The 60,397-nt window shown below is 46.8% G+C and overlaps 15 protein-coding genes across 15 annotated transcripts; 9 read left to right on the forward strand and 6 right to left on the reverse strand.

Annotated features, from left to right (window-relative positions):
- Positions 1 to 217: 217 nt before the first annotated feature.
- MYCFIDRAFT_47523 (glycoside hydrolase family 3 protein) lies at positions 218 to 2,167 on the reverse strand (the record flags this gene model as incomplete). The annotated part of the gene is made up of 2 exons (XM_007921804.1): positions 218 to 1,304; positions 1,353 to 2,167. The coding sequence occupies 2 exons, from the start codon at positions 2,165 to 2,167 to the stop codon at positions 218 to 220; spliced, it is 1,902 nt and encodes a 633-aa protein (XP_007919995.1).
- A 224-nt stretch (positions 2,168 to 2,391) lies between these two features.
- MYCFIDRAFT_169006 (uncharacterized protein) lies at positions 2,392 to 3,707 on the forward strand (the record flags this gene model as incomplete). The annotated part of the gene is made up of 10 exons (XM_007922498.1): positions 2,392 to 2,404; positions 2,446 to 2,569; positions 2,597 to 2,605; positions 2,635 to 2,708; positions 2,734 to 3,003; positions 3,032 to 3,076; positions 3,134 to 3,462; positions 3,496 to 3,549; positions 3,579 to 3,637; positions 3,671 to 3,707. 10 exons carry the CDS (start codon positions 2,392 to 2,394, stop codon positions 3,705 to 3,707), a joined length of 1,014 nt encoding a protein of 337 aa, XP_007920689.1.
- A 19,224-nt stretch (positions 3,708 to 22,931) lies between these two features.
- Positions 22,932 to 24,281, forward strand: MYCFIDRAFT_84264 (uncharacterized protein; the record flags this gene model as incomplete). The annotated part of the gene is made up of 3 exons (XM_007922391.1): positions 22,932 to 23,423; positions 23,622 to 23,897; positions 24,117 to 24,281. 3 exons carry the CDS (start codon positions 22,932 to 22,934, stop codon positions 24,279 to 24,281), a joined length of 933 nt encoding a protein of 310 aa, XP_007920582.1.
- A 1,189-nt stretch (positions 24,282 to 25,470) lies between these two features.
- Positions 25,471 to 26,463, forward strand: MYCFIDRAFT_84263 (uncharacterized protein; the record flags this gene model as incomplete). The annotated part of the gene is made up of 1 exon (XM_007922390.1): positions 25,471 to 26,463. The coding sequence occupies one exon, from the start codon at positions 25,471 to 25,473 to the stop codon at positions 26,461 to 26,463; it is 993 nt and encodes a 330-aa protein (XP_007920581.1).
- Positions 26,464 to 26,733: 270 nt separating this feature from the next.
- Positions 26,734 to 28,373, reverse strand: MYCFIDRAFT_53899 (uncharacterized protein). Its single transcript, XM_007921892.1, has one exon. The coding sequence runs from the start codon at positions 28,278 to 28,280 to the stop codon at positions 26,811 to 26,813; it is 1,470 nt and encodes a 489-aa protein (XP_007920083.1). The 5' UTR covers positions 28,281 to 28,373; the 3' UTR covers positions 26,734 to 26,810.
- Positions 28,374 to 28,574: 201 nt separating this feature from the next.
- MYCFIDRAFT_89037 (uncharacterized protein) lies at positions 28,575 to 30,023 on the forward strand. Its single transcript, XM_007922499.1, has 3 exons — positions 28,575 to 28,950; positions 29,010 to 29,695; positions 29,753 to 30,023. Exons 1-3 carry the CDS (start codon positions 28,653 to 28,655, stop codon positions 29,951 to 29,953), a joined length of 1,185 nt encoding a protein of 394 aa, XP_007920690.1. The 5' UTR covers positions 28,575 to 28,652; the 3' UTR covers positions 29,954 to 30,023.
- A 3,916-nt stretch (positions 30,024 to 33,939) lies between these two features.
- MYCFIDRAFT_205585 (uncharacterized protein) lies at positions 33,940 to 34,852 on the reverse strand (the record flags this gene model as incomplete). Its single annotated transcript, XM_007922500.1, has 3 exons — positions 34,194 to 34,852; positions 34,118 to 34,170; positions 33,940 to 34,076 (listed from the first exon to the last, which is right to left on the reverse strand). The coding sequence occupies exons 1-3, from the start codon at positions 34,280 to 34,282 to the stop codon at positions 33,940 to 33,942; spliced, it is 279 nt and encodes a 92-aa protein (XP_007920691.1). The 5' UTR covers positions 34,283 to 34,852.
- On the forward strand, positions 34,154 to 36,548 carry MYCFIDRAFT_212777 (uncharacterized protein; the record flags this gene model as incomplete). The annotated part of the gene is made up of 1 exon (XM_007922501.1): positions 34,154 to 36,548. The coding sequence occupies exon 1, from the start codon at positions 34,269 to 34,271 to the stop codon at positions 36,546 to 36,548; it is 2,280 nt and encodes a 759-aa protein (XP_007920692.1). The 5' UTR covers positions 34,154 to 34,268.
- A 138-nt stretch (positions 36,549 to 36,686) lies between these two features.
- On the reverse strand, positions 36,687 to 38,952 carry MYCFIDRAFT_169012 (uncharacterized protein; the record flags this gene model as incomplete). The annotated part of the gene is made up of 10 exons (XM_007922502.1): positions 36,687 to 37,248; positions 37,299 to 37,359; positions 37,386 to 38,303; positions 38,345 to 38,451; positions 38,481 to 38,537; positions 38,575 to 38,631; positions 38,662 to 38,756; positions 38,785 to 38,851; positions 38,875 to 38,892; positions 38,933 to 38,952. The coding sequence occupies 10 exons, from the start codon at positions 38,950 to 38,952 to the stop codon at positions 36,687 to 36,689; spliced, it is 1,962 nt and encodes a 653-aa protein (XP_007920693.1).
- Positions 38,953 to 39,986: 1,034 nt separating this feature from the next.
- On the forward strand, positions 39,987 to 42,509 carry MYCFIDRAFT_125656 (uncharacterized protein; the record flags this gene model as incomplete). The annotated part of the gene is made up of 1 exon (XM_007922503.1): positions 39,987 to 42,509. The coding sequence occupies one exon, from the start codon at positions 39,987 to 39,989 to the stop codon at positions 42,507 to 42,509; it is 2,523 nt and encodes an 840-aa protein (XP_007920694.1).
- Positions 42,510 to 44,335: 1,826 nt separating this feature from the next.
- Positions 44,336 to 46,188, reverse strand: MYCFIDRAFT_158410 (uncharacterized protein). Its single transcript, XM_007922504.1, has 2 exons — positions 44,625 to 46,188; positions 44,336 to 44,574 (listed from the first exon to the last, which is right to left on the reverse strand). Exons 1-2 carry the CDS (start codon positions 46,067 to 46,069, stop codon positions 44,481 to 44,483), a joined length of 1,539 nt encoding a protein of 512 aa, XP_007920695.1. The 5' UTR covers positions 46,070 to 46,188; the 3' UTR covers positions 44,336 to 44,480.
- A 260-nt stretch (positions 46,189 to 46,448) lies between these two features.
- MYCFIDRAFT_127441 (uncharacterized protein) lies at positions 46,449 to 48,101 on the forward strand (the record flags this gene model as incomplete). The annotated part of the gene is made up of 1 exon (XM_007922505.1): positions 46,449 to 48,101. One exon carries the CDS (start codon positions 46,449 to 46,451, stop codon positions 48,099 to 48,101), a length of 1,653 nt encoding a protein of 550 aa, XP_007920696.1.
- A 37-nt stretch (positions 48,102 to 48,138) lies between these two features.
- MYCFIDRAFT_169016 (uncharacterized protein) lies at positions 48,139 to 48,613 on the reverse strand (the record flags this gene model as incomplete). The annotated part of the gene is made up of 4 exons (XM_007922506.1): positions 48,139 to 48,151; positions 48,181 to 48,215; positions 48,266 to 48,424; positions 48,458 to 48,613. The coding sequence occupies 4 exons, from the start codon at positions 48,611 to 48,613 to the stop codon at positions 48,139 to 48,141; spliced, it is 363 nt and encodes a 120-aa protein (XP_007920697.1).
- Positions 48,614 to 48,927: 314 nt separating this feature from the next.
- Positions 48,928 to 49,836, forward strand: MYCFIDRAFT_120259 (uncharacterized protein; the record flags this gene model as incomplete). The annotated part of the gene is made up of 2 exons (XM_007922507.1): positions 48,928 to 49,034; positions 49,095 to 49,836. Coding segments are annotated over 2 exons (849 nt in total), but the record flags the coding sequence as incomplete, so codon positions are not given.
- A 678-nt stretch (positions 49,837 to 50,514) lies between these two features.
- Positions 50,515 to 53,795, forward strand: MYCFIDRAFT_201016 (uncharacterized protein; the record flags this gene model as incomplete). The annotated part of the gene is made up of 4 exons (XM_007922508.1): positions 50,515 to 50,633; positions 50,750 to 52,234; positions 52,291 to 52,562; positions 53,754 to 53,795. The coding sequence occupies exons 1-4, from the start codon at positions 50,576 to 50,578 to the stop codon at positions 53,793 to 53,795; spliced, it is 1,857 nt and encodes a 618-aa protein (XP_007920699.1). The 5' UTR covers positions 50,515 to 50,575.
- Positions 53,796 to 60,397: the final 6,602 nt, after the last annotated feature.

Here is a 60,397-nt window from a genome sequence, read left to right on the forward strand (position 1 = left end):
CTATAGCGTAGATAGTATATTAGTTAAGATATAATAGATATAAGTATTTATACGCTACTTATTAGTATAAGGGTACTAATATTAAAGTCCGAGTCCTAAGCCCGATAGTAGAAAGGTACTACTTATTAAGGAACGCCGTACTAGACTCTCGGAGAGCAAGCCCGAGTATATAGGATATTTTCTTAAAATCTATATAAAGGTATATATACGTTTATCCTTAGCAACTGCTTTTATAACTCAATCCATTCCCAAACCGGAATACCGGGTTAGCAGTATCAAAGGGCACATCCTCCTTGCTATTAGCGACCGCCTGCGTGCTTCTAGGAAGGTCAAATGGCAGCTTTCCTAGAGGCTCAGCTCCATCGACTCCTAGCACCACGTCCAAGAATGCCTCAGGACTACTTCCGAAACTCGCCAGCAGCGCAACAGCAGATTCTGCAATCTCAGGAATAGCTGCTGGACGATCCAAATACATGTCCACGATGGTGGGGACAGCGTCGTAGATGGCCTGTTGACGAGCCTTCTCGGTGGCATTGTCCTCCAGTGAGCCGGCATGGTAGTTGGATTCAAACCCGCCAGGTCGTGGTTCGTATGGCGCTCTGAGTCGCAGCAGTGCAAGATCGGCTTCCTCTGGTGTCTCGACAACCTCCAAGCCACGGCCTTCAAAGTAGGTGGCGTTGATACCTTCGATGTACACCTTGGCGCCATCATGGTTTTGCAGAGGAAGTATGTTGTCCTGGTTCTTAAGCAGCGTGTAAGCGGAACGCTGCGCTTCTTCTCCCCATTTCACAAACGCTGCATTGCCAACGACTTTGACAGCTTCCTCGGGATCTACGAATGGGTTGTCGAAGAGACCAAGCATGAACTTTTCTTTCAGCAGACGCCGCACCGAAACATCAATCCTCCCTTCAGAGATCCTGCCTTCTTGCACAAGCTGTACGATGAGCTCTGGTCTAGTTTCGCCACCAAACTGATCGACACCTGCATCGAGGACCCTTGCGGCCCTTTCGAGCTCACTAAGGTACTCCACACCCCAAGCTCGTGCTGGCATGTCTTGTCCACGGATTGTAGTATCTGTGATAAGACCCCAATCCGAGCAGACAATGCCGTCGAATCCCAATTCTTCGCGAAGTAGATCGGTGATGATGCCTTTGTTGAAGCTGAACCCGACCTCTTCAATCTGGGTGCCATCATGAACAGCGCCAATCGGACGAGAGTAGTAAGGCATCATCTGCCTTGCACCCACGGCGATAGCAGCCTTGAACGGAATGAGATGGTAATCGAAATTGGCGCCGGGATACGTTCTACTCAATGTCAGCTTTACTAAATCAAGGGTGCTGAGTGTATCTCACTGATTCTTGCCATATGTGAAATGACTATCTTCTCCGTTCTCCATCGGACCGCCGCCTGGAAAGTGCTTCGTAATGGTGCTTACAGAGTGTGAACCAAAGTGCTCGCCCTGAAAGCCTTTGATGTATGCGACAACCAGACTGGACGTGAGCTCGGCGTCTTCTCCCATGGTACCGGCAATTCTCGCCCATCTATACTCAGTAGACAGATCAATCTGAGGATGCAAAGCTGTGCGAATGCCAATTGCCAGGTATTCTTGCCTTGCTACCTCTGCGAACTTGTAGACGAGGTCCGGATCTCCAATGGCTGCAAGACCCAGTGACTCTGGCCATTGTGAAAAGGAATTTGCGGATATGCTGCTGCCGATCGCCTCAGTGAAAGCGTGACGAGGATCAGTAGAGAGAGTCACAGGAATGCCGAGCCGAGTGTTCAGAGCTGTCTCCTGAACCAGGTTGTACCACTCTGCAGTCTCCTTGACATCTGTGACCGTGCCACCGAGATTGAAATGTGTCAGATGCCACTCGCTAATGACCTTTTCTGTTCCGTTTCGCGTCTCCGTCTCTGCAGCCAAGGTGCCATTTTCGCCCTGGGATATCTGAGTATGGAAGAGCTGGCCTGCCTTCTCCTCAATTGTCATGCGCGAAAGGAGATCGTCAACTCGAGCGTCGATACATAGCGAAGCATTCTGGTATGGAAAGGTAGCGCTGTTATGGCGCCGGACGATGTTGCTGCGTATCGTTTGAGGGTGGCACGATGCCAAGGTTACAAGAAGCAAAGGAAAAGCACGAGGCCCACCGCAAATGCTGCTGAACCTCATGGCTGAATCTGAAGTCTCGTGGACTATTCTAGCTCAATGGCGGCCGCATTATATACCATACTGCCCACCGGTAGCAAGACCGCGCTTCTGTACTGTTTGCCATACCGTCACACTGTCCTCATGCGCTACTGCAGCGCGAATTGTCTCCCACTGGTCTACTCTTGCCATTTTCCCTGATTGTCATCAAACAAGACGCCGTAAAGGTCCGCAATATACAGTCGGCTATGACTCTTTGCAGTCATTGTGCCGCATCGCCCGCTGGAATGCTTCTTCTGGAGGAAATCTTGCCCGAGAACATGGCCTAACAGAAGTGCCGTATTGCGGCCGTTCAGCTTGGCAGTCTTGGCTGCTGGTCATGAGTACGATCGCTTCGCGTGGTAGCATCGTGACGGTGGGTATGTAGTGCATACAGTGGCTTCGATGATCAAGCGGAGGTCGGTGGCGATTGAAGGTGTTTGCAAGGGGAGAGAGAACTTTCGGGTTCATTCACTCCGAGAGCCGGTGTTGAGCCGGCCTGGGGATCTGGAGAACTTGATGCGGAGTGCATGTCAGTCAACACCCAGCAGACGAGACAACCGACTCAGAGGGCGACTTCACCGTCCTGGGAACATGCATATACCATTCTCCGTGCTCCAAAGTGAAACTACCGTCATCGTCTTCATGGATCCCATACGCATCATACACCTACCTGCCACGTTCCGATTGGGAAAGAATGAAAGCGCAAGTGCAGTTCGCGCGAGCCAGAGATGGGATCATATCTGCGAGAAGAGGTGTCGGAGAATACGTAGAGGCTGTCATCGTCAAACATGGACTCATTCGTGCTACTCGCGCATACCGTTGCATACAACGCGTATGCTTGGTCAGTATGGCGCTGCATGATTTCTTATAATGTCAGTGACCGGTCCTCCAGTACGCTCGACGGGAGGATGGCCGAGCTTAGATATGGCGCGTATTGCACAGCCTGAGCAGCCGGATATGAGAAGCACGTTAACGTTTCCTGTACCTTAACTCTGGCTGAAGGATGGAATCCAAGGAAAGGCGCGCACGTCGATAAGGATTTGATTTGCGAGCGAGATGACGAACAGAATTCACCAATCTCGAGCGAACTGAGCAACCTTCGATGCCTCGCGACATGCCCTCATGACTTTGGAGGTCGAACTTTTCATTCTCCCTGCCGAGGATTCCTTTGGGATGAGGGCGACCACACGCGCCACGACACGATCACCTGGTCCCAAACGGCGCGCCTCAATATTGATACAAATTCCTCTGAGAAAAGGGCTGCAGCATCTCTGGCGGTGTTAGAAGGAATCACGCACGACTGAGACGAGAAATGCGTCGCATGGCCGCTTGATGAGCAAGTGGCTTTGATCCAGCGACATCGGGTCCGCTGGACTGAAATTCGCATGCCGAGCTGCGCACTCTGCAATCCTGCACTGGAGGCTGGCTCGTAAAGAGTGATGCTCGCGCCATGTGAAAGTGTTCGTCCGGATTGTTGTGGTTCAGTCAGGTGATATGCTGGTTAGCTGATACTATTAGCTGACCTGTGCTAAGAGGAAGGACATACAATGGCTATATTAACTGCAGTTTCTGTAGCAGGCTCCTGATCCTTCTTTGTACAGTTATATAGTTGTTAATCCGATAATTAGTTGCATCTCTAGCACGATTTATAACAGGTTATAAGCCCGGCGCATACGCTTACCTGTCTAGTTCAACTATAAAAGAACTGTTTCTAGAGTCTACTAAATAGAGCTAGCTATCTAGACCTATTAGGTACCTAGTTAAGAGCTCTAGTTCGGACTAAAACCTAGTAAGTGTCCCTTATAAGCCCTGCCTAGCACTATACTAAAAGGCAGCTAGGAACGATAGACACTAATTAGACAAAGACAGTAAAGGAGAATTAGGTTCTTAGGAAGGGGATCAACTTTTAAGACTAGAAGCTTATATTCTAGGCGGCCCTTCTAGAAAAGGACCTAGTTAGTATAGTATTCTATAGACTTAACTAGGCTAATAAAATAAAACTACCTCTAAAAAGCATATTTATAGGGGACTTAGCCGATTAGTAGTATAGAGATATATTTAGGGACTAGAAAAAGAAAGATATCTAAGCCCTAGGTATACTTATTACTAGACTCGACCCTACTCTTAGACTAGACTTCGGTAATATACCTAAGTTAGCTAAGGACATATACGACTATATTAAGGCTCTATATAAGCCTATTGTAACCGTAGATATATTTAATACTATCAAACTTATTAGGCATATTAGGATGCCCCTTACTAATCCGAACACCTAGTAGTACTACGAATCTTTTTAGTAGTAGTTTAATAGATTCTAAACATCGATAGAACAATTTGCTAGCTTAGTTATAATAACAGAAGCGCCTGTAAAGTTATTAGACATTAAGATGCCTAATATGCTTGTTAGGATGCTGTTCATTTAGGGCCTTTCTAGTTACGAATAGCTTAGATCCTAGAAGTATAACAATAAGCCTAAAGCTAAGGACTTCTCCCTTAAAGCAATAATAACGTCCCTAAGGAGAGAAAAGCCTCCTAAACAGTTATCTAGCAGCTTAAAGCTTGTTAGAGGGGCTATTAGCAATAATAACGACTAGTGCACTTAGTGCAAGTATAAACATACTAACGCTAAGTGCTACAAGCAACACCCTAATATAGTACTACCTAGTTAGGGAAAGAAAGACAAGAGCAAAGACAAAGACAAAGATAAAGGCAAGAAGGGTAAAGGTAAGGGAAAGGGCAAATCTAGTAGTGCTATTAACAATAATAAAGATGAATCTAACTCCTCCTCTAACTCGGAAGATAAGGGAGACTATTAGCTAGACGGCCTTAGTAGGGGCCTAATTAGGGGAGCTATTGCAAAGCCGGGACTAGCTATAGCAAGCTCTAAGAACCTAATAGCTAACACAAAAGTTTAGGATACAGGTACATTACTACACATTATAGGGAACAAGAGCTAGTTCAGCGATCTTAAGCACCTAACTAAGCCTATTTAGTTCTCCTAAGTAGTAGGAAAATCAAGTATATTACGATTAGGAACTGTTAATATCTTCCTAACCTATAAAGGAAAGAAAACCCCAATTACTCTAATAGACGTCCTCTACTCCCCGAACTTAGATTGCAACCTAATCTTAGTAGAGCGTCTTTAGAAGAAATGTAGCATTTACTTAGATAGACCTTTAGGCACTTTAATACTTAAAGGCAAGCTAATTAGAAAGGTTAAGGAAGTATAAGGAGTACTTACCCTTAAAGATGCTAGAGTCAAAATGCTAGGCTTAGCTTTAAAACCAAACTTAGAATCGAGTTAGAAAGGGCAGCTATTAGCCCTAGCTATCGCTAGACTACGAGCGGACACATTAAGATAGCATTAGAGACTTAGCTACGTCGGCAACAAGATCCTAACAGCTACTAAGGAAGCTATTCTAGGCCTAGAAGAAGTTGATATATCTAAACTCGAGCACTATAAGACCTGCAAGCTCTCGAGAGCTTAAAGAGTTATATTAAGAGAATACAGAACTAGACTAGAAAAAGCCCTTAACGAAGTCTATATTAACCTTATTAGCGTACAACTATTTAATCTGTTTAGAAACAGGTACATTATAATCCTAACTAATGCTAAAACTAGGCTTAGGTAGGGTCTATTACTTCGAAACAAAGACAAGGTAACAAGTAGTAACAAGCTAACTAACTAGATAACTAGAATTAAGAGGCAATATAACAAAATCCCTAAGATTATCTTTAGTAATAGCGGGGGAGAGTTTACTAACAACGATCTAGTACATTTTGTAGAGGAAGTTAGTATTAGATAGGATATATCTACACTATATACACCGGAGCAGAATAGCATTATAGAGTCGTTAAACAAGACGATTCTGCTTAAAGCAAGAGCAATAATAATTAACTCTAGCCTACTAATATACTGCTAGTACTTTGCAGTAATGCATTCGATTTACCTAACTAATAGACTAGTAAACTTAAGAACTAAGGAAGTTCTACTTAAGGCTTTCGAATTAGACTTGAATATCGGCAGTACAGACATTAACCTGTCTAAGACGAGACGATTTGGCTATAAGGCATTCAAATACCTCGAATCCGGAGTTGAACGACTTAACTCCTAGAAATTTGCACTAAGAGCTTTCGTTTACTAGTTTATTAGATTCTAAGAAAATTCGTTAACAAACTATCTGCTTTAGAACCCGCACTAGAAGGATAGCGTATAGCAGCATAACATTAGATTCTCTCTATACGTTACCTTTAACGAGGACTTTGTCTATAAAGACAATTTTACTAAGCTTCTAAGTACCCTTTAAGCTTAGGGGGAGTATTTGAGACTAGCTGTCCCTTAGGAGACTATTTAGGTACTTAAAACCTAGTCTAACCTTTTATTTAAGTTAGGAATCCTAGCACCATTCCCTAGTAATAACCAAACACCTTAGCACTCTTTAGAACCTTAGGGGGAGCTATTTAGAGGTAGCATCCCTTAGCCTTAGTAGGCTTATAATTAGGAAGATTAGGAAGACTCCCTTATAGCTTAGGGGGAGCAAGGTACACTTAAGCAAGGAACACTACCTTAGCTAATACCTACAGCTAATAAGCTAATACTCTAAAATCACTAACTAGAACTACTAGCTGCCTAGCAGGAAGCTGCTCCTAAGAAAAATTAGTACACTTAAGAAACAGATACTGCTAAACTAGAAGACACCCTAATCACTCCCTTCTAAGTCCCTAAGACTACTAGCAAGAGAAAGAGGGCTCCTAACCTACCTTAGCTAAACCCTCCTTAAGCCGAAGTACGACTTAGGTCTAGCAGAGCCGTAGCTAAGTATAACTATAGCAAGATTACTAAGATTACTATAGCTGCTGCTACAAAAGATGCTTAGAAGCTAGCTAACCTAACAACCCTAGCTAAAGCCCTAAAAAGGCCTAACTAGGATAAATAGAGAAAAGCCGTTACAAAAGAGATAAGGTCTCTTGAAAAGTCTAGTACAATCGAGTAGATTCTAGCCGAATCCCTGCTAAAAGGCAGAACACCTCTAATAGGAAAATGGGTTTTTAAGATCAAATACCTACTAGACGGCTCTATTAACAAATACAAGGCAAGATAGACAGCTAGAGGCTTTATATAGAAGCAAGGTCTTAACTATATCAACACCTATACTCCTATACTAAGAGCAGCTACTACTAGACTTGTCCTTAGGCTTTTAGTAAACAAAAACTAGAAGCGAAGACAGGTTAATATCGAGACTGCTTTCTTAAATCCCCCTCTAGACAAAGAGATTTTTATTAGACCCCTAGAAGGCGCGTACCTGTTTAAGAAGCACCCTCTAAAGTGGATTATCCGTATTAGAAAAGGATTGTATAGCCTTAAGTAGGCTGCTAATCTCTAGCACTATAATGCTTTAGACACTCTTCGTTAACTTAGCCTAAGCAGGATAAAGAGTAACTATTGCCTATAGCAAGGTAATAGTATTCTTGTCCTCCTTTGTGTAGATAACTTCTAAATCTTTAGAACCTCTAAGGCAAAGATCGATACTCTAATTAAAGGTCTTCGTAAGAAGTATATAATTAAGATTGTTACGTCTAACCTGTTTCTAGGCCTTTATCTATAGGAAGATAAGGAGGGAAACCTTACTATCTCCTAGACATACTATACTAAAGAGAAGCTTTAGAAGTATAGCTTAGACTAGTATAAGCTAATGAAGTATCCACTTAAGAAGCTTTACGAGCCTCTTATAACCCCCTATAACCGTTAGGACTACTAGCTATTTAATACTATAATTAGTGAAATGCAGTTTCTAGCTAACTAGACTAGACTAGACATTAGCTACGCCGTCAACTACCTTGCTAGGTTCCTTTAGAATCCCGGACCTAAGCATATTATAGCTGCTAAACATCTCTAGAGGTATATTGCTAGTACAGTTGATAAAGGACTTGTCTTTAGAAAGAAGAAAACTTTAGAATTTTAGGCATACTCTAACGTAGACTTTGCTAGTAACCCTTTATTATTAAGATCAACATTAGGCGCCCTTATACTTCTTAACAACACTCCAATTATATAGAGATTACAGCTCTAGAAGGAAGTCGTACTCTCTAGCACTAAAGCAGAGTATATTACTCTAATAGAAGCATATAGAGAAATCTGCTAGCTCCGAAATTTGATAACTAAGCTTTAACTACTTACTAGTAAAGGACGGAAACTAATACCACTACTACCACTTATAGCAATAGTATAGGCTACCGAGGGTAACATAACCTATAGCAATATAGGCAGCTATGTTTAGCAAGATAGGATAACGAGACTGTCGCTTAGGCTAATAACTAGAGCCCTATAATATAGGCATTGTAGAAGTGTGATATAAACAATGTGCTATACGAGGTTAATAATCTATCTACTCTATAGAAGGAGGCCTCTTATATAGGCTTAAAACTAGCCTATAGGTGTAGGGCCGGTTACTAGCTAATATCCCTCCCTTTCTTCGTGTCTAACTAGACACGTTTTACATTATGCGCGCTTAAAACAAATATGTATGTATCCTTAGCGCTCTTAGCTAAGGCTATTCTTAGAACTCCGCAATAATACCCCCGGGGTAGCATTAATCCTAGATACTATAATTATACAAAAACAACTTCCTAAGTAACACTATATAGACTTACTATTGCTTTAACGCGCCGTAATCCTTACTAGCAATAACCTTATCTGCTAGTCGGTTCTCTAGATCTCCTCCGCATACGTTAAAGCTGTTAGTACCGAAGTACTATCCCTCGTAGAAAGCTTAATTAATAAGGAGGTTAGTAGCCTTTTCCTTCGTAGCATTCTCCTAATCGTATAGATATTCCTTAAGTCCCTCGTTATTAAGCTAGAGGATCTATTCAACTTCGTTCTAAACAACGTAACTTAACTAAGGAATCCTACTAACTAGGGCGTCGGAGATATAACTAAGGCCTTCGACTAAGATAGCGGTAGGGAAGGGGAACGGTACGAAGGTGTTCGAACCTAGAAGGGCGGTTAGATTGCGGTACGCCTTAGCAACCTTAGCGACGGTTAAGTTGTCGTAACCCTTAATCTTAGTGCTATCGATAACGCGAGAATAGCCTAGGTTAATTAACATACGGTTACTCTCGGTCTTTAGATTACTATATAGTAGGTATAGTATCTAAATAGAGACCTCGCACTCCTTTAGAGGGTTAAGGATCTACTCCGCCTTGCGCCCCTTACTATTAGGCTAACTATCGAATATATAGTCGAGGTCGTCGTCGGTAAGGTGCTTATTAGTAAGCTTGCCGATCTTGCTTAGTAGGACTAGGCTACGAGCCTTAAGCTTCTCAACCTAGTTCGTAAAGACCTCGGGCTAATATATGCCTTCGACAATAGTAGAGTAGCTAGTCTTATCCTTAGATATAAGGCAGACCTTAATACGTAGGTAACTAGCACCCTCGCTAGCTGCGAGCTTAACTATATCTTATCCGAGACGAGTAGACTCCTTAGAAGGACAGTTTTCGTAAGTACCGCTAACCTTAAAGAACTTAGTAGGCTTAGGGACGGAGATAAGCTCGTATATATAATTAGGTCGAAGGGCGATAGCTAAGAGCTATAGGGCAGGGTACTAGCGGACGATTTAGTTGCTTATACTATAAGTTTAAAGGGCATTGCGGCCTTCTTACTTAGACTTAGGCATCGCACGTATATACTAAAAGTATATTTTAAACTCCTCCTATATTAGGTCGATAAGGAAAGGAAGATATACTCTACGAGGCTCTTATAACTAACTAAAGACTTAAGGGAAGATAGCATTGCTAGTCTAGCGAAAGCGGTCGAAGGAGGTGCCTTAGCTAAGGATACTAGTAACGAACTTACTCTAGCGATCCGTTAGCGTAAGGGCGCGAGTAATAGTACTAGTAGGGTTGAACGCGTAGAGTCCTAGAGATATCGGGGCAGCAGTAGGGCGTCTAGGAAACTAGTTAGTATAGGCCTAATTAGCCTTAAGGGTAGCGAAGGCGTCTTAATTAGGAACCTCGCGACTAATCTTTAATAGGCGACCGACAAGGACAATCGCCTTAGTACTAGTATAGAGACTACAGACCTTAGCGGCCTTCTTAATATAGTTAGTATATATAGAGAACGGCTCTTCTCCTAGCTTACTAAGGTCGTCGAGCTATTAATAGATAGAGAGGGTAGTAGGAGCTTCGCCTATTGCGGCTTTAGGAACTATATCGATCTTAGTAATAAGGTGCGTAATAGAGTCGCCTTTATAAGAACTATAGATGTTCTTAGTTAATAGAATCGGCGAGAGCCCTCTATCTCTACGCTCGCTAAAGGAGCCTTCGGAGGAGATATCTTCTAGTAGCGTATCTAGTATATTAATATCCGAGTTACTATAGTTAGTACTATAGTTAGTACTAGAAGGGGCGCTATACTTCTTAGTAGCCTTGCGGAGGGCCTAGCGAGTATACAATGCCTTCTTGCGCGCTACTTCGGCCTTAGCGCGCTCGTCTTTAACTTCCTAAGGGACCTTACGGTTGCGGGTCGAGCGACGGTCTTAAGCCTATATCTCCGTAGCGAGCGCGAGACTAGTAGCCGTATCGGCCTCTATTTCTAGGCGAAGAGCTTTGCGTTTAAGGACATTAACAATAGGAGCCTCTTAACCTTTAATAATAAAACCTATACTATTAATGCGATAGCCCTTCTCTTTTAGTAGATCCTTAGTTGTCTATACGTTAAGATCGACCTAGACAATCGTATCGTAGTGCTTCTTCTAGTAGGCTATCGTAAAGTCGTTAAGCGCAAAGGACAAGTTAAGTAACTACTTGCCTACCTTCTTACTAGCGGTAGATATACGATAGATTATAGTACGGGAAAGATACTCGGCGCCTTAACGACGGACCTTATACTTATTAACGAACGAAGAGACCTGCTTAGTATGCTCTTATCTACTGTAGGCGAAGTTAATAAGGCTCTTAGGAAGACTGCTTAGTCCTCCCTAATATTCGAAGGCCTAGTCGAGGGTCTTAAAGCGTAAGCGAATCTAGGTACCGGCCGTCTCGAGGCTATAAACGATAGGAAAGGCTTATTCGATATCTATATCGTTAAGGACCTCGCGCTTAAAGATACGCTTACCGATAGACTAACGTAAGTTATTTATACTATACGCAACTAAGATAGTAGCCTTCTTAATGTTCCTATTAATAACGCGTAGTAGGGTACGAGCGTTCTAGATCTTCTCTTAAGGGTCTTTAAGGGCGGTAACGATCTAGAAGTAGTGCTCGAGGCTAGTTGCAGTAGCTAAGGCGCTATCGGAGGGGGCTTCGATCGGGACTAGTACGCCTAGGTTTAGGGCTAGTAGGTTGCTACTACTACTAGCGCCTAGCGGATTTAGGGCGCCGGAAGATATCTTAGTCGACCGGAGCGGAAAGGAGTTAGTAACGAGTTTGCAAAAACGTTCGTAGCTTATTAACGATAATTAAAGGGTTTAGATAGAAGGAGGGGGAGGGGGTAGGCGGTAGTAAGTTAGTTAGCGTTTAAGTAGAAGAAAGAGCTTAGAAGGCTCGCCTTAAATAGGGTGCGAAGGTAGCGTAGTCCGTATATTCCGGTAAAGCAAACGGATAACGATTATATATAGACCCTAAAAAGTAAAGCTATATACGAGACTCCTTTATTAGTAGGGCGGCTAAAGTTTGACAATCGATCTAGCTAATTGCTAGTAGCGACTACGCGCCTTTATTAACCTCTAGCTTTCGTAGATTCCCGCGTACTCGAAATGTAACTAGTTAGTTCGAGTACCTAGTAGTAATCTATAGTAGTAAGGCTAGCGGGACTAATAACACCCCCGGGGTAGTATTAGCTTTTTCTCTAGAGATACTCGGCAACTAGGAGCAAATCGCCTAGGCCTAACGCAGCTTATATTAGCCTATAGCACTATCGTTATAGATATAGCATTACCTTTTATAGTAGCAGGCATGTAAACGTAGCCCGTACGTTCTTCTTTCTTCTAGACACTAAGCTTAGCGGCCTAAGGTCCCTATTCTTAGAGGCTATAGGCCTAGGTTACTATATCTATCTAAGAGCTAGGAAGGGAGAGGGATCCTCCCTTTCTTAGTATCCTACGTAGCTAGTGCTAATTAGGGCAGGAACATCCTCTAGCAGAGTATCTTATTATCGTTATTACTTGTAGAAGGTTGCTAGAGTCTAGGAATCTAGAGGGAAGTAGTCCTAGAAGGGTAGAGGGGTTAGGTTCGGCTATCTTCCTAATGCTACCCTCGGGATATTATTAGGAAAATACGCCTCGTATAGTTCTATCTAAGGAAATAAGAGCGAAGGAATAAAGTTATAGCAACATTAATCGAAGGTAAAGGCAAAAGCAAAAGACAACAATAGGATAAACTAAAAGTAATAAACGAGAGTATAAACATTAGTAGGAATAGACAACAGGTAAGGACTAAAGGTATAGGGCGGTACTACATTAATAGCGCGGAGAACGATCGATAAGAGTAAGGAAGTAACGTAGTAGAGGCAGGTAGAGGCAAGGAAGAGTAAGCAATTATTTAGTCTCGGGATCTAGCTATAATTCTAGGCGGTCTTCGTCGCTAGACTAGTTAGGTTCCTCGGAGTTAGAGTTAGATAGCTAGAAGTCTAGTTCACTATTAGAATCGGAATCAATATCGGAAACGCTCTATATATAGTTAATCCGTATATAACCCTCCCTCTATTCTTAAGTTATTCCTAATAGCTTACTAAGACGAATCTAGGGATAGGTATAGTTCTTAGGCAGAACAGGATCTATAATAGCGGTAGGATCCTCCTCCCTATAGGCATCTAAGGACGGTAGAGGGTCTATAGAAGCACTAACTTCCTCCTTAGTCGGCGGAGGGCGGGTAGGTTCGCGTAACTTAACGATCTTCTTTAGATTAGCCCGAGGGTAAGAGTACTTTAAGGTAGCACTATCTAGCTCCTAAAGAAGGTATATAGAACCCGAGTAAAGGACCTCCTCTACTCTATAAGGACCCTTCTACTTAAAGGCTAGCTTATAGAAGTAACTATACTCTAGTTCGGACCGGTATAGAAGGACTATATCGCTAACCTTTAGAGGTTCCTAATTAATAGCATTATAGTTATTAAAATACTGCTTAGCCTCTTCCCGAAGCCGACGTTATCGAGCAAGACCCTCTTAAGAAGTCGTAGTTATATCCTTAAGAGCCTTAGCCTATAGAGTAAGAAGATCTGCCCTAGTACGAATAGACCCCTAATCGTAAACGCCGTACGTACGGTAGGACAATTTAATAGGAAGAACGGCGTCCCTCCTAATTATAAGTTCCGCTAGTATAAGTCTAGTTGTATCGATAATAGTAGTTCGGTCCGCCTAGAGAAGGGCTAGGACGCGGGTAGAAATAGGAACTAATCTATCGCTACTATTAGTTATCTTAGATAGGGCATCAATTAACGACCGATAGCCGCGCTTAATAATAGCATTCGACTAGGGATAGTATAGGGAGATACGAACGTTCTTAGCCCCGTACGAAACAAGTAGCGCTTAAACCTCCTTAGCTATATTGTTCGTAGCGTTGTCTAAGATAATCTCGTAAGGTATTCCCTAGCGGTAAAACAGATCCTTAAATAGGAAGGTAGCTATATTACGGGCATTAATAGCACCGCAACCCTTATAGAAATAATAGGCCTCCGGCTATCGAGAAAGACCCTCTCGAATAATATATAGGCTATTATTGCGGCTAAGATAGACCCTATCGCTATACTACCGCTCCCTAACTAACTAGGTAGTAGGGATACGTAGCTCTCCTAGACGCCGGTAGCTGTTCCTAAAGTTACACTTAGGACAGCTCTTATAGTAGCGGGAGACATTAGCCTATACGCCGTCCTACTAGTAGCGTCGACGAAGGATATCGAAGGTGCCCTCCGCCGCCCGATAGCCGAGCTTATCGTAAACGGAACGAAGGATTTCTTATCGGGCTGCTAGATCGTTAATAATACGCTAGAGCGGTGTATTAACTATAGCCTATCGCTAAAGGATGCGATCCTTAATAAGGAACCTCCGAGAATAGCGAATAATACGACGGTATTAACCCTTTAATAGACCGGGAGCTCTCTTTATATAGGTAAGGAAGTAGGCGATATTATAGGAGTCGTCGGAGTAGACCCTATTAAGGATATTATCTCTGCCTAGTTCGCCCGCCTTAGCATCGTCCTAGTCCTCGCCGCTAGTAGTAGGGTCTTCGTTAGGCTAGTTACTAGGCTAGTCGTCGGCAGTAGACCTAGTAATTACCGGTATAGCGTTAATATAGAAGGTAGTAAAGAAGGTGCGGTTAATAACCGCGTCGACATCCTCTTCTTCTATTATCTCGGCGATGTCTTCTTCTATAGTAGGCCTTCTAGAAAGGCTATCCGGTCTAGTATGCTTCTTGCTAGGGATATAGAAGACGTCGAAATCGAACAAATAGATCTAGGTAACCTACCGAGCTATCGTAGAGTTAGGCAGGTCGGAGGCTATATAGTTAAGTTAATAGACTAGCGTCTAAGCGTCGACTTCTAGGCGAAAGAACACTCTAAAGAGCTAAGGTCGGAACTTCTTAAGAGCCTTATAGATACTAAGGCACTCTCGCTTACTAGTATCGTATCGGGCCTCGATAGGTCTCTATAGACCGGACTCGTACCGGATAGGGTAACGTAAGGAGGGCTCCTTACGATTATACTATATTAGTATCTCGCCGTAGCCTTCCCCGCTCGAGTCGATAGCAATAATTAGTAGACCTACGCCTTCCGAGTAGTTAATAGAGGTAAGCGTAGGCGCGCTAATAAGCGCCTTAGTAACCTTGTCCTTAGCGGCTTAGTAAACGGAGGTCTATACAAACTCTGCATCCTTCTTAAGCAAGGCGTATAGAGGCTTGTATACTAACGTAAAGTTTTCGACCTAGATACGGAAGTAGGAGACTACTCTAAGCTAGATCCGGACATCTTTCTAACAGGTAGGGTCTAGCTAGGAAACAATCTTTAGGACCCGTATATTGTTAGGATAGCGGCCGTTCTTATTAGTTACAAACCCGACAATGTTTATTCGTTTATATAGGAGCTAAAGCTTCTCTCTATATACCGTTAGGTTAGCTCGCTCTAGGTCGTAGAGGACACTATCGAGGTTCTAAATATATTCGAGAAAGAACCTACGGATGCTAGGCTCTACTTCTTTATTATCGTACCTAGTTTTAGGGCCCTTAATACCGATATCGTCGAGGAAAGGCATCGCTATATAGGAGATATAGGCCGCGAGGACTTGGTTTATAATGCGAACAAACTAGGCTACGGAGTTAGTTGCCCCTTAGGGAAGGGTAGTTTGTCTATATAGCCTAAGAGGTATCTTGAAACTAGTAAGGTCCCGGCTATTAGGGTAGAGAGGTATCTAGTCGTAGCCCGAGAACACATTAACTAGCGAGGCTACTATATAGTTAGCAAAGGCTTCTAAGAACCTATTAGTCTCCGGAGGAAGATTAGTATCTCTAATTGCAACTACATTAAACTTCTATATAGCGTTAATTAGCCGATACTTCTTTAGCTCCCTAGGGGCTATCTTCTTCTAAACTAGGAAGTATAGATTGCGATACGAGGCATAGGAAGGCTCTAAGGTACTAGCCTTTATACGCTGCCGTATTATGTCCTTAACTATACCTCTTAGGCTTAGGTTTAGCTTAAACCCTAGGTAAGCCTAAGGCTTATACTCGATCGTTCGGATCCTCTATAGAGGGGCAACCTCCGGGTTAATCCTACCTAGATACGTAAAGTTATATACTAATACGGCTTCGCGGTTGTATAGAAGCTCGTATAGTAAATCTAGTTCAAGATCCGAAAGCTCGATACTAGGTTTAATATTCGCTAGTCTCTCCGGCGTTAGCCTCGATCCCCTAGGAATAGCGGAGAACTTTTTAGTAATATACCTCTAGTCGTATAGACTATCCCTAGGTATTAATATCGCTTCGCGGTTAAGGCACTTTTGTCGCTAGTTAGGATTTCCGCTAGGATTAGACCTATCGGTTATATATACGCTACCTTTTACGGGCTTAATCTTGTTAGCTACCCTCTTATATAGGGTATATATACTAACCGCTCGTAATACCCGAGCCCTCTCTCTTTAACGTTAGGCCCGGAGATTAGCGCAATAGAACAGCGCGTAAACTTTATTAGAAGTCTCCTTAAGTCGGTAGGTATATAGCTAGTAATCCTAATTTATAATTCCGGCGAAAACGTTAGATTCCTAATAACACCCCCGGGGTAGCATTAGCTCGGCGCTCTAATTAGTTAGTTCGGATTCGGGCTCGGGTAGATCCGCTTCTAGCGGCGATACCTACGATAGCATTATTACCGAGATTCGTATACTAGGTAGTCGTTGCACTATTATGCTCGCTATCGCTTCGAGTATTCGTCTCCTTAGTATAAAGCCTAGAAACTAGCCTTATCGTACGGAGCGGCGCACCTCTAGATATAACCTATTTAAGCTATATTAACTTATAGCGTAGATTACCGGTCTTACAACCGCGCTATAGCGTTTCCCGAAGAGCGCTTAGAAGTAGTAAGGATATCCTCGTAGGACTTGTAGCTAGTGTTTCCGATATAACTAGTAAATACGACTCGGTTGCCCTTCTAGTTAGCGATAGTTCCTTCCTAAGAGCTATCGTCGTAGTTACGCTAGACACCCCGGGTTATACGAGACTATAGACGACCTAGAATAATTAGCGTGTTCGGGTTAGCGGCAATCTAGAAGGTAAAGGAAAAGCATATACCGAAAGCGTCTACTATAACATTATAGTAGGCACCTACTAGCGCAACCTCCCTATTTACTCCCTATATACTAAGGGAAATGTCTCTGTTTATTAGCAGTCGGAGCTGTTTAGCCTAGCGCTTACTTATAATAAGTAACTCTAAGCTATTATTAAGCATTGCTAGCAACTACTAACTATAGCTTCCGATAGTGACTTAAATATAGATAGCGGGAACGACGGCAAAGGAATAGGTAACTGCGGAAAGGTCTATATTATTAGGGATAGAGTAAAGTTCCTTAGGTCGAGGAGGTCCTACTCGACCGATTTGTTAGCTAGTAAATCGGACAGCCTTAATAGAAACTAAAACCGAAGCAGAGTCGGTATTATTATTATCCCCTCGGCCTATCTCCTTAATCCCCTCTTCGTTAGTATTATCGATAGTCTCCTAGCTCTCGTAGGTTACTAATTCGCCTTCTACTAACTCCTAGGCCCCTAAAAATTTAGGAAGGAACTATAGGGAAGAGACGTCGATATAGTCCTCTCGCCCCTATTTGCGTCGGAGGGCTACAAGGTCTTTTATAAAGGTAGCATCGTTAGGAATCCGGCTCTAGAACAGGTTAGTAGGCAAACCGTATACTAGAAGCTCCCCTATAGATACGTTAGACTTAAGGTCTAGGAACTATAAAGCCTAGAAGAGAGCATTTGCCTTTGTATCGTAAGAGTTAGTAGGCCTAGTACTATACTTCTTTATATACCTATTAAAGCGAAAGCTCTTTAGGTCGGCTAACTTTCGCTTATAGGCCGGCGGGTTAGCTAGGCCTAGGGTACTACTAATATCGGTAGCAACATCCTCTATATCGATATCGGGAGTCTCTAGGACCTCCGGAGTAGCTATACTAGCTCGGGTTGCACGGTCTTTAGCTGTCTAGAGTGTCTTAGTCTTAGCGACTAATTCTCGCTATTTCTTAGCCTTATTAGCTACCTGCTTCTTAAGTATCCTAGTAGGGGCTGCCGTACTAGGGCGGGTAGGGTTCTAAGGGCTCTTGCCCTTACCCTAGGACTAGGTTTAGGACGACTAAGTTTAGGACCTTATAGCAGCGTAGATATCTATACTGTTCTTAGTAACCGCGTAAACATTAGTGACTACGTCCGGGTCCTAAGATACAAAGTTGACTTTAATAGGCTTAGTAGTACCGTTACTACTCCGCTCCTTAACCTGTTTTGCCCTAACCTTCTAAGTCTCTCGTTTAGTAATAGCGGCGAGGGTACTATTCCTAGTATCCTTAAACTCGATCTTACTACTATACTTCTTCTCTAGAAGACTCCTAAGTTGAGGTAGCTTCGGGGCTCTACGATCCTACTCGAAGTTAATCTTATCGCCGGTATCGGTATAGTAGAACCGACTATTTACTTATATAACGAGCTTCCTCTTAAGAAGCTCCTTCTAGATAGGGTAGTCTAATTAAATATGTTTAAAACCGCCGCATATCTAGCACTTGCTATCTAAGTCCGAATAGATCTTCCGTATAGCGTAGACGTTAACTAAAGGGGCCTTAGGGTAGTTAGGATCGGAGACCTAGTAGACTAGTAGTATATCCTTTAGTATACTAGTATTAAGGACCTCCCTAACTCGCTATAGTGCTTTCGTATTAAGGTTGAGCTAGGCTAGGGATTTAGCTAAGTCCGTAACGTCCTAAGAATACTTAGTAATAGTAGGAGTTACGGTACTAGGACTACTTTGCGATTTAGGAAGAAACTTAGGCCCTCTAGTTCCCGAGGTATCGTTCCTTACCTAGGCTAGGTTATTCCGGTCCTCGCCGTAAATGAACTTCTTTACGTCGGCGGAGCTGTTAATGTCGTCCTTAATAGCCTCTAGGACCTCTTTATACTTCCTAAAGGTCTCGGGATTAGCTTCGCTAAGCTTATAGCGACAGAAGATACGCTTAGCCGTAGACTACGGCAACCCTTTAAGGAGCAGCCTCGTTCTCTAAGAATTCTCGAGGTCCTACTAGTCGATGCCGTCCGCTAACTTAATAAACTCGCGGACGTACTCCTTTAGGTCGTTATCTTCGGTACGCCTCTCTATATAGAGGTTCTTAAGCTACGTACGACTACCTTTAATACGACGGCTATCGCGATCCCGATACTCCCTTATAAAGGCCTACTTAAAGACCTCCTAGTCGGCGTTAGACTTGTCGTCCTTTTCTAGGTAGCTAACTAGGGTTCTAAGGGTTCGGTAAAGCTTAGTAATAGTAGTCCTCGTAAGGGACCGGACCTTATACTAGTCCGACTCCTCTTCGAGTCCGTACTCGGCTAAGTTGTCCTTAAAGCGTTCTACGTACGCCGTAGCGTTCTACCCTTCGAATAGAGGGTTCCTACTGCTTCCTAGCTCTAGCGGGCGACGCCTATTCTAACGGAGAAGGTTAGTCTGCCCTTAAATTATCTTTATAACGATATTATAGAGGGCCTCGGGCGTAGAAGGCTCGATAGCCCCTAGTTCGATAGCGCTTATAACAACTAGTCGTCGCCTGATTTCTTCGTTAATAGGGTCCGGTAGGTTATTAGATTCCGAAGATTCCGCTAATTCGTAATACTCGCTTTTACTAGAGCTTATTCGATTGTTATAAAGTAGTTAAAATAAAATGCTATAGGAAAGTGTTTTTAGTATATATTATAGGTTTGGTTTGTTTCAATGTTGCTATACGAGAAAATAGTATGCTAGGCTGTTTTCTTCTAATATTACCCCTAGGGTAGTATTAGAGTTTAGCCTCCTAGAGGTCGCCTAGACACCCCTAGGAGCTTTAGTTTAGTAAATTTAGACAAAAACCGCTCGGAGGAAGGGACTGCAATCTCTATTTATACCTAGATCCTAGAAACTAGTTACTTTACTAACTATCGTTATCTCCTTTAGCTAGGTAGGGGGGGCGGGGACCTTCTTTTTCTAGTAGAAGGCTAAGCACTGTCCGAACGAGGCAGCGAATCCCGAAACAATCTACCCGGTTAATAGGGGAACTGTCTAGGCATCCGACCTGTAATCTAGAAATTGCTATCGTATAGATAGTCTTAGCAAACTAAGCAAGGCCGATAGGTAATTAGTCTATCTCCTCCTTAGGCGGGGCTTATCTCGAGTAAGCGGTACTAAATAGGTCTTCGACCCGGAGCCGAGTCCTTAGAAGCTAGCTATAGTTATAGACTAGGCCCTAAGCTATAATAGTCCTAAGGGTTTGTAGCTTTTCGGGGTTAAAGCGATGCCCTCGTTAAGAGGTTTCTCTGCTTGTCGTAACGGCCCCTTAAGATACTTCGGTATCGTCCGTATCGTAGGCTCTTATCGTACCCTCGCTTCGGTTATAGCTATTCGTACCTAGAGACTACCTTTAATATACCCGAACCTGTTAGATATAAAGAGATAGCCCTACCTTCGGCTCTAATAAAGGACGGAAACTAATACTACTACTACTACTTATAGCAATAGTATAGGCTACCGAGGGTAATATAACCTATAGTAATATAGGCAGCTATGTTTAGCAAGATAGGATAACGAGACTGTCGCTTAGGCTAATAACTAGAGCCCTGCAATATAGGCATTATAGAAGTGTAACATAAACAATATACTATACGAGGTTGATAATCTATCTACTCTATAGAAGGAGGCCTCTTATATAGGCTCAAAACTAGCCTATAGGTATAGGGCCGGTTACTAGCCAATACTAGGGAAGAAGTCAATAGGATTCATATCTAGGTAGACAACTAGTTAGCTATTTCCCTTATTAAGGACTATACAAATTCTAAGAGGTCGAGGCACGTTTCCCTTAGGAACTACTACTATAGAGAATAGTATACCTAGGGAAAGATTAGTGTCGAATTCGTTACTACTAACAAATAGCTAGCGGACTGTTTTACTAAGCCTAAATCTCTAAACAAAATTCTCTAATAATATAGCGTCTCTAGGACAAACTCCTAAGTCACTCCTTTAGAAAGAAAAATCTTATTTATAGGATTAGAAAACAAGCTTTATACACTCATTAAATTTCATTCTAATTTCTAGAAACAGCCTAGCTGCATTATATAGTCTAAGCTGCAAAATTTCTTTTATAACAATATTGAGACTAAGTAGGAAGAAATACCCTAGCCCTTAAGAGTCAGAAACTCTCTAATACTATAAGGCTTTTACTAATCTAGACTACCTAGCCTATTTCAAAATCGAAAACATATATTATAGCTCTCTGTCTACTAGAAAAAACCGAATCTCCCTAATTAGCTACCTATCTTAGCATTACTATCTTCGTAATTAGAGAAACCCCTCTAAGGACTATTAGAATTACGCGTCGAGCTAGGACTAGTAGACAACCTAGAACCTAGACTACGACTACGTCCCTAAGCAGTAGCCTAGGCATAAGCATTTGCCTACTATAGTAGCAAATTTGCTACTACCTAGGCGCCCTAAGGAGTACTCTAATCGATGCTAGACGGGACTAGTACGTATAGACGACGCTAATTAGTGCCTGCTCTACTCCCCGGATTGCGAGGCAGTAGAGGCGCTATAGGCGTCTAACGATTCGTATTAGAGCGTAGCCGAGAGACGTAACCTAATAAAAGAATTAGTATTTTTGCTTTAAAAAAATATATAAGACTAGATTTAACTTACTAGAGAACTCGCATTAACTATAATAATTTAGGCTAGTATAGTTAGTATAAGCGCCCTTTAGGAAAGCGATATCCTAACCGTTAATTCGATAACTTAGAGTTATATACTCTAAGTACGGACCCTTTAACTGCTTACAAGGACCGCACTAGCTGTTACTAGTATACACGCGTCTAGCAGTAGCTGCATGTATAAGCGCGGTAGGTAAGTAGTTAACATTCGATTTTGAGCCTAAATTGAATGCCTTAGCCGCCTTGCGCAGACGCGGAGGCATACTTAGAAACAGCCGAGTATTATCCTAGCTCGTAATAAAATGCCTAATATTAACATTGCGTAGCTAAGGCGGAGTCTGCTCCGGACTAATATTAGTTAAGCACTAGATAATTCTCTAGAGAATCGCGATAGTTAACTAAACTTCCTTAAGGACTGCGCCTAGTTAGCAAATTGTTAGAAAAGGGAAAACTCTAATAGTAATACTTACTAGTCTCTATAAGCTAGAGCTTATTATAACGCAAAGGGTGCCGATTCTTGTTTAGATTATTACTACCGCCGCCGCTGCTACTACTACCTATACTACTCGCTATACTCCCTAGGCTAGGGTAAAGAATTATCGCTATAATAAAGTCTCGGCTAGCTATTAGACTTAAAAAGTTTTAGTAAGAATTTAAATTCTAGTAGAGGCTGCTAGTACTTAGGGGATTGCTAAAGAGTAGATTATAAAAGTTTAAGTTATCTAGTCAAGTTTAAGTGTCTTTTATAGGCGCCTACTAACCCTACAATTACGACTAAGGACATTACTCTAAAGCAAACTAATTAGTAAACATCGTAATGTAAGTACGTACGAGTAGCGTAGTATATAGGGCTGTATATAAAGTAGATATAGTCTAATATCTAAAGGCAGTTAGAAGATAAAGTAAAGCTCTAAGCCTAGATTTAAAGTATCTAATCTAAACAGCATATTATCTCTACCTAAGGGGGAGTATTATAGTTTAGTTAGGTAATATGCTAGTTAGCTAATACTATTAGCTAACCTATGCTAAGAGGAAGGACATACAATAGCTATATTAACTGCAGTTTCTATAGCAGGCTCCTAATCCTTCTTTGTATAGTTATATAGTTGTCAATCCGATAATTAGTTGCATCTCTAGCACGATTCACAACACGGATCTGATTCGCCTACTCTGCGTCGGCCGAAGGATCATCACACTTCAGGGCACGATCGGCACTCTCGGAACCCCAGATACCAACGCCGATGATTCAGCAGCTTGAATTGCGACTCTCGGAGGGAATGACTTCAAAATCGAATGCAGTTCCCTGTCCGGCACTGTCAAGCGGTTTGCTTCATCGCAAATAATGACAGGTCGAAAGATTCGAGTCGTCATCGTTGGCGGCGGCATTGGAGGTCTCGTGGCGGCGACGTTCCTTGCTCAGCATAGGCATCAGGTCACTGTTCTTGAGCGTCGACAACGATATGCAGAATCGGAATTTCTGGAGGCGGCTCAAGGGATCAATCTCACGAAGAACGTCTGGACCTGCTTTGCTGCGCTGGGCATGACATCTGACTTTGAGCAAATCTCGGACTATGGCAAGGACTGCACTGTCAGGAAGCATATAGATGGTTCAACCGCTCGAGTGGTCAACAGCCTTAATGGTCATCGATTTGTGCATCGTACTAACCTTCCAACACTATTATTTCACTTCGCGACGAAAGCGGGTGCTGCCGTGCTGCAGGGCGAGAGCTTCACAGAAATCAACGACTCGAACGAAGGTGTCACTCTGCAGCTTCAGTCTATAAAAGAATTGGCAGCAGACTTGGTCATTGGCTGTGATGGAATTCACTCCAAAGTACGGTCATGCATACCTTCGGCAAAGCAAATCCAGCCCGTCTTAACGGGAGACTGTACCTTCCTCGTTGATGGGCCCAAGGAAGTTATGCAAAGACACGAAACTTCCTCGGCCTTATACAACAACGGTACTCCGCCATTCCACCTCTGGACGGCGCCACAACGATCAATTGTTGCATGGACAATGACACGGCACCAGCGGTATCACCTTCAAATGAGTGATCATACTTACGGTACAGGGACCGCGTACAACTTGGACGAAGCTGATACAGAGGGCGCATTCGTGGAGCGCTATTCGAATATGCACGCCTTTCGCAAACGATGGAGTGATTTCGAACCAGCCATTAGAGATCTTCTAGGCGAGACTGCCGCTGTCACAAAGTGGAGAATTGCAGAGCTGCCAGAATTGCCATCGTGGGCCAGCGAGTCGGGTAAATTGGTTCTGTTGGGTGATGCTGCACATGCGTTTCCTCCAGTGAGTGATCTGACATAGCACTAACAGTCAGCTGCTGACGATGCATAGTACGCCGGTCAAGGTGCTGCAATGGCGATTGAAGATGCGACACTGCTTGCAGCACTTGTCTCGCGCCATGCCGACTCGCAAACAATGCTTTCAATAAGCAGGGCATACGAGAAGCTTCGCAGACCTCGTATCGTCGGCTTTCGTGATATCATCAAAAGGAATGTTCAACAGTGGTCTGGGGAAAATTCGAATGTCGAGGCACAACAGCCATCGGCCAATGAAGCGATCCCAAGTGGTGCGAAGGGAGCATGGTCGACGATGGAGCGATACAAATGGATTGATGAATACGATGCAGTTGCAGAAGCCCACAACTGCCATTTCGATGCCAAGCTCTGAGTCTTTACAGTATGCAGGAGTCCAGTCCCTGCAGATAGGTGGATTACGGCTCGCGACTACTTTATGGATCGATACAGAACATCGAAAAATCTCCAACATTGTCTCGTAGCACGTACCTCCACATCGCTCTACTACTATCTACTGCCAAATAATGACGCCCCTAGAAGAATGGACTGATTGTTCGGCCTGTCGGCCTGTGGTTCCCCAGCCGGCTTGGCATCTCGTGAGTCAGCATCCTCCCAATAATGTCTCCAGCTTCTGTGTTCCCATCTCTTTTTCCTTTGCATCTCGATGGTCATGACAGTGCTAGACATCAATGTCGTGGTGCCACTGTGGTAGACTCAAGAATGGTGCGTCGTCCCATGTTCACGGTTCTGGGCAATGCCGTCGCATGAGCGGCGAACGGTAGAACTACAGCCCCACGCTGTGAGTACCTCCTGAGCATAGCCTGGTTAAGTCACATTACTTACCAGCTCTGCTCAGGTCGACAGCGATGACAACGTGGGCGCATGTGTACTTAGACTTCACCGTCGCCCTGCAGCGTGTTCGCTCAACTGCAGCTGAGCCGCTACAGCGCTGGGTGGCCAGACGCAGAGAACGTGGCAACCAGGATCAGACGGGACTCATGGTCCACGCTGCGGCTAATTGAGTTCCGCGATGTATGTGGGATTCTGAGTGCAGACAACGGCGATGCGGCATTCCATCAACTTTCCGCAAAGACAAAGACAAGAGCGCCTCTTCAGGAGGATCTCTCGCATTCGAATTCGAGCCTGATGCCGAGAGGTGCCTGGAATGAAAGAAGCGTGAGCGTCAGATGTAGGTGAAGCTGGGAAAATCGACGAGCGCATTTCCTACTGTAGACTTCGAACACCTGCGACGCAACACTGACGGAGTAGAGATGCACTTCGAAACTTTATCTGAATATTGTTGCATCGAAGCAGGTACGAGTGAAGTGAAGTGGCACTTGCCCGCAAGCAAACCCCCAACCGCACCCGCATCTCCTTCACTCGTGAGGACAAACTCCACCTGCAAAACTTCTCGCCCGACACCTTCTCAATTCCCTCTCCTCTCATCCACGAACTCGCCCCAATTTCGCATCTCACTCTCGCATCTCTTCTCTTCTCAAAATCAGCAGAATACACATCGCACTTGCCACCATATAAGCAGCATCTTACGCCAACATCTCAACATGAGAACCGAGCAGATCATCTTCGAAGCTAAAGAAGCAGGCCGCCGAATGAAGGCCAGTTGCGACTCCGACACCGAAAGTCGCCGCTCGTCCATCACAATCGACGACAATGGCATGATCATCCAGCGCGGCTTCCTTGCGCCAGTCAGCAGGTCGTCGTCGCAGAACTCGCTCGCGTGCACTCTGACAAACTCCTCCGCCAGCTCTTCCTTCATCGCAGACTTCAATACACCGGCAACGTCATTTGGGTCGCCAGCACCAGGCTATAGTCGCCCGACAGGATCTCTCTACCACGCGGCAGAATTCAGAAGACTGCGCAAGGAGTCGGCCACCTCTCTTTTGCTTCCTGTTCAAAATCCGCCACTGGAGGTGGTATGGAGACCACGACCTGGGATGGGTGAAAGGCGCCGGACTTGGCAGACTGCCAATCATCGTGCGTCGCAAAGCACCTCCAGCAGCTACAAAGGCGATGAGAGCGCACTGGGCAGCTCAAAACGCGACCAAGGATCGGCGGCGACGACGGAGGTCCAGCGCGTGTCACAAAGCACTCCCAGCAGCTACAAAGATGATAATGGCATGAAAATCTCCAAAGACCCCACAGAATTCGGAGCGAAGAGGGCAGTCTCGCGCGTGGCGTCGCCATCAGCATCTCTGCTGTCAGAAAGCCTCATGGAATCGAGAATGAAACAGAAGAGTCGGAGTGCATTTGAAGCGCAAATGAAGAGGAGTGGCGAGTGTGGCAGCACCGGCAAAACGCCGAATTTTGGTGGACGCGAACAGCGAAGCAGCTCACTTCTGGAGAATGGCCAGTCACCACTAAAGCAAAAGGAGCCTGCCCGGAGCGATTCAGAACACGCAGAAGACGATGGTGCTGCAATCGCCTCGGATGGCGAGGACGACGACGACTTCATTGACGACAGTGATGTCACCATCATGCGCAACCGGAATTGCTACGCAGAACGTCGAGCGCTCAACGATGCGAGGGTAATCTGACTCTGAACGGACGGGATCGACGTGGAAGTCCACGTAGCGACATAACACACCACACAACACCATTGATGAAAAGGCACTTTCGAGGACGCTCAAATATTCCGCGCGTGGCACGCACGGAACTCTTTCGATAGACCCCAAATACGAAGCGGCTAGCGGCCGGAAAGGTGGCGAGAATCTCGAAGCGCATTTGGAGAGCACATTACTAGCATCGACGCGCTCTTCGGAATTTTGGGACTGAACTTAATGGTGCTCTGCAGCACATCGTCACGTCAGATCGTAACAGACTAGGAATTTTCATGATATCCGGAGAGCTTGTAGAGAGTAGAGAGAGAGAGAGAGAGCTCCACTCATCCAGGCAGACCTCCCTTGAAGTACTTGCTTGGGACAAATGGCATTTTCGTCACCACAGCCTGCCGCTTCTTGCCTCTCACTACCACATCGACTTCCGTACCACTTTTGTGCATGCCATCTTTGATATAGCCCATGGCAATATTCTGTTTCAGAGTTGGTGACGGACATCCAGACGTGACTTTGCCAATCACCTCACCACTCTCTTTGTCGAGAATCTCTGCGCCTTCTCGCGCAGGTGATCCGGTCACGGTCAATCCGATGCGCCTTCTCGTCACGCCGATACCACCTTCTTTCTTGGGCGTGAGTTGTGGAATTATGGTTTCTGCACCGTTGAATGATGCCCGTTCACCCGAACGTCGGGACTTGGGCACGATCCAGTTCAGAGATGCTTCGACGGGTGTGGTGGTATCGTCTAGATCGTGACCGTACAAGCACATTCCAGCTTCGAGGCGAAGACTGTCTCGTGCTCCTAAGCCAGCGAATCTGAGCCGGTCTTTGCCTGCCGCTTCCAGAAGCGTCTTGGTCACTTCTACAGTTTGCGAGGGATGGATGCTCAGTTCAAAGCCATCTTCGCCTGTATAGCCTCCTCGAGATGCCACAATGGGGAGAGATTCTTCCCCAGTAGAGCGCAAAGTCACGGTGATGTATTTCTGCGTGCCGAAGTACCATTTGCTTAGGTCAACCTTGCACGTTTTCGCAAGGGTCTCCTGCAGAATGTCCTTGGAAAGAGGTCCTTGGAGGGCGATGAGACCGTAAGTCTGGCCATCATTCGCTTGCAAGTGGCGGAGGTGAGTGACTGGGTTGACAGTATTGTCCCACTTTTCGATAGCTTTGCTGAGGAAGGCGTAGTCCTTGGAACGGCATCCAGCATTGGTGACGAGGTAGAAGAGATGCTTAGGACCTTCTTCGAGACGAGTGATCATGCAGTCATCTACAATGCCGCCGGTCTTGGGATGTAGTAATGCTGAGAGCGTAGACTGGCCCGGTTTCAGCTCTTTGATGCCTGCTGGAGTGACCGATTCGAGAAATGCTTCGGCGCCAGGACCTTCGACGTGATACTGGACCATATGACCAACATCGAAGAGAGAGGCTTTCTCGCGTGTCCAGACGTGGCTTTCGCCGACGGAAAGATCGGAGTACTGTACTGGCATGGAATAGCCACCAAAAGGAACCATTTTCGCCCCGTTTTCGAGGTGAAGATGATATAAATCTGTCTTTCCTGGGTTCTCTTCTGTGTACATTTGTGGCGCTGGTGTAGCATTGCTGCTCTGTGCTCGTCTCTGCTGAGCAATCGAAGAGGTGAAACATGTCTTGGCTTTGACTTCATCCTTGGGATTGCGCAAGGTCTTGCTAGAGATGGCCCGGGTTGCTACGACCTGAGCAAGTTGTCGCCCGCACGGCCGCGATGCTTTCAAGGCGCTGCGTATGGGCAGCGCCACTCGCGCAGCACTTTTGCTCGCTGACATCGCTACCCGCCTGACCAGGATGACTGTTTACCGCCCGCCACGCAAAGGTCTCCTCAAAATCAGCCCAGCAGCATGTGTTGTCTCGAGAAGTCCAGAAACGCAAGAAAGGGCAATTCCAGGCTTGGAGCAATGTATAGAGACCCCGGGAGATAGTAAACAAAACTAGGATTCACATCAACGAAGGTGAGGTCGACTTTCAATGCCATGCGGGAATCGCGGCTCCACATCTAGGGGTCCAAGCTCTCGGATCCTGGAAGCGACGAGCAGGTGAAAGGCAACGACGAACCAGAAGCAGCAAAGACAACCGAAGCACATCCTCACCACCTCCGCCTCCATACACCTTCACGACCGAGACAGAGCTGGAAGGGGAACATGCCGACTCAGACGTGGTTCCTGGTATCGCTGCCAAATTCAATCTCTCCCTCGGGCGACCGCGACGAAGCTCTCACAGCATTACGGTCAGCAGTATCCAACGACAATGGCACTACCTACCCCTTCAACATTCCCGAGTTCAAGATCGGCACTCTCGATGCATTAGTGCAGCAGGCAGATGATTTGGCAAAGCTTGAAGCAGGATGCAAAGGTGTGGTGGACAAAGTTGCCGACTCACTGCGGAATCTGCTCGAAGGAGACGAGGATAAGATTCAGGAACAGAAGGTTGTTAACGACAGTATGTGTGCTAGGCTGAGGCGAACAGAGAGCGTAAAAGTACTAAACAATGCCATCCAGAGCCTGTCGAGTCATACCTTCAATCTTTCCAATGGAACAGGGTCAAGTACCGCGCCGACAAGCCCATAGGCGAGCTTCTTGATCTTCTGCAGAAAGAAGTGGCTGCTGTGGACAACGATGTCAAAGCCAAATTCCAACAGTACAATACGACCAAGGCGAATCTCGCAACCCTTTCGCGATCACAGACAGGCAACCTCTCGCAAAAATCGCTAAACGCGGTCGTAAATCCAGAAACATTACTCAAGCCCGATGACAGCGAATACCTACAACAACATCTCGTCGCCGTACCTTCGCAAGGTGTGAAAGAGTTCTACAAGAAATATGAATCGATCTCACCCATGGTCGTACCAAGATCAGCGAAGCTGCTCGCCAAGGATGACGAATTCCAGCTATTCGCGGTGACGACATTTAAGAAGCACGCTTCAGAATTCATACACAAGGCACGAGAGTACAAATGGGTGCCGAGAGATATGACATTCTCGGATGGAGGTAAAGAAGGAGAAGAGCAAGAACTGCGAAGGCTGGAGAAGGAGGAGCGAAGAGTCTGGGGTGAGGCGCTGCGATTGGGACGAACAGGATACAGTGATGCGGTCATGGGCTGGATACACGTTCTCACGTTGCGCGTCTTTGTCGAGACGGTGCTTCGATATGGTCTGCCGCTAGCCTACGTTTGCGGGCTGATCAAGGTAAGGCTGAACTCGTGAACATTTGCCTTTTTCAGAATTCTGATGATATTCCTCCAGACCGACTCAAAGCGCTCGAAGAAGACGAAACAAGCACTTGACGCGCGATTCTCGGATCTCGGAGGCAACGCCATGTTCAAAGACAAAAAGGGCCGACCTAAGCAAGACGATAGCAGCATGCAGCAAGAGATGGCAGCGAGCGGTTTTGGTGGAGACCAAGGTTTCGAGCCTTATGTTTTCTATGCGTTCGAAATCATATGATTTGTACATTATGCTGCTGACAACCCACGATACCATAGCAAAATGCATGTGCCGTGGCACCGGGCCAGGGAAGTGTCGTCCAGGATGTGCGTACATGGCATCCACCTGTACCAAGCCGTGTTCCTCAAAGCAACTGGATTAAAGTTCTGCGCAGGAAGTGTTTCCAGCGCGACTTGATGTATCGAGCTGCATGTATCCGCGCAGTATCCACATCTCTACACGTTTATTGCGAATATCCGCGGTCTTCGTTTCACCTCCCTTGACTCTTAGTACCACCCTCACGCTCCCTTCCCATCTCATCAAGAAACTCACCAACAATACTCAAGCTCAGAACATCACCGCCACCTTCTACGACCACATCCGCTCAACATATCATGCCCCACCTCAGAGTCGCCCCTGAACTCTGCACGTCATGTCCGGAGACGTGGTTCACGATTCGAAAGAGATTCACACGAGCGTGATAAGACTGCTCCGAGAAGTTCGATGAGGTTGTGGCTGAACAATTATGGTATTCATAGAGCGCTGCTACTTACCTGGGCTGGTCAATGGTAGGGACCGACCCAAACCTGGCACTTATACCGAGCCCCAGCTGCCCGCCCGAGCCCCAGCATAACCGAGGATTACGAGATCGACTGTTCCTAACAAAATCGCGTATAGAAGCGGATAATCGCGTCGCTGCAGGCCCCGCCAGCCGGGCAACTACTGCAATACTGCTGCTAGCTATGAAGCCAAAGTTTATTAGCAAATTAGTAGTATAGCATAATTGAAGGTATTATTAGTTGTTAGCTATCTACTTAGGCCTAAGCGGATTGCGACCTACCGCCTTGTAACTACGCGAGGCTATATATACTAGCTTATACTAATCTCTTACTTACTAACTTGCTTGCTAACTAGACTATATATAATACTAATAGTACTATTACTATAGTATATTCTAATAAAGTAGTGCTTAACTATTCTAATAAAGTAGTGCTTAACGCACTAGCGGCTATATAAGTAAGTACTAATACTACTACTACTACTGCTAAGCTCGCTATCGTTATTGCTATTTAAACAATGCCGCCTACTACTATTTAAACAATGCCGCCTACTAACGACTATATTTAAGCTACTAGAGCGAGCGCTATTCTTCGCGTGCCTTTAGCTCGTAAAGCTCTTAGCGTAGAATATCGAGCTTAGAAGGAGGTTACGGAGCCTCTAGAAGTAAAGGATTAGTACGTAGATTATAGTACTCGAAGCTAGCTAGATAGTAGGTAGAGCTATACGCGCGGTCGGCCTTCTAGCAAAGGCACTATTAAGTGCGGCATTAGCTCTTTACGCACTTATAGTACTTAACGGTCGTTCTTAGCTAAGTAAGTAATACGCTAGGCTCGAGTACGAAGTTAGCTATTCTCGCTATTACTGTCTTCTACTTCTTAGCAACTATAGTCTTATTTAAGTCGTCTAATTCTCGAGCCGTTTGTATACGCTTCGTTAAGTATAGTATCGCTCCGCTAGTTATAGGTTTACAGTTGCTAAATACTATTATAGGCTCTTATAGACGTAGCAACTTCGAGAAGTCGATAAACTAGTAAGCGTAGAAGTAAGAAGGCAATAGTACTACACGGCTTCCGCCTATCTCTAGTAGACGTATAATCTCGTGCTTATAAGGATAGCTATAGGTCTTAGTAAGGTAATCGTTGCAGGTATAGTAAAGACAGCTATACGAGTAGCCTAAGTGCTTAATCTCGTTACTATTGTCGTTAGTTATAGTCCTTAGAAGGGCTATAGTACGTACGTATTGCTACTGTACTTCGAGAAGACAATAGTCGCTAATTACTCGAGAGATACTCGCCTAGAATAGACTAACTACGGCCTTATTATAGCGCTTCCGGTTGTTAGTAATAGTATAGCGACGACGATCGTAACCCTCGCTCTACTACTTAATTAGTGCCTCGAAGAGTATAAAGATATCGTAGCGACTGCTATAGTTTAGCTAGAGTTTAATCCTTCTATAATAGGACTTAACTCGCGAGGTTGTCTTATAGCCGAAGTAAAGTACTTCGTTAGTCTAGCAGTCGACTATTCGTTACTTATAGCGCTACTAGTTCTTATAAAGATAGGCCTTGAATATAGGATAAACGTTATCTAGTTTATTAACGTTGCTATTAAACTCGGCCTCGGTTTGACTATAGATCGTATAAGTAAAGAGCTTTAAAAACCGGGTAGTTTGAATACTATTAGTCTAGCCGCTATTATCGTCCTTAACCTATCTAAACTCGCTACGTTCTTTACGTATTCGAGCGAGAATATCTTGCTATAGATGCTAGTTACAAACGATGTTCTTAGCGTTAGGAAACACCTCCTTATAAGCGAGCATTAATGCCTCTTTACGGTTAGTGCCTATTACGATAGGTAAAGCGCATCTAGCGGCCTTAAGAGCCGTCTTAATAGACTTAAGAAGCTATATAAAGTTAGCCTTCTCGGGCTTCGGTTTAATAAGGCTAACGCTAAGCTTAATCGTATTATTTATTAGTCTAGTAGCGACAATATCTAGTAACTCGAGGTTGTATAGATTAGTCGAATATATCGTGTCTAGTATAATAGTATACAGCGTTAGCTTATAGGCTTCAATTAATACTAGATAGAGCGCTACTATAGATTTAATAGCGCTATTAGGTCTAGTTTAAATATCCTTATAGATATCGTGTTTCTCGAGTAGTTAGACTATTCGCTCTACCTAGTTAGCTTCTCGTCGCTTACTAAGGTTACGGAGCTAGGCAATATTATATAGATCTTGTAGTTTAATAAGAACGTTACGGCCTTAGAAGTAGGCTATTATCTTAGAGGTTAGCATTCGCGTAGATTAAAGCCTCTCGAGTTAAGCGAGGAATTTAGTCGTTCTTAAGCGACTTCTATATATAGTAAGGCTTATAACGTCGTCGGGTTTATAGTTATAAATATAGTATGCTTCTTCGCTAGAGTAACAGATAGTCTAGCTACTAGAAGGGTTAAAAGGGTCGATAGCAATAGCGTAGAAGTAGAACTAACAACCTATTTTCTTAGTTGTTATCTTCCGCTAAGTCGTATTCTAGGTACGTTTGTCGGGCTAACTAAAGTAACTATATATATATAAATAGCGGTATTTAATACCTTTGCTATTCTTCCGTAGCTTCTACTCCTTAAACTCGTACTCCTTCGTCTTTCTAAACTCTTCTTATATATACCTCTCTAGCGCTTAATAAGACGGAAAGTTATCCTCTCGCGATATTAGACTATAGCGGCGCGCCTTCTTCGAGAATAGGTGCTTCTAAGGGCGCGGCGATACTAATCTATTGTTAGGTAACGATATACGCTCGCGAGGAAAGCTTAGTAAGCGACTGCGACCTCGAATACGTATCTCCGAGACTAATTAGACCTCCTTCTACGACTTAATATCTACCGCCGCTGCCGCTACTACCGCTACCGCCGCCGCCGCCGCCGCTGCCGTCGATTGCGCGCCTTCTACTACTATATCTATCGATTGCGCGTCTTCCGCCGCCGTCGATTACGCGCCTTCTACTACTATATCTATCGATTACGCGTCTTCCGCTACCGTCGATTACGCGCCTTCTACTACTATATCTATCGATTACGCGTCTTCCGCTACTGCTACTACTGCATCGTTACCGCCGCTAGCGATAAGATTATCGAGAAACTCGTCGTATAATAGAGATTTAGCTATTTTCGATAGTTACTAGGTAATCTACTATAAAAGGGGAAAGAAATACGAATTTTAGGTCTATAGTAGATTCGAGTAGAATTCCTTCCTAGGTAACGCGCTACGCGCCTATTAGCAACACTAACTAAGAACGTAAACACGCTATATTAGGCGGAAATACTACGTAATTTATAAGATATTAATATAGACGCGATTCTATATTAGTACTAGTACTAGGGCTCGGGCGGGCAGCTAGGGCTCGGTATAAGTGCTAGGCGACCTAAATAATAGTTGTTACGTATGCTAATTAGCGGGGTGAGTCATAGAGGAAAGAGAGTTTAATAGTGAGATGATAATGAGAGGGATCAAGATCTCGTGCCAAGACTTCATTGAACCCTGCATCGGCTGCTACAGTAATACATAAGTCTGTGCCATTGACCGTGACTCAAAGAATTTCAAGGCTCGTGCATAGTAACGATAAACACGCACCTCTTTTCCTTCGACTCTCACAAATCTCTCACCTCCCGATCCGGCTGAACTCGCCCCATTGAACAACATCACGTCTGCCGCACTCGTCCATCGGTCCACATTTCTGACATCCTAGACGGCTGAGCCCGCCGCTGCAAAACCGCAAACATGGCGGACGGCATTCGAAAGGCCTTTGCTAGGGCCAAAAGCGAGGGCAGGCCGGCATTGGTGACATATACCACCGCCGGCTATCCCACAATCGCTGAGACTCCAGACATTCTGCTTTCCATGGAAGCAGGCGGAGCAGATGTGATCGAACTCGGCACACCTTTCACAGACCCAATCGCAGACGGACCAACCATCCAGACGGCAAACACACAAGCATTGGCAAATGGCACCACGACAAAACACTGCCTTCAGATCGTAAGAGATGCGAGGAGTCGAGGCCTTTCAGCGCCGGTACTGTTGATGGGATACTACAATCCTTTGCTTGCATATGGAGAAGAGCGCATGCTTCAGGATGCAAAGGCTGCAGGCGTCAATGGCTTCATCATGGTTGATCTTCCGCCAGAGGAGGCTGTTCGCTTTAGACATCACTGCACAACCTACGGGCTCTCGTATGTGCCATTGATCGCTCCCGCGACCAGTGAGAAGCGCATGAAGTTGCTGTGTAGCATTGCAGACTCCTTCATCTACGTTGTGTCGAGAATGGGTGTCACTGGTGCTACTGGTGCATTGAGCAGTGGGCTGCCAGATCTATTGGAGCGAGTGCACAAGTACTCCAACGGCGCACCAGCGGCGGTAGGCTTCGGCGTGAGCACACGCGAGCACTTCGTCGAGGTTGGCAAGGTTTCGGAAGGTGTTGTGATCGGTAGCCAGATCATCACCACGATCAAGAACGCTGGCCCGAGCAAGGGCGCAAAGGCGGTGGAAGAGTACTGCTACTCGATCACACAGCGAAGAAACTCCCGCTTATCCCCGCCCACGAACGGCCACAGCATATCCACCGACGCCAACGTGAACGGCGATGGCAGCGGTTGGATCAACAAGACGAATGGTGAAGCTCCAAAAGAGATCTCGACCGCAGACCCAACAAAGCGACCAGCCAGTGAAAGCGACCCTTCGAATGGCACTGTACATGTCGACGGCGTTATCAAGGAGTCTAATGGACCAGGACTTGCCGATCAGCTTGAAGCATTGAACACCGAGACTAAGGATCCGGAATTGATGCCAAAGAGGTTCGGCCAGTTCGGTGGTCAATATGTGCCAGAATCGCTCATGGACTGCTTGACTGAACTTGAAAAGGGCTTTGACGATGCGCGCAACGATCCGAAATTCTGGGAGGAATTCAGATCATACTACCCATACATGAGCAGACCGTCAACACTGCACAAAGCCGAGCGCGTGACAGAATACGTTCGAAAGCACGCGAAATCGGGCTTTGGAGCCAACGTATATCTGAAGCGCGAGGATCTTAACCACACTGGATCACACAAGATCAACAATGCCATCGGCCAAATACTCATTGCACGGAGGTTAGGCAAGACTGAGATCATCGCGGAGACTGGCGCGGGTCAGCACGGTGTAGCCACTGCTACTGTCTGCGCACGATTTGGCATGAAGTGCACTGTCTACATGGGAGCTGAAGACGTCCGAAGACAGGCTCTCAACGTTTTCCGCATGAAGCTGTTGGGTGCATCGGTCGTCGCTGTCGAGGCTGGCTCACGGACACTGCGAGACGCTGTCAATGAGGCTCTGCGGAAATGGGTAGAGAAGCTCGACACTACACACTACATCATCGGTTCTGCAATTGGTCCTCATCCTTTCCCAACTATGGTGCGAACCTTCCAAAGCGTAATTGGAAACGAGACGAAGGAACAGATGCACGCGCTTACAGGCCGGCTACCCGATGCTGTTGTCGCATGTGTTGGCGGCGGCAGCAACGCAACCGGAATGTTCTATCCATTCTCGCAGGATCCTAGCGTCGAGCTCCTTGGTGTCGAAGCAGGCGGAGATGGTGTGGACACACCCAAGCACAGCGCTACTCTTACTGGCGGCAAGCCCGGCGTTCTCCACGGCGTCCGAACATATATCCTTCAAAGCGAAGAAGGTCAGATACAAGACACCCATTCCGTCTCAGCAGGTCTGGACTATCCTGGTGTCGGACCGGAACTTTCAGGCTGGAAAGATAGCTCTCGTGCCAAATTCATCGCTGCCACCGATGCCGAAGCATTCATCGGCTTCAAGCTTCTTTCAGAACTCGAGGGCATCATCCCAGCGCTGGAGACTAGTCATGCTGTCTACGGAGCTATCGAGCTCGCCAAGACGAAGAAGCAAGAAGAGAACATCGTGATCTGTCTCTCGGGTAGAGGAGACAAGGATGTTCAATCTGTCGCCGAGGAGCTGCCCACCATTGGGCCGAAGATTGGTTGGGATCTGAGGTTCTAGGTCAATGATGCACAGGCTCTTCGATTCTCGCAACGACTTTGGGAGAAGTTTTTGATATTTCTGCATATATCCAAAGCGCGCTCTTGGGACAGGGATGGGATGGATAACTTAATGTCTGCGCAAAGTGCGTGTCGCTCATTACCAATAGATACCAATGCCAGTACCAGCTCGAAAGAGCTGATGGAGCTCAGATGTTCTGAGCCTTATATTTACCATCAACCTCCCATCTCCAAGCTCGTGCATTTCGTCTTCAATTGTATGGCGCAGGCCTGCTCGACCGGCCCACAGACATCCTAACGCCAAGGTGTGAGTATTCAAACAAGCCGAAGCATTCGACCGACACGAGCTAGGTAATCCGCCAAATCGAGCGCTGGAAATGCAAACTTGGCCTGGAGACCGTATCAGTGCCGAGCTCAGCGCAGAACCCAACCCTTCTGCACGATATCTGCTGTCCTGTCCTGTCCTGTATTGAATGGGGAGAAAAAATTTGTAAGGATTTCGGGGCCACGGGGAGAATGGTGAAGTGATTCTCTTGATGTTCCTTTGGCAGAAAGCAATTACGTGTTCAAGCACAGCGAGAGAGGATGGGTGGAATGGCTTGTCGAGGGCTGAGAGGAAGATGAAAACGAAAGTTTTATGTTTGACAGAATAGGGAGAAGTTTTGCGCCAGATCAAAGTAGCGAGCGATTGCGCTATGATTCTGTAGAATATTCAATGCTATGTTATGCTAATGCTGATGCCAGTTCCAACGCCAATGCGATTCGTATTTCGCAACCCGGGATAGCGCCAATGTGCACATGCCTACTCATATCTAACAAGCCGCTCCATCAACGCCACAGAAACCAAAATGACCTGTCAGAGTGGCGACGGGACCAGACGACGTCGTTTCGACCGTCTTCTCCTCGGTCGTGATTGAGAGGAGAGTCGTTGCAGAAGTTTGGAAGTCGGGGACCATGGTGAGAGCTGCTCGGTTCGCAGAGGATTGAGCGTAGACTGATGACCAGGCTGCGGACTCTTCGGGAGACATGCCGGAGGATGTAGATGTGGTGGTGCTCGACTCCGTTGTAGATGCTGTGGATACCGAGACGCTGACGGAAACGCTGATGTCGGTGACAGTCTCTCTGCCAGGGGACGTAGTCAATTCGGGTTGAGAAAGTGTCGTGGTGAGCGTCGTGATCGGAGTGGAGGTCGAGGTTGGCGTTGGCGTTACTGTCACGTAGACTGTGCTAGGAGCAATAGTCGTGATGGTGAGTGGCGCAGCGCTGAAAGCCGTGTCTGTAATTGATCGAGTCTGCATGAAAGTGGTCTGATTAAGACTCATGGTTAGCTTCGTTACAGGCTTGAGTACGGTGAAGTTCTGGGCGGGAGAAGAGCTTACCTTTTCAGATGTTGAGTTCTTTCGCAGAAGGACCACGACGACTAGAGGTAGGATGAGAGCAAGGCAGATGATGGTAACGATGACTGCAATCAGCCATTCGCGCTTCATGCATCGGCGTTCGGTATGCTTGGGTTCCTGGATGTGGTCGAACGCTTGGGGATTGGCTTGGCCTTCTGGCTCTCCGAAGCCGCGCATGTTGTCGTTGACTGCTCGCTCGTAGGATGGGAGGAAGCTTGCGTGAGTGGAGGTATGTGCAGCACTCGGCTGCTGAATGAAGCCTTGGGCGTTTGCGCCCTTCTCGACGTCGGAGGTGAACATCTTCGGAGTGTTGGTGGATGATTGGTAGGTAGATCGTGTTGTGCTCGTCTTGTCGATTGCTGTGTGGTATGAGATCATGTATGAGCGGTCGCTGAAATACGTGCTAATCTGGTGTGCAGAACTCGAAGATGATAGCGGTGGCAGAGAGTAAGAAGGAGGATGAGTTGCTTTTCAAGGTCGAGATATAGGTGCTTCATCCGCCAGTGACTATCGAGCAAGTGACAATGCATTGTGACTTTATCGTCAAAGAGATTTTGTCAAGAAAAGGCGAAATCAATGGCTTTGTGAATCCTCTCAATAAGGAACTTATTGAGGAGGGGGGCAGTTCACCTGCGAAATCTTATTGACGGGAACTCCCGCTTTCTGTTTTTCACGGAGAGCCATTCACTTGAGTCAATTTAGGAGCAACCCCGCAACGGCAGCATTTGCAAGGCCGATGTTCTAGGAAGCCCGAAGGTCCCAATATGGCCACCGCGGTACAGTGGCGCTTGATTGACATTCTTCTGCTTTTTCTGACCAAATGTGTTTCTTGCTTGTGACAGTGCCAAGCCACAGCGATTCTTGGTTTGTGATGGCGACGTCTGTTCCGATGCTGTAGGACTGCAGGCTGGAAGAGGTAGGCGTGTGCACAGAGTGAAGTCCTTGGCTCTATAAAAAGCCTCTTGGTGAGCAAGTCCCGTTACCTCACGCAGTCATCCCTACGCCCATCTGGACGACAGACCTGCTGTTCTCGATAAACGCATGTCCGTACCGCGATGGTGACGTTGGAGCTACTCTCGCGTGCTGTTGATGTCATGCGAATGTAGATGCACAGAGTGCCTCCCTCGCTGTGAGATGTGAGAAAAGCGAGAAAACACATGTCGTAGGAGCGACAAGTGAGGTGGGCGTCAGCGAAGGATATGGAGCGCGGTCGCTTGGAGTGGTCTGTAAATATCGAGGGAGGCTAAGAAAGCTAGGTGGTCGGTGTTGCCACTTGAGGAGCACCAGCCGCCTGTCTTGTGCAAGATACGGAGGTGTTCCAAGGTTTTTTGACAACGTGCAGGCCTTGCTAGCGGCATCGGCATCGGTTTTGCAGTGTCTATTTTGGGGGGCGGGGCGGGGCGGGACGGGGCGGGGCGTCGTCGGCAACAGCGATGTCCTTGCAGAAACAACGATGCTGTAGGACATTATTATTCATAGCAAGCATCACCGCAACAAAGCATTGCTATTCGGAGACGTGGCTAGTACTGTGTGTGTTGATCGCTGATGATGGTAGTAGGAGGGAAAGGGAAAGGCTGGAGGATGGGAAGAATAATGTTTTCCGGGGGAGGCTTGGGGCTTGCGCAGGCCGACCAGGGGCCTTCTGTCTCAGTCAGATTGTTGATCGACGACCAGCGCTGGCCAAGTGATAAGTTAGATACTGCTAGCTCTCCCCATTCCCATCCTCCCACCTCGACGTCGTATTTGTATGTGTAGCGTGGGACAGAATGAGTGCCACCATCGAAGCCATTGCCACTGCTTCTCCCGACGAAAGTTTAAGCTCGCTCGCAGCTGCAGCGGCACATTTACCCTCCACCGACACCTCTGATCTGCCCACCACTCCCGCCGCCACTCCGGCCACTATCCGCAATCACGCTCCTGGTATACCGGACAGGAGAAAGAGTCTGCGACCAAGTCCGAGTGGGAGAGCCTCGCGAGGCAGCCGAAAGAGCAGCGGCATTTCAATAAAGGTAACAATGGCCGACATGGCCTCGGAGATGCGCATGAAAGACAGCGAAGAAGATGCAGACACATTCGAAGATGCCGCCGAAACAACAACAACAACAACAACAACGCCCAGACCTGCGGCTACCAGCGAACCAGATGCCAATGCAGGTGCAACCAAAGAAACAGCCACGGCCACGGCAACACAGAACGGACGCTCCAACACTTCTGGCGCAAACCATGCAGGAACTGCGTCCGTCGAGAACAGTGATCCGCAGAAGCAGACGTCCGCACAACACCAGGCACAGTCACAAGCAGACGCACATTCGCGCACTTCCACCCTCGACAGAAAGCCAAGCCTTCCACCTTCCCGCGAGAGAAGCGTGTCTCCAAGCAAGGTGAATTCAGGGCGTGCATCGCCTGTCCGCACCATGCGTGGCCTTTCTGGAGATGTTACAGCTCCTGCCATGCCGCCGCCCTCGACCACCGAACGCAGACACAATTTGGAACAGCGAGATTCAGCAACATCACCGCCTCCACAGCCTGGCAACTTCGCGCGAAAAGCCTCGAGCGGCTTCGGAGCTCTTCTGGGCAGGATGGGTAGTATAAGAAAGCCTGCGAGATCGCCTCCTGCTCCTCGGGGAGAGAGGCGGAATACAGCTGCCTCAACAACGTCAGTCGAAAGCAATGGCATGTCGACCATTCACGATGCGGGAAAGCCAAGCTTGCAGGATCAGTTCTCCAATCTGCGAAGGCAAGAGGAAACCAGTGCAGGTGAAGCTAGTGGGCATGTGATACACGAAGATGACGAGAAGACGCCAGTACAAGCCTCACCAGGCGATGCAGCTTCACCTCCTGATAGTCCGCATCCAAACGCTCTCAAGTCGCCAACCCTGAACCCTAGCTTACCCCCTGGAACGGCGTCTGGCATGTTGGTGGGACCGTCGCAAGAGCCACGCGAAGTCAATTGGGATCTTTGGCAACAGCTCGTGTACGAAGGCCCGAAGGCTGTCTCGAGGACAGGAGAAGGTGGGCTGAACGAGGCTGTGCAGGCTGGTATCCCTCCTGCCATAAGAGGTGTTGTTTGGCAGGTTCTGGCCGAGAGCAAGAATGAAGAACTGGAGAACATGTACAGAACGCTGAAGGCTAGAGGCACTGAAGCGGAACCCAAACCTGCACACTCGAGGTCTGGGTCAACTGTAGGCATGAACGGCAGCACAACGGACAAGGACGATGTCAAGTCGGACGCGTCCAGTGATCATTCGGTGCACTCAGCCAATTCGGGTGTCGCAAGCCCTCCGACGTCCGTAGAAAGCGCGCCGGAAGCGAAGTCCAATCTTCTCGCGGAGAAGCAGAAGAGGGAAGCAGCTGCGCTGCAGAAGCTCGAGAAAGCGATCAAGCGTGACATGGGCACTCGCACATCATACAGCAAGTACACGCAATCCGCCGGCCTTCAAGATGGGCTCTTTGGAGTGTGCAAGGTATACGCGCTTTTCGATGAAGGCGTGGGATATGCTCAAGGCATCAATTTCATTGCAATGCCACTGCTCTTCAACATGAGCGAGGAAGAGGCCTTCACGTTGCTGTACCGGCTCATGAGCAAGTACGACCTCCGAAGCATGTTCACGCCCGACATGCTCGGACTTCATCTGCGACTATATCAATTCGAGCGGCTGCTGGAAGAAATGGAGCCTGCGATCTACTGCCACCTTCGAAGACGACATGTTGGGCCAGACCTCTACGCAACACAGTGGTTCCTCACTCTCTTCGCATATCGATTCCCACTTCAGCTTGTGCTGAGAATATACGATCTGATCTTCAGCGAAGGCCTGACAGCCATTCTCAAGTTCGGGATTGTGCTGATGCAACGAAACCGCGATGCTCTTCTCAGTATGAAGGATATGGGACAATTGACAAATTTCCTCAAGGAAAGGCTCTTCGACGTATACATTGACAAGTCACCATCTGCCTCGTCGCTACTGGACTCAGGATTCTTCGGGTCCGTCACAGGCGGTGCCGACAAAGAGCTCTATAGAGCAGACGAGATGGTTCGGGACGCGTGCACTGTGCAGATCTCCGAAGAGCAGCTCAAAGCCTACACTGTCGAGTGGGAAGAGTTACAAAAAGAACAGCGTGAGCGTGAAGCAGAGATACAGAATTTGCGAGTAACGAACATGTCGCTCACCAACAGAGTCAAGTTGTTGGAGGATCGTGTGCAGCAGCATGACTCGGAACATGTGACTATTGCACAAGACCTCGTCCGCATCAAGGTTGAGAACGATTCACTACAAGACACCAACGAGGCCCTGAAACTACAGGTCATCGAACTCCAGAAGATGGTCGATGCTCAACCGGCTGAGGTGGAAGCCAAGCTGAAGAACGAGATGGAGCGGATTATGCAACGGAATATCGAAGTGCAGAATGAGAACCGTGCGTTGAGGGAAGAGCTCGATGAGATGGAGCATGAGGTTGTGAATGCCAAAATGGGGCACGCACAAGTAAGTCGCAGTCCATCTACAGTTTCTCTATTCATTTTGCTAACAACGCACGCCATCAGACACAAACAGAGTACGACGCATTAAAGCAGAAATGGATGAGCGTGCAAGCTCTTCTGAATGATGATAAGCAGTAAGACTGCGACGACGGGCGGGGCATCTTGGGACGGAGTATTGCAATCATCAATGAAATCATGCGAGGCTGCCGGCAGCGGCATCTTTTGTATAACATCGGCGTCTGGATATACACGGCGTGGACTGGGAGGGGAGCGTCCACTGCTCTGATGAACGGTTGGCTATTCATGACGCTTTTGTACAGCTGACAGCATGGGGTGATAAGGTAGAGCTATGTGAGAAGCAGGAATGCGATATTGTTGAAGGATGGATAGCGCGGGTCATCTGGTCCTGGTCGACTTCAGGTTGCTATTCTGATGGCTGCCCACAAGCGCAAAGCTGCACAGCTCAACTCTATCCACTTGTTGGACTGTGTGTGTGTGTGAGTGGTGTGGTTCATCACGTGCATAATGCCTGAGGCTGCAACTGCTGCACTGCAATCGTTATTGAAGCGGGAGCGCGCCAACGTTAAGAGACGAGGTGGCCCATTTGAGCCTTGCCAATGAGCAGCTGCAGGTATGCCTCACAAGTCACATTGTTGTGGGAGGGCCGCACTGCACAGCTCTAGGTCTAAGCCACATGAGCCTTTCCTACGAGTACTCACACATCACGTCCTACCCTTCGAAATGAGCACGACACGCGATCACTCAATGCGTCTACTGAACACTTCAGGAAGTCTTATTTCGGCGGTATTTTCCAGATACCCTGGCCTGCCGATGGTGACGGAGTTCCTGGTACGCTTCCTATGCGCAGCCTTGATCATGGCTCGGAATCTATCAGCTATGTGCGGATCTTCATTCTAATTGAAACGATGTCAGAAAACTTCACGGCTGCAGCGATTATTCCGGATCCGGACCAGTCAAAGATGTCGAAAGCCAACCAATCTGACGCGAAATTTGCGCCTGTCGAGATAGTTGGTGGTACACAGAAGTCCCATCAGGCTTCGCCAGCGGATCCGGTGAAGCTACAGGAAATCTACTATAGAGCACTTGACGATCTATCTTCTCGAAGTGTCATCGATTTTCGATGCCTGTACACATTCGACGCTAACGTCCTAGTACACTCAATTGGCCACATAACTAGCGACTACAGCCCTACTTATGAAGAAGTTGTCGACTATCACTTACACAACGCGTGGAACGCAATGCAGTACTTCGACCACGACCACCAATTTTCTTGGCCCCCTTGTGACTGGACGTGCCGAGAATGTCACGGTTTCGGGTACTCTAACAAGCAAAATGACAAGACCGAAGTTGAAAAGCTATGGGCGGGCGTAAGAAGATCCTTCTGGTCTCTGAATATCGCGCGCAACATAACAGGCGACGATGAGTCGATTGCAATAACAGCTCGCAGACTGCGCAGATTTTCGCGCTATCTGTCCTGGGCAGACGCACAAGCTTTCGTGAAAGTGGCAGCGGAGCCGATTTCTGAAAACGATACTAGAGGTCGATGTAGATACTGCTACGGTAAAGGGATTACCCTTAGGGGGAGGACCTCTCGGGCGTTCGATTAAAAACTCTCGTAAAGGAGCGAGCGAGTAAGAAGTTGGGATGCTTTTGTGCTGTTTCATTGTATTGACAATTTAGCTTCAGTCCTGCTAGAAAGTGCGTTGTGTGTGAATGTAAGAACGACCTGCAGCAATGTGGTCCATTTGACCTTCGTCTCCTTCGACCGCTAAGAGCATTTGGATTTTATCTCGAGCGGCAAGACAGACAGCAAGAACACCATGAGGAAGGGAACTTGGTAATTTTTTGTCTTGAAGAGGTAGAAGATAAGTGACGGGACTGTCCGGCAAACGTCAGCATTCCTGTAAACATGATCATTTTCTTCGAGACCAACGCGCCGCGCTATGCGAGCTTCTATGTCTGCTCGATCGTCCTCGAGCGTCTATGATACATGGCGTAATGCGAGTTTTCATCATACAGCGTGACTCCCAACGATCCTTCAAGCACGCTCACTTCCTCGCAAACGAACGACTTGGCCATACTTCTGGAGCTTCGTGATGAGGTGGTCACCTTGTCGAACTACATCGTTGTACCTGGACCGTAAGTTAGTTGGTGTTAGGAAAGTATGGATGCTGCGACTTACTGCTTGTTCTTGTCATCAGCACGTTGAGTCGCGATGACACCACGCACTCTGTCAATCGTGCACGGAAGACGGTCCGAAGCAATAAATGGGGCGAGGTCTTTGTCCAACCAGTCCACCGAAACACCAAAGCTGCCGGCCATGGATGCCAGACTGACGACCTTGTAGCTTTGAAGGAGTTGCGCATAAGCGCGCAACCTCATCTCGCGCACAAACCAGCTCTTGTGCTCGTACAGATATCGGTCCTTGGCCAGGAAGTTCTGCTCCACGGCAGCGAGGGCTGTGAAGAAGCTGGAGTAGTTGCCAGAGTAGAGGCTCTGAATCATGTTTGCGAGCGGCTTGAAGTCGATCTTTGGTTCTGCTTTGGCTTGTGCCTCTGCAGAGGCCGAGCCAGATGCCAGAGTGGTGAGATTGACCGCAGTTGGCTTGGTTGTTGCGGCGTCATCAACAGCCATGCCTTCCTCCTCACCAGCTGCGAGGCCTGAGGAAGGAGCGCCACCAAGAGCAGAAAGTCGATCGGAGTCAGACTCGCTGCCAAAGATCGCTCGTACTTCTGGCGCATCGACAACTTTAGTCTTGAAGTCACGACGAGGTAAGCTGATGGATCCAGCGAGTGTGGCGTAGACAACGAGGGAGCTGTACGAGCACAGCTCAGATGATGTGAAGGTCGATAGCGAGTCGAGAAGGAGAGGTGCGGCAAGATTGTGAGCGCGAATGGTGAGCAGGTGCAGACCATTGTATGCCTTGAGACGATTTCTTCGATCCCAGTCTCCACCACTCTCCACCAACTGTTGTGCGCGATCGACATTCTTCTTCACCGAGATCTTGTCGTCGAAGAATAAGCCGATTCGAATGAGAGCCAGGACGATGTCAATCTTGGTGCCCAGAATGCTGGTCTTTTCAAGCAACTTCTCGAACTCTTCGACAGCCTTGTCCTTGTCACCCACACGTGCATAGAACTCAGCTCTCTTGCCGCGCGCATTCTGAATCTCGGTCTCGCCTGCCTGCTCAACAGCCTCGTCCTCCTCTTTCTGGATCTCAGCCAGCTCCTTCTCGTTGTCTGCTTTCAGCTCCTCGTACAGCTTCTCATCCCACGGAAGCTCGACACTCGTGTCGGTCTTGCCACCGAGCACACCCACTATTGATGGGGCATTGATGCTGCTCGTCCGGCGTAACATGTGGAAAGGCGATGGAGCGGATGTGTTGGTGTTGGCTCTGCTGATGACGGGCGAGAGGACTGCGCTTCCAGTGCCGGGTCCGTTCAGCTTGCCGGTGTCTGGATGTGAGAGGTAGGCGTACAGCGGCGCCATCTTGTGCTCTTTGATGCCATCTTGGAGATCCTTCAGCGCGGTCTGCTTGGCATTCGAGTCGGTGGAAGGCGATGCAAGCGAGAAGACGTTCTGGGCCAGAGACAGCTTGGGGTATGTCAAGTATTGTGGTTCACCCATGTCGGGCGGCTGTGAGGTGGTGCTTGTGCGCTGTGTGGTCGATGGTCGGTATGGGGGAGAAGGTGTGAGTCTTGCGCGTATTGGCGTAGTCGATGCTCTCAGGCAGATGTGTTGATGCGTGTATGTTTGGTGACGGAGAAGGCAAGGCGATGCGATTGCACATGCGGCTCTGGCTGAGCAAGGTTCGTGTGGCCCTTGCAGAAGCTCCCGCGTGCTTGACGCAGGACTACCTACAACCTCAACTCTACATGACTTTACTTCCACCTCACTTCTTCTGACTACACGAATACGTTCGGCGACACTCATTGAGCGACTGTTCAAGCATTTGCAAAGACTGGAGCAACCTCAACACTGACACTGTCCAAGCAACACCGCCGCTATGGGCTCCGACGAGACTCCAGTAGACAGCACCACCCGCAGAACAGCACCAAAGCGAAAGCGCGAAACAGCAGCTTCACGAGCTTCCAAAGCCAGTAGAAACGCTACACCGAATGCATACTCACGTAGATCACCGCCTCGCGAAGAACTCGCCAGATCGAGAGATCCAGAAACTGAAGATGAAGCTGGTGCTTCTCCGCCAAGAAAGCTCAAGCGACCCGGTGCCGGTGCCAGGATTAATCTAGCAGCGCGGGAAGCTGCTGAGCGGGAACGGAGGCAGAGAGAAGAAGAGGAGAGGCGGAACATTCAAGGCAGATCACGCAATGCTGCAGAAGTCATTGCAGAGCACTATAATGCAGTCCCAGAACGAGGCCGGGAATGGCGTGGTACAGACAGTAAGATCAAGGGCATGAGGAGTCTGAACAATTGGATCAAGTCAACGCTCATTCAGAAGTTCTCGAGACCTGAAATACCCGTTCGAGATATGAAAGTCTTGGACATGGCATGTGGGAAGGGTGGTGATCTGGGGAAGTGGGAGAAGGCACCACAAGTACCCATTCTCTACGTTGGCTGCGACATTGCTGCCATTTCCATCCAGCAAGCAAAGGAGCGATACTCTTCGAACAACAGTCGGAACCGCTATAGAGGACCGCGCATGGATGCCCAGTTCTTTGTACACGACACATTCGCCCACTCCTTCATCGATATACCTCTGATTAGGAACATTGGCTTCAATCCGAATGTTGGACCGGGCGGCATCATCCAGGGAGGTATGGCAACTGGTGGCTTCGATGTGGTCAGCATGATGTTTGCGTTGCACTACTCCTTCGAGACAGAGGAGCTGGCACGAGGCATGTTGAAAAACGTGGCAGGAGCGCTGAAGAAGGGCGGAAGATTCATTGGCGTAATGCCGAACAGCGATGTCATCACAGCGCAGGTCAAACGACTTCTCGCAGCAGAGAGCACAGGCAAGACGCCAAACGGCACATCGACGCCCGCTCAGCCGAATGGCGCAGTTAGTGCCAAGGTGGAGGACGACGATGAGTGGGACCCTGAGAAGCCAGCAGAGGGCAGTGAGGACGGCGAGTGGGATCCTGAGAAGCCCAGCGACCCTCAATCAGCAGTGACTAATGGTGCTGACGACGACGACGATGACTGGGATCCTGAGAAGCCATCAGAGCCAGCCCCAGCTTCAGCACCAGTGGAACAACAACCCGCTACAAATGGTGAGGCACATTCCCCCGTCGATCCAGACCTTCCACCTCTGCAATGGGGAAATGACATCTACAATGTCAAATTTCCACGCCAGCAGCCACTCACCAAGAAGCCACTACCTCGAGATGGCATCTTCCGACCGCCGTTTGGATGGAGATATCACTACCACCTAGAAGAAGCCGTCGACGCGCCTGAATATGTCGTCCCGTGGGAGGCTTTCCGTGCTCTGGCAGAGGACTATGGCCTAGAATTGATGTATCGGAAGGGCTTCAGAGAAGTCTTCGAGGACGAGTCGGAAGACCACGAGCTCGGTATGCTGGCCGAGAGGATGAAAGTGCTCGATCGTGATCGGAGCAAACCGAATGGCGGACTTCTGGTATCGCCCGAGGAAATGGACGCTGCGGCATTCTACCATGCATTCTGCTTCTACAAGACTTGAATGGCATGGGTGATGCTGGATGGGCGAGACTTGAAGCTCATTTTAAACTTCTGATGCCAATTTCAATGCCAAGCATCACGATCTAGCTCGAAAGCTTGTCTCCATCGATCCATGCTAGGCCTTCCAACCACCACGACGAAACGGTCGACCTCCTGCGACTACACAACTTCTATGCTATGAAGAGTTGCTCCGAGCCACGTGTGAAGACGTGGTGGCACGCATGACAATATACATCCCGAGGTCAGCCCGCGGCCGGAACACGCTTTGAAACCAGGATGCTCGGAGGATACTTTCTGCTTCCCAAGAACCCGATAGGTGAAGATCTGATGTCGCAAACAAGTTGTCTTTGGTAAAACTTTGGCTCCTTCGCTTTCCTCCACGTATCTGGCGATCAGTGGGCCCAGTGGTGATTGGAGTCTGTTAAGCTTTTCGCTGCAGCTACTGACCTCTACCATTGTTGTAGCTGTAGCATACCATAGCCATGAAATAATCACACATGAAATAATCAGCATTGTCACAAATTCGTCTCCCCAGAATGGCGCCAGACCCGCGTCCAGATTCTCTCCGCTCTACACTTCACGAGCCTCCCAATACAAGCAGCTGCAGCACAGAGAAGGAGGAAACATACTTCGCTGTCCGCCACCCATTAACACCAGATACGCTGGTCCCAGATGACAATCTCATCGTCTACACCTCAGCTCTCAGTCCTCCCATCTCAGAGGGCCTAGGAGCACGTAACGAGTTTGGAGAATTCGTCCCCATCCCAACTCCGAAAGTCGTCACGCCAACCGAGATAGTCGCCATCGAAGAAAAAAGAAGCGCACGCACGCCACCACCATTACCACCGCCAGCTTTACCTCTGAATCTCAAAAACCATAAAATAGCGATCGCTTGTAATTGGATCCCGATCATTTTCTCGGGAGGATTTCTCCCGTAAGTCTTTTTTTTTCCCACCACATACATTGGCATCACATCACATACTCACTTCTCTAGACTCGTCTTCTACTTCCCCCTGCACTACACCACAACCCTCAACCTTCGCTACATCCTCACAATCCCTTTGGTCCTGACAGCAATCACAACCCTCTTCTCCCTCGCCTCGAGAATCTATAGTCTGGCGAAACCCGGATCGAAATGTCGCCCTCTTCATCCCAAAAATCATGATGAGATTAATACTACCAACTGGGACTTTTGGACCTTGGATTTCTTCACGTACAACTACCTCTTTGGATTTTTCCTCGTGACAATCCTCATCTCCATCGGAATCGGGATTTCAGCGACGAAACTCCGAATCGTGGCTTTGCCGTTGAGTGTTTTGGTGTTGTATATCTGTGCGGAGATGGTGATGGCGGAAATCGGGATTTGGGCGAAGTGGAAGGCGCCGTTTTGGATTTCTTCGATTCCGAAAGGGGGCGTGTTGAGGCCTGCGGTGTTTGTGATTGTGGAGGATGTGGTGGCGGTGGAGGGGAAGGGGGGGAGGGAGTGGAGAGAGGTTTGGGGGAAGAGGTACGAGGCTGATGAGGAGATGAGGAGGTTTTTGGGGGAGATGGATTTTGTTTGGGGGGTGAGTGGGTTGGGTTTGGTGGGTGGGATTTGGGGGGTTGTGTTTGGAGTGAGCAATTCTGAGGTGGGGTTTGTGGTTGGGTGGATTGCGCCTTGGGTTTGGGCGGGAGGGTTGACGGGGTTGACGATTTGGAGGGCGAAGGGAATGTTGGGGAGGAGTAGAAGAAGGTATGGAAATGCAGTGGCATACGAAGAGACGGCTTGAAGTTGTCTTAGATGGGTATAGCAGGAGGGGGGAGTCAGGTCGTCTAAGCTGATGTACTACGTCCCGGACCAGGTCGAAGATGTTGATGAGATATACTTCACTATGCAGCCTGTGAGGTCGATTCGGTCAAGGGAGGGAAGTAGTACAAGTCTTCATCGCCGCCAAGCATATCGACCCGGGATATCGGAATGAGGGTTTGTTCTGCGCCACATCCGGTCCTTTCGGTGGTGGAGAAGAAGGCGGCGCTGGTGTGCTGTGCCACTCGGCGTCAACGGAATCCGAATGCGACTGCATCGTCGACGCACTAGAACTAGTACTCTGACATGCAGCGGAGGAGAAGGCGTTCCGTGGTGCGCACAAGCTTAGAAGGTCATGCTCGACTCAGGCTGCAGGTCGCAGCCCCACACAAGCCACACCACATGCTTAATCCGCACACTGCCCCATGCGCAATAGACTTCTCGCTGTCCGCGGCGCACGTCATCTCATCTCACTCACTACTGAGCAGTTGCGCGCAGCTCCCGGCAGGTCCGTGGCGCTTTCACACGCACACGCGTATCACAGCAGTGCAGTGCGCGCTGCCTTGCGCATTCTTATACGCCTTCACGTCCGTGGCAGCACTCTTGATGAGTGAGTTCTGCCTTGCGTCGACGGATCTTGCCTCCTTGCTGCATCCATTCTTCTTCCCGATATTCTCAACATCCACCCCATGAAACAATTCCGTTGGATAGCAGCTTCGGCTGCCGCATTGCTGCCTTCAGTATCCGGTATGCCACTGCGAACAGGCGCGATACTTGCTGTTACGGTTGCTGACCTGCCCCAGGAACACCAGTGCAACTTTCGGAAAGGGAGGCGAGGGCCATCCTCGAACTCGCTGCCAGAGCCGCACCCGCGAACGACCCTCATGGCTACACCCCGCAGATCGTTGCTTGTCCTTCGGTGACTCCAACAATCAGAAGCGCGAGCGAGCTTTCACAGAACGAGAGGAATTGGACAGACCTGCGACGAAATGCCACCATAGAGCCAATGCGTGACTTCTTGAGTCGTATGAACATCACAGGCATTGACACGGACGCCTACATCGACGGTTTCGCAAATAATGCTTCGTTACTGCCCAATATCGGCATTGCCATTTCAGGAGGAGGTTACAGAGCTATGTTGAATGGCGCCGGCGTGCTTCAGGCATTCGACAACAGAACACCTAATGCTACTGCTACTGGCCAATTGGGGGGTTTGCTGCAAGCAGCTACATATCTGTCGGGTCTTTCCGGCGGTAGTTGGTTGGTGAGCACTCTGTACGGGAACAACTGGACGTCGGTCGCCGATATTATCGCCGCCGGCAACAGCTCAGGCCGTTCGGGAGTCTGGCGGCTTGCAAATACTATTTTCGAAGGCCCTCAAGGTGACGGACTTCATTTGCTTGACTCCATTGGTTATTACGCTACTTTGGGAGATGCGGTCCATGGGAAGGAGGCTGCTGGCTTCAACACCACCATTACCGATTACTGGGGACGAGCGCTGTCCTACCAGATGATCAACGCTATGGATGGTGGGCCTGCGTACACCTTCTCTTCCATCGCAGAGCAAGAGTGGTTCCGGCGGGGCGACGCCCCGTTGCCACTCATCACCATCGATAGTCGCAAGCCGGGTGAGACACTCGTGTCCACCAATTCCACCGTCTTTACTGTGTCGCCCTGGGAGATCGGCTCTGACGATCCAACCTTGTACGCCTTTGCACCTCTGCAGTACAGCGGTACAAACTTCTCGGCCGGCTCGCCAAAGAACGACGAGCGCTGCGTCGTTGGCTTCGACAACATTGGATACGTCTTCGGCACCAGCTCATCTCTCTTCAACGCCATCCTTACTACAGTCAATGGGACCAACACGACAGGCTGGACTTCGTCTGTTCTGCAAGGTGCCATTACCTCGATTCTGTCTGCCATCGGTAAGGATGAGGAGGACATTGCTTCGTGGCCAAATCCATTTGTCGACTACGACAAGGACACCAACTTCAACAACAACGAAATCGACCTCCACCTCGTGGACGGTGGCGAAGACGGACAGAATATTCCTCTGCACCCTCTGATCCAGCCAAACCGCAACGTCGACGTGATTTTTGCAGTAGACTCATCGGCCGACACCAACGATAGTTTCCCTACTACCGATTCTGCCCCAGGTTGGCCAGATGGAATCTCCATCATCACCACATATCAACGATCACTCTCGGACATTGGAAACGGCACTGCCTTCCCAAAAATCCCAAGCTTGAATACATTCATGAATCTTGGCCTGAACACCAAACCTGTCTTCTTTGGATGCGATGCTTCTCAGCTGGCTGGACCAGCGCCTCTGGTCGTCTACATGCCGAGTATGTTTTGCCAGCTCCTATATGTCACCACGATATGATACTGACCCTCTTCGCAGACGCGCCCTACGTCTACACCTCTAACACCAGCACTTTCCAAATGGAATATAACGATACTGAGCGAAACGCCATCGTCTTGAACGGTCACAACATGGCCACACTCGGCAATGGCACCGTCGACGGTCAATGGCCACAATGCGTAGGCTGTGCTGTCTTGAGCCGTAGCTTGAACAGGACTAAGACGAAAGTGCCGGATGTCTGCACCCAATGCTTTGTCAGGTACTGCTGGAACGGAACCGAGGACGACAGCACTCCAGGCAGATACAACCCTGCATTCAAGCTTCCAGCGGACAGTGTGATCAAGGTGACGAGCGGTGCAGGCACCGTTGCAGGTTCATCAACATCTTTTGCAATCTCCATTGCCATCATGGCTGGGATCTCACTCCTATGATGACACGAACCAGTTCGAGGAGAAATTTTGTGTTTTGTTTTAGGATAGATACCATCATGACCTGATTTGCATTAGCGGGCACCTGAAGGCATATCACTATCACCAGCAGGGATGACATTGAAATAAAGAAAAAGGTGAAGAAAAACCAAAAAAAAAATGAAATTTCTAATCAATCACACATCCATTTCCTATCCAGAACTCTCCATGGCCCAGCGAATATTCCTCTCCCTATACGTCGCAGTCCACGCCTCTATCCCTCTCGCCTCCTCCTCGGAAGAAACCCCCCTCTCCGGCGCCGAATGATAAATCAACTCCTCAAGATTCCCCACCACCACCTCCCCATTCCTCCCCCCTTTCACCCACCCCTCCCTCCCCACATGCTCGCTCTCCAAATCCGCCAGTTCCGAAAAACACCGCATAATCGTAGACATAGGCGTGATCTGATCGGCAGAGAACTTCTCCATTAACCCCGGAGGCGCCAAGCCCGTCGCCACCATGGCGGGACATACGGCGTTGATTGTGATGTTCCTCGGTGCGGATTGCGGGGCGAGAGCGCGGACGAGGGCGATCAGGGCGGTTTTGCTCGCGGTGTATTGCGGGACGACGGAGAGGGGGTAGATTGCTGCTCCGGAGGATGTGATGACGATTTTCCCGCCGGGAACGGGTTTGGAGGCGGATGGTAAAGAGAGGTAGTGGGCGGAGAGTTTGATGCCGTAGTATGCGCCGGAGAGGTTGGTGGTGAAGGTGGCCATGTTGGGGATTTTGGGGGGCTCCAGAAGCGAGATGGAGTTGAAGATGTCGTCGCGGTCGTCGATGCCGGCGTTGAGGGCGGTGAAGTCCAGGCGGTTGTGCCAGGCGTGGGCGCGCGAGAAGAGGGTGGATTGTTGGGGCCAGGAGGAGACGTCGGTTTGGATGAAGAGGGTGTTGTTGTTGTTGTTGGGGAGGGGTTCTTTGGGGGGGTTGATGTCGGCCATTACTACTTTCCAGTTGCGGTCCAGGAGGTATTTGGTTAGGGCTAGGCCTATGCCGCTGCTTGCTGGGGGGGTGTGTGAGTTGTTGGAGCTTTGCGAGATAGAAGTACTTACCGCCGGTGACGATTGCGACTGGGGATGACATGGTTGATTTTTATGCCTGCCTGCCTGCTTAAGTAGAAGTATCGGCTTGATTCCTTCGACGGGTCTTGCTAGATTACGAGCAGCATCACTTCTTATATATATCTCACTACTACACTTTGGAGAGAGCGGAGAAGAGCTGGCGACATCTGCCGGCATTCTGGTCAGCGGAGTGGTCCCGCTCCTGTTGGCCGACATGTCGTGGTGGAGAAGCTCAGGACTCATGGGTATGTCATGATAAAATGGACGCTGTGCCTTCACGAGACGTTGATGCCATCGAGAAGGGCGTCGGGGCCATGATAACACCTTGGCCGCTCGAGGAGCTTCATGTGGTAGATAGAATAGCCGATGCAGTAGCTCGACACGCCAGGCACCCCAACATGCTGCCTGCTCTGTCTTCACAATGTGTTCCCCGTCTGGACTAGAATAGGTCATGGGCAATGGCACGAGTCTGCTGGTGCTGGGGTTGCTGCTGTTCTTGACTTCTTCTGTTGCTGCTGGTGTTGTCGCTGAAATGCTGAGGGAAAACTTTGATGAAGGCTGAACGGCGATGACCTTGGCGCAACCAAGCTCAGACACATTTTGAAGAGCCATAACATCGACCACGCATCAACGACTTCGGGCCAACAATACTACCAGAACTACTACTGTCTCGCGTTCGGTCACGACACTACCACTACCACTACCACGAAGCGGAAGCGGCTGCGGCTGAGTCGCGTGGCTATACAATGGACTTGGTCGCGTCACGGCGGCTGATGTCTCACTTCTCCGCATCCTCTAGATCCTATTATCGTAGGTGTAACTTGACTTTCTCGCCCGCAGCTATAGGGAAACGCACAAGCGCTTTACGCGATGCATAGCTAGAGCTATGCGACATCAAACTATGGCAAGCACCTGCCGCGTCCAGGTGGTTATGTCGACCGTCAATCAATCCTCCTTCCATCAAGCGGTCACGACTACAGAACTCTGTCCCTTTCATCATCATGAATGGGTGCTGTGGACGACACGAAGATTTGTCGGTATGCCGTCAAAGGTCTGACTGCCTCCGACATGGCGCGCTTGGGACTACACCGATGTTGTCGTCTTTCGCTTCTGCCACTAACCAAGCGTGTACTATGTTGTGAATCGTGCTAAGGATGCAACTAATTATCGGATTAACAACTATGTAACTGTATAAAGAAGAATTAGGAGCCTGCTATAGAAACTGCAGTTAATATACCTATTGTATATCCTTCCTCTTAGTATAGGTTAGCTAATAGTATTAGCTGACTAGCATATTACCTAACTAAACTATAATACTCCCCCTTAGGTAGAGATAATGTACTATTTAGATTAGACACTTCAAATTTGGGCTTAGAGCTTTACTTTATCTTCTAACTGCCTTCAGATGTTAGACTATATCTGCTTTATATATAGCTTTATATACTATACTACTTATACGTACTTATATTACGTTGTTTGCTAATTGGTTTACTTTAGAGTAATGTCCTTAGTCGTAATTGTAGGGTTAGTAGGCGCCTATAAAAGACACTTAAACTTAACTAGACAACTTGAACTTTTATAATCTACTCTTTAGCAATCCCCTAAGCACTAGTAGCCTCTACTAGATTTTAAATTCTTACTAAGACCTTTTAAGTCTAATAGCTAGCTGAGACTTTATTATAGCGATAATTCTTTACCCTAGCCTAGAGAGTATAGCGAGTAGTATAGGTAGTAGTAGTAGCGGCGGCGGTAGTAATAATCTAAACAAGAATCGGCACCCTTCGCGTTATAATAAGCTCTAGCTTATAGAGACTAGTAAGTATTGCTATTAGAGTTTCCCCTTTTCTAACAATTTGCTAACTAGGCGTAGTCCTTAAGGAAGTTTAGTTAACTATCGCGATTCTCTAGAGAATCATCTAGTACTTAACTAATATTAGTCCGGAGTAGACTCCGCCTTAGCTACGCAACGTTGATATTAGGCATTTTATTACGAGCTAGGATAATGCTCGGCTGTTTCTAAGTATGCCTCCGCGTCTACGTAAGGCGGCTAAGGCATTCAATTTAGGCTTAAAATCGAATGTTAACTACTTGCCTACCGCGCTTATATATACGGCTACTACTAGACGCGTATATACTAGTAACAGCTAGTGCGGTCCTTACAAGCAGTTAAAGGGTCCGTACTTAGAGTATGTAACTCTAAGTTATCGAATTAACGGTTAGGATATCGCTTTCCTAAAGGGCGCTTGCACTAACTGTACTAGCCTAAATTATTATAGTTAATGCGAGTTCTCTAGTAAGTTGAATTTGGTCTTATACATTTTTTTAAAGCAAAAACACTAATTCTTTTATTAGGTTACGTCTCTCGGCTACGCTCTAATACGAATCGTTAGACGCCTATAGCGCCTCTACCGCCTCGTAATCCGGGGAGTAGAGTAGGCACTAATTAGCGTCGTCTATACGTACTAGTCCCGTCTAGCATCGATTAGAGTACTCCTTAGGGCGCCTAGGCAGTAGCAAATTTGCTACTATAGCAGGCAAATGCTTATACCTAGGCTGCTACTTAGGGACGTAGTCGTAGTCTAGGTTCTAGGTTGTCTACTAGTCCTAGCTCGACTCGTAATTCTAGTAGTCCTTAGAGGGGTTTCTCTAATTACGAAGACAGTAATACTGAGATAGGTAGCTAATTAGGGAGATTCGGTTTTTTTTTTTTTAGTAGATAGAGAGCTATAATATATGTTTTCGATTTTGAAATAGGCTAGGCAGTCTGGATTAGTGAAAGCCTTATAGTATTAGAGAGTTTCTAACTCTTAAGGGCTAGGGTATTTCTTCCTACTTAGTCTTAATGTTATTATAAAAGAAATTTTGCAGCTCAGACTGTATAGTGTAGCTAGGCTGTTTCTAGAAATTAGAATGAAATTCAATAAGTGTATAAAGCTTGTTTTCTAATCCTATAAATAAGATTTTTCTTTCTAAAGGAGTGACTTAGGAGTTTGTCCTAGAGACGCTGTATTATTAGAGAATTTTGTTTAGAGATTTGGGCTTAGTAAAACAGTCCGCTAGCTGTTTGTTAGTAGTGACGAATTCGATACTAATCTTTCCCTAGGCATACTATTCTCTATAGTAGTAGTTCCTAAGGGAAACGTACCTCGACCTCTTAGAATTTATATAGTCCTTAACAAGGGAAATAGCTAACTAGTTGTCTACCTAGACGTAAATCCTATTAACTTCTTCCCTAGTAAGTAGTTAAAGCTCAGTTATCAAATTTCGGAGCTAGCAGATTTCTCTATATACTTCTATTAGAGCAATATACTCTGCTTTAGTGCTAGAGAGCACGACTTCCTTCTAGAGCTATAATCTCTATATAATTGGAGTGTTATTAAGAAGTATAAGGGCGCCTAATGTTAATCTTAATAATAAAGGGTTACTAGCAAAGTCTACGTTAGAGTATACCTAAAATTCCAAAGTTTTCTTCTTTCTAAAGACAAGTCCTTTGTCAACTATGCTAGCAATATACCTCTAGAGATGTTTAGCAGCTATAACATGCTTAGGTCCGGGATTCTAAAGGAACCTAGCAAGGTAGTTGACGGTATAGCTAATGTCTAGTCTAGTCTAGTTAGCTAGAAACTGCATTTCACCAATTATAGTGTTAAATAGCTAGTAGTCCTAACGGTTATAGGGGGTTGTAAGAGGCTCGTAAAGCTTCTTAAGTAGATGCTTTATTAGCTTGTACTAGTCTAAGCTATGCTTCTAAAGCTTCTCTTTAGTATAGTGTATCTAGGAGACAGTAAGGTTTCCCTCCTTATCTTCCTTTAGATAAAGGCCTAGAAACAGGTTAGACGTAACAATCTTGATTATATACTTCTTACGAAGACCTTTAATTAGAGCATCGATCTTTGCCTTAGAGGTTCTAAAGATTTAGAAGTTATCTATATAAAGGAGGATAAGAATACTATTACCTTACTATAGGTAATAGTCACTCTTTATCCTACTTAGGCCAAGTTAACGAAGAGTGTCTAAAGCATTATAGTGCTAGAGATTAGCAGCCTACTTAAGGCTATACAATCCTTTTCTAACACGGATAATATACTTTAGAGGGTGCTTCTTAAATAGGTGCGCGCCTTCTAGGGGTCTAATGAAAATCTCTTTGTCTAGAGGGGGATTTAAGAAAGCAGTCTCGATATCAACCTGTCTTCGCTTCTAGTTTTTGTTTACTAAAAGCCTAAGGATAAGTCTAGCAGTAGCTGCTCTTAGTATAGGAGTATAGGTGTTAATATAGTTAAGACCTTGCTTCTATATAAAGCCTCTAGCTGTCCATCTTGCCTTGTATTTATTAATAGAGCCGTTTAGCAGGTATTTGATCTTAAAAACCCATTTTCCTATTAGAGGTGTTCTGCCTTTTAGTAGGGATTCGGCTAGAATCTACTCGATTGCACTAGACTTTTTAAGAGACCTTATCTCTTTTATAACGGCTTTTCTCTATTCATCCTAGTTAGGCCTTTTTAGGGCTTTAGCTAGGGTTGTTAGGTTAACTAGCTTCTAAGCATCTTTTATAGTAGCAGCTATAGCAATCTTAGTAATCTTGCTATAGTTATACTTAGCTACGGCTCTGCTAGACCTAAGTCGTACTTCGGCTTAAGGAGGGTTTAGCTAAGGTAGGTTAGGAGCCCTCTTTCTCTTACTAGTAGTCTTAGGGACTTAGAAGGGAGTAATTAGGGTGTCTTCTAGTTTAGCAGTATCTGTTTCTTAAGTGTGCTGATTTTTCTTAGGAGCAGCTTCCTACTAGGCAGCTAGTAGTTCTAGTTAGTAATTTTAGAGTATTAGCTTATTAGCTGTAGGTGTTAGCTAAGGTAGTGTTCCTTACTTAAGTGTACCTTGCTCCCCCTAAGCTATAAGGGAGTCTTCCTAATCTTCCTAATTATAAGCCTACTAAGGCTAAGGGATACTACCTCTAAATAGCTCCCCCTAAGGTTCTAAAGAGTGCTAAGGTGTTTAGTTATTACTAGGGAATAGTGCTAGGATTCTTAACTCAAATAAAAGGTTAGACTAGGTTTCAAGTACCTAAATAGTCTCCTAAGGGACAGCTAGTCTCAAATACTCCCCCTAAGCTTAAAGGGTACTTAGAAGCTTAGTAAAATTGTCTTTATAGACAAAGTCCTCGTTAAAGGTAACGTATAGAGAGAATCTAATATTATACTACTATACGCTATCCTTCTAGTACGGGTTCCAAAGTAGATAGTTTGTTAATAAATTTTCTTAGAATCTAATAAACTAGTAAACGAAAGCTCTTAGTGCAAATTTCTAGGAGTTAAGTCGTTCAACCCCGGATTCGAGGTATTTAAATGCCTTATAGCCAAATCGTCTCGTCTTAGATAGGTTAATGTCTGTACTGCCGATATTCAAGTCTAATTCGAAAGCCTTAAGTAGAACTTCCTTAGTTCTTAAGTTCACTAGTCTATTAGTTAGGTAAATCGAATGCATTACTATAAAGTACTAGTAGTATATTAGTAGGCTAGAGTCAATTATCATTGCTCTTGCCTTAAGTAGAATCGTCTTGTTTAACGACTCTGCAATGCTATTCTACTCCGGTATATATAGTATAGACACATCCTATCTAATACTAACTTCCTCTACAAAATGTACTAGATCGTTGTTAGTAAACTCTCCCCCGCTATTACTAAAGATAATCTTAGGGATTTTGTTATATTGCCTCCTAATTCTAGTTATCTAGTTAGTTAGCTTGTTACTACTTATTACCTTGTCTTTGTTTCGAAGTAATAGACCCTACCTAAGCCTAGTTTTAGCATTAGTTAGGATTATAATATACCTATTTCTAAACAGATTAAATAGTTGTACGCTAATAAGGTCAATATAGACTTCGTTAAGGGCTTTTTCTAGTCTAGTTCTATATTCTCTTAATACAACTCTTTAAGCTCTCGAGAGCTTATAGGTCTTACAGTACTCGAGTTTAGATATATCAACTTCTTCTAGGCCTAGAATGGCTTCTTTAGTAGCTATTAGGATCTTGTTGCCGACGTAGCCAAGTCTCTAATGCTATCTCAATATATCCGCTCGTAGTCTAGCGATAGCTAGGGCTAATAGCTGCCTTTTCTAACTCGATTCTAAGTTTAGTTTTAAAGCTAAGCCTAGTATTTTAACTCTAGTATCCTTAAGGGCAAGTACTCCTTATACTTCCTCAACCTTTCTAATTAGCTTGCCTTTAAGTATTAAAGTGCCTAAAGGTCTGTCTAAGTAAATGCTACATTTCTTCTAAAGACGCTCTGCTAAGATTAGGTTGCAATCTAAGTTCGGGGAGTAGAGGACGTCTATTAGAGTAATTGGGGTTTTCTTTCCTTTATAGGTTAGGAAGATGTTAATAGTTCCTAATCGTAATACACTTAATTTTCCTACTGCCTAGGAGAACTAAACAGGCTTAGTTAGGTGCTTAAGATCGCTAAACTAGCTCTTATTCCCTATAATGTATAGTAATGTACCTATGTCCCAAACTTTTGTGTTAGCTATTAGGTTCTTAGAGCTTGCTGCAGCTAGTCCCGGCTTTGTAATAGCTCCCCTAATTAGGCCCCTACTAAGGCCGTCTAGCTAATAGTCTCCCTTATCTTCCGA

This window comes from Pseudocercospora fijiensis (genome assembly GCF_000340215.1).
Source record: "Pseudocercospora fijiensis CIRAD86 unplaced genomic scaffold MYCFIscaffold_1, whole genome shotgun sequence".
In the NCBI taxonomy this organism is placed as follows: Eukaryota; Fungi; Ascomycota; class Dothideomycetes; order Mycosphaerellales; family Mycosphaerellaceae; genus Pseudocercospora; species Pseudocercospora fijiensis.

What these genes read in the sequence shown, in the direction of transcription:
- MYCFIDRAFT_158410 (XM_007922504.1), bottom strand. Translation starts at nt 46,069, where the DNA reads ATGGGTGAACCACAATACTTGACATACCCCAAGCTGTCTCTGGCCCAG. An exon ending in GCTGATGACAAGAACAAGCA is followed by an intron (nt 44,575 to 44,624) that starts GTAAGTCGCAGC and finishes CTTACGGTCCAG; the next exon opens with GTACAACGATGTAGTTCGAC.
- MYCFIDRAFT_53899 (XM_007921892.1), bottom strand. Translation starts at nt 28,280, where the DNA reads ATGTCAGCGAGCAAAAGTGCTGCGCGAGTGGCGCTGCCCATACGCAGC.
- MYCFIDRAFT_89037 (XM_007922499.1), top strand. Translation starts at nt 28,653, where the DNA reads ATGCCGACTCAGACGTGGTTCCTGGTATCGCTGCCAAATTCAATCTCT. An exon ending in ACAGAAGGTTGTTAACGACA is followed by an intron (nt 28,951 to 29,009) that starts GTATGTGTGCTA and finishes AATGCCATCCAG; the next exon opens with AGCCTGTCGAGTCATACCTT. An exon ending in ACGTTTGCGGGCTGATCAAG is followed by an intron (nt 29,696 to 29,752) that starts GTAAGGCTGAAC and finishes ATATTCCTCCAG; the next exon opens with ACCGACTCAAAGCGCTCGAA.